This window comes from Eulemur rufifrons, chromosome 17 (genome assembly GCF_041146395.1).
Source record: "Eulemur rufifrons isolate Redbay chromosome 17, OSU_ERuf_1, whole genome shotgun sequence".
NCBI classification, from domain to species: Eukaryota; Metazoa; Chordata; class Mammalia; order Primates; family Lemuridae; genus Eulemur; species Eulemur rufifrons.
In genome coordinates this window covers 16,081,400-16,153,488 of record NC_090999.1, presented here as the reverse complement: position 1 = coordinate 16,153,488, position 72,089 = coordinate 16,081,400, and positions in this window count along the sequence as shown.

Genomic DNA, 72,089 nt, shown 5'->3' with positions numbered 1-72,089 from the left:
CCTTAGAAAGAATACACATCATTTAACATTTATTCTATGGCTTGAATGGATGATTTGAAATTGCCCCTTAGATGACATTCATACTTACAAAAAGCTTTTGTGATTGCTTGTGAGATTTGCAGAAATCTTCCATAGGAAAGATATTTATTCTATTTGTCCAGAAATGCAGATCTCATACTTAGATAAGCCTCTCCAATTAAATATATATATATATAATTATTTGCTAAAAATGCTCATCTTTCTACCTTCAAGTGAAATAATCAAATAGTACACTTATAAATAATAAAAGACTATTTGATGGTTAAAATACACAAATGAACCCGTAGGAAAACTAATTTTCTTTAGTATCCACCTGTCTCTTCTTACATATCTAGTTCAAGGGATGCCATTATGAAAGTAGCCTTTTCCCTCAAGATAATTCAAAACCAGGACTTGACCTTTCCAGCTTATATTTTCAATTGTGTGGTTTACATGACAAGTGATAGGAACAGAAATCAAATTGCTAAGTATCCACTGTAAATCTAAAATCCAGCTGCCCACTGCAACGCTGCCCACCTTACCTTCCTACTGTCCCTGACCTTACACCTAGGCCTCCTTTTTTTTGTTGTAGTTTTTTATTTCTGCATATAATGGGGGTAAAAATGTTTACGTTACATATATTGCCTTTGTCTTACCGGAGTCAGAGCTTCAAGCACATCCATCCCCCAGACAGTGAGCAGCGCACCCATTAGGTATATATATATATACCCATCTTTTCCTCCCCCCTCCCACCTGCCTGACACCTGATGCATGTTTCTACTATATGTGCACATAAGTGTTGATCAGTTAATACCATTTGATGGTGAGTACATGTGGTGCTTGTTTCTCCATTCTTGTGATACTTCACTTAGTAGAATGGGCTCCAGCTCTATCCAGGATAATACAAGAGATGCTAGATCACCATTGTTTTTTGTGGCTGAGTAGTACTCCATGGTATACATATGCCACATTTTATTAATCCACTCATGTATTGACGGGCACTTGAGTTGTTTCCACATCCTTGCAATTGTGAATGGTGCTGCTATAAACATTTGAGTGCAGATATATTTTTTTACAGAATGTCTTTTTTTGCTTTGGGTAGATACCCAGCAATGGGATTGCTGGATCAAATAGTAGTTCTACTTGTAGCTCTTTGAGGTATCTCCATTTTGCTTTCCATAGAGTTTGTATTAGTTTACAGTCTCACCAGCATTCTATGAGTGTTCCTATCTCTCTGTATCCATACCAACATTTATTGTTTTGAGACTTTTTTTATTTCAGGACATTATGGGGGTATTATTTCTTTCATTTACTTATTTTATTTTTAATTCGGTCTTATTTTCATAGATTTTTGAGGTCAAAGATGAAGTCATTGATTTGCGACTTTTCTTTATCTGATAGTTCTATAAACTTCCCCATCAACATTGTTTTATTTGGGTCCTACAAATTCTAATATGTATGTTTTCACTTTCATTCAGTTCAAAATATATTCTCAAACTCTATCTGCATTTGACTGCTGGAAGTTTTTCCAGAGTCCACTAGCTCTATGCTCTCCTTTTTAATTTTATCTTCTTTATTTATATTGCTATTTATTTAAAGTCACTAGTCTCTTATTCTGCAATGTCTATTCTACCATTAATCCTATCCAGTGTATTTTTCATCTCACACACTGGAGTCTTCAACTCTGAAATTTTGATTTGGGTCTTATTTCTAATTAACTTGTTTAACTTATGGAATGTAGTTATAATAACTGTTTAAATGCCATTTTATGCTCATTCTAACATCTTTGTCAGTTCTGTTAGTTTTAAGTGATTTTTCTCCTAATAATGAGTTGCATTTTCCATGGTTTTTTAAATTATGGTAATTTTTTAGTGACGTGATTTTACTTTATTTTGCAAATACACGTGTGTGTGTGTGTGTGTGTGTGTGTGTGTTTATTCTAAATATTCTCAAATTTATTCTGAAACAGATGGCAACTTGGAAACAGATTTATTTATCCCTCAAGGTTTTGTTTATAAGATTGGTTTAGTGGGATCAAAATCGTGCTCAATCTAAGGGTAATTATTCCCTACTACTTAGGCAAGAAAGAACTTTAGTGAATTATATCCAATGACTGCTATATTAGGGGGTTCTTCAATGGAAATGGTAGCAGCAGTCACCATTTGTGGCACTATATGATCTCAAGGCAGTTAGTTCCCCTAGTCCTTGTGTGTGTTTTATTCTTTGGCTTCTAGTTTTTAATCTCACACTTACAGTATTCTTATCGATAGCATAATACAAGACTGAAACCTTCTGCCGATCACCATAGTTCTCTTTCTATGCAGGTTTTTTCTCTCAGTTCCTTGCCCTACAAAATGTAGCTTCCTTGGTCTCCCTAAACTCTGAGCTTTGTTTTGAGTCAGAGAGTCCAGTAGGCTATGCCTAGTTTCACCTGCCCTGAGTTGTGAACTGGTGATTCTGTGAAGACAGTAAGCTGGGGCAATTCTAGGGCTCACTTTGTTGGTTTCCAGTTTCTCAGAATGTCCATCATAAAGTTTCTTTTTTCATTTATTTTTCTTTGCTTTGTGAGTTGCTTCAGGAGCAAGAGTAAATCTGGTCATGGTTACATCATCTTGGGCAAGAATGAAGGCGTCTGAATTTTAATTTTATTTAATTTATATTTTAATTCATATTTACTTCTCTTGGAATATGTATGTAGGAGTGAGATTACTGAGTCATATGGTAACCTATATTTAACATTTTGAGGAACTGCCAAACTGTTTTCCACAGTGGCTGCACCATTTTACATGCAGCTCTTTCCTTCAGGGAAATAAAGGATTTTCACCAACCCCCACATCTCTTATGTTGTTTTATAATCAATTTCATACCACATTCTTTCTACAGTAATAGAGAAAATTCTTAAAATATTTCTTTCATTTTTGGATACTTTTCTGGTTTTAATGACTCTTAAAAAAGAATTTGTTTTAAATAACCCAATATACATATGTGTATATTTCCTTATGTAATCTGTCATTTTTAAAAGGTTTATGTCAAGAGGCAAGTTGGATATCCATGCTTATTCTTCTATGATAAAAAATCTGCAACATTTCAAATACACTTAAAGTTTCTCTATAACTAATAAAAATATATTCAGAAAGCAATTTGGAGTTAAATAATACAGCACTATGGTATTTTAATCTGAAAAAGATAAAAAAGAAGGAAAAGGAAGCCAAAAAGCTATAATTCAACTCAATTACTAATGTCCTGTTGCTAATGATGATACACTGCCATTAAGATATAGGAGGAATGTTTGGTTTTTGTTTTATTATTTCAAACATTTGACTAGAGACATTGGTCACTAGAACTCCTCAGGGCGAAGAAACAAAGTTACAGGTAAATACTCATAGCCCAAGTTGAATACTGACGTAAAAGTGCAAGAACCTACCAGAGAATCCAAAGGAAGAAGCTAGGCACACAATAAGAAAAACAGTTTGGCATAAATTGATGCCCGAGGAACATACAGTTCTATGGAAAGGATAGGTGGGTTTTTTTTCTTTTCCCTTTTTTTTTTTTTCTTTTTCTTTCTTTTCTCATCCTCTCATCCCTTCAACAGACCGCAAAATCTGCTGTGGCAGACTTCTGGTTTCCAAACTGTGGGAGAGCCCCTTTACCCTCAGAAGCCCAAGTATTATTGTGGACTCTGATTTAGGAACTTCTTAAAGGTAGAGCACTGGAGTTGCCAGCTCATGCAGGGTCACCCACCCTCCCCCCAGACCCAGTTGTGCACCACTGTGAGCCTCTGTCCTGCTAAAGATATCTCAGCCCTTCTGTCTCTGCATCACTGGATCCTTCATGAACATTCCCTAGCACCCACTGAGATTTTGTGAACCACAAAGGGCCAATAGAACGCAGGGACTTGTGGGATTCCCAGAGTTCTAATCCTAAGGGTGGGCTTCTCCTAGGGGAGGGGAGATTGTAGGGTACTAAGGTGCCCCTGGAAACAGGAGACACAGCAGCACATGCCCTCTATCACCTGAGAGCTTCCTACTAGTGTGAGCTGAAGGTACCAGTGCCTCCTCAGGGAAGACATAGTGTGGAGCTGGGGCCTATATGAGGGAAGAGTAGTTCAGCCCCAGTGACTGGGCAACACTGGTGCTGAGGAACAGATTTGGCAATGAAGTCTTCTCCTCCCCCATCCTCTTCTGTGAATGTAGCCGTAACTGTTCCCCCAGGGAGATTGGCATGGGTGTGCCTGGGGACAGCCATTTTAGAGCTTTTAGAAGTAGCTGCATCTCCACTTTCTGTATATGCCCTATACCCGAGTTTGCACAGAAGGCAACGTCTTATCTCCATTACTAAACACAGTGGCTGCATTCCTGCAGCTGCCTTGCCCAGGGAATCTCAGCCCTTGCATCACTACATCACTGGATCTCCTGCAAACATTCCCCAGCACATACTTGAACTGCAGCAGCCACAAAGGGCCAGTGGAAACCACGGGAATTGTGAGATTCCTAAAGTTCTAATCCTCAGATCATACTGCCCCTAGGGGAAGGGAAAGTGCTGCACACCAAAGTTCTCCTAAGTCAAAAGAAATCAGATTATGCACTCTCCTCCATTCAAGAGTTCTCTGCTGGTGAGCTGAAGGCACCTGTGCCCCTCCCAGTGAACACAGGCTCAGAATTTGAGAAAGACACCATACAGGTCTATCTATAACCAAGGAACTCGTACAGAGGCTTGGCCCCCTTAAAGCACCCAAAATAGAAGCCAAATAACCAAACACAGAATATGTTTTAGTCATATGCTCAAGGGAGAAAAAATAATAAAAATATTAAAAATTAAAATGTTCCATATGAATAACAGTAAATTCAAAAATAAGAAATGACAGCTGCTCTAGATGAGAAGAAACCCATGTAAGAACTCTGGCAGTATGAAAAAACAAAATGCTTTGACACCTCTAAGGAACATGCTAGCTTTCCAGCAGTGGATCCCAACTAAAATGGAAATTGTGAAATGACAGATATAGAATTCAAAATATGGATTGTAAGGAAGACCAATGAAACCCAATAAAAAGCTGAAAGTTAACATAAAATAACCAGAAAAACAATACAGGACATATATAAAATATTTACTAAAGAGATATTTAAAAAAAAAAAACAACACAAACAGAATATCTGGAAATGAAAGACTCATTGAATGAATTACAAAATTCAGTTGAAAGCCCAAACAAAAGAACAGACTAAATAGAAGACCAAATTTCAGAGTTTGAAGGCAGGTCTTTTGAATTAACCCACTTGACAAAAATAAGGAAAAATGAATTTTAAAAATCAACAAAATCTTCAAGAGATATGGGATTATGTAAAGCTTTCAAATCTATGAGTCATAGGTATTCCTGAAGGAGAAGAATAATAAGAACATAGTGTGGAAAGTCTATTTAAAGGAATAGCTGAAGAAAACTTCATGGCCTTGCAATAGATTTAGACATTCAGAAATAAGAGGTTCGATGAACTCCAGGGCGATACATTGCAAGGACATCTTCATCAAAGCATGCAGTCATAAGATTGCCTGTAGTCAAGGTGAAGGAAAGAAATTTAAAATAAGCGAGGCATAAAATGTCTAATTAAAAGAAAAGCCCATCAGGTTAACAGCAGACTTCTCAGCAGAAACCTTAAAAGCCAGAAGAAATTGGGATCCTATTTTCAATATTCTCAAAGGGAAGAACTGCCAGCCACAAATTTTGTATGCTGATAAAATAAGCTTCATAAATGAAGGAGAAGAAAAGCCTTTCCTGGACAAGCAAATGCTAAGGGAATTTGTAACCAGTAGACCAGCCCTACAAGAAAGTCTCAAGAAAGTTCTAAACATGGAACAAAAAGTCAATATTCACCATCATAACAACACATGAAACCATATAACTCACCAATCTTATGAAACAATTACACAATTGATAATAAAAGTAATTAGGTAACAAAATTATGACAGGAACAGAACCTCACATTATCAATATTAACTTTGAATGTAAATCCATTACTTTTCTCACATAAAAGATGATATAGATTGTCTGAATGGATAAAAAACAGGACCCAAACCTATGCTGCCTAAAAGAGACTCACTGAACTGATATAGGCTTTCATAGACTAGAAGTAAAGAATTGGAAAACAATATTCCATGTGAATAGAAACCAAAAGTAAATAGAAGGTAGCTATATTTATATCAGATAAAACAGACTTTAAATCAAAAACAGTAAAGCAAGACAAAGAAGGTCAGTATAGAAGGGATGAATTCAATAAGCAGATATAACAACCTTAAGTATATAGTCACCCAAGACTGAAGCACCAAGATTCATAAAATAAATGCTACTAGAACAGGTGTGGTGGCTCATGCCTGTAATCTTAGCACTCTGGAAGGCTGAGGCAGGCAGATCATTTGAGCTCAGGAGTTCGAGACCAGCCTGAGCAAGAGTGAGACCCCCATATCTATTAAAAAAATAGAAAGAAATTATTTGGACAACTAAAAATATATAGAAAAAATTAGCCGGGCATGGTGGCATATTCCCATAGTCCCAGCTACTCAGTAAGCTGAGGCAGGAGGATGGCTTGAGCCCAGGAGTTTGAGGTTGCTATGAGCTAGGCTGACACCACCGCACTCTAGCTTGGGCAATAGAGTGAGACTCTGTCTCAAGAAAAAGGAAAAAAAAAAAAAAAAAAGAACAAATGCTACTAGACCTACAAAAAGAGATATATAACAATACAATAATAGTCGGGGACTTAAATGCTCAATGATGCACTAGACAGGTAAAAAAATACAATGGATCAATGAAAAGTTGGTTCTTTAAAAAGATAAAGAAAATTGATAGACTGCTAGCTACATTAACCAAGAAAAGAATAGAGAAGATTCAAATAAGCTCAATCAGAAATGAAAAAGGAGACCACAATACAACTGATACCACAGAAATACAAAAGATTACCCAAGATTACTATGAACATCACTCTGCTCATAAACTATTAATAGAAAATCCACAGGAAAAGGATAAATGACTGGAAATGTACAATGTCTCAAGCTTGAATCAGAAAAGAATTTAACTTCTGAACAAACCTATAACTAGCAGAGAGATTGAATAAGTAATGAAAAATATCTCAACCAAAAAAAAGCCCAGGACCAGAAAAATTCACAGATGAATTCTATCAAATGTACAAAGAACTGCTACAAATCCTACTGAAACATTTCCAAAAGTCAGGAAATAGAGATCCTCCATAATTCATTCTATAAAGCCAGTATACAAAACAAGGAAAGGATGCAACAAAAAAAGAAAGAAAGAAAACTACAGCCCAATATCCTTGAGGAATATAGATTCAAAAATCCTTAACAAAATACTAACAAACCAAATCCAACAGCATATCTAATAATAATGATAATACACCATTATCAAGCGGGATTTATAGCAGGGGTGCTAAATGGTTGAACACATGCAAGTCAATAAATGTGATTCACTATATAAACAAAATTAGAAAAACAACATAATTATTTCAATGTAGATGCAGGAATATAGGAAAAGCACTCGATAAAATCCAGCATCCTTTCATGGTAAAAACTGTCAAAAAACTAGGCGTAGAATGAACATACCTTAAGATAATAAAATCCATGTATTACAAACCCACAACCAGCATCATATCAAACAGGAAAATATTGGAAGCATGCCCTCTAAGACCTGGAATAACACAAAGATGCCCACTTTCACCATTTTTATTAAACATAGTACTGAAAGTTCTACCCAGAGCTAGGAAAGTCCTAGTGGAAATCCTAGCCAGACAAGAGAAAGAAAGAAAGAAAGAAAGAAAGGCAGGAAATCAGACTAGAGGAAGTCACACTATCTTTATTGGCTAATGATATGATCTTTTACTTAGAAAATCCTAAAGACTCCTCCAAAAGACTCAATTTGAGAAATTAATTCAGTAAAGTCTCAGTTCATAAAAGTCAACATATGCAAATCTGTAGCATTTCTATACACCAATAATGGCCAAGCTGAGAATCAAACTGAGAACTCAATCACATTTCCATAGCTGCAAAAATAAATGAATGAATGAATAAATAAATAAATAAATAACCTAGAGATATTAATACTTAACCAAGAAAGTGAAATATCTCTACAAGTAGAACTACAAAATGCTGATGAAAGAAACTATAGATTACACAAAGAAATGAAAAAACATACCATGCTCACTAATTGGAAGAATCAACATTACTAAAATTACCATACCACCTGAAGAAATTCACAAATTTAATGCAATTCTTATCGAAATGCCAACATATTTTACAGAATTAGAAAAAATAATCCTAAAAATTCATGTGGAATAAAAAAGAGAGCCTGAATAGCCAAAGAAATCCTAAGCAGTAAAACAAAACTGGAATTATTCAAATCTAATGGTGCGGTAGGCACTGTCTGGGGGATGGGTACGCTTGCAGCTCTGACTCTGGCAGTGCAAAGGCAATATATGTAATCCAAACTTTTGTACCCCCATAATATTCTGAAATTAAAAATAAATAAATGAATAAAAATAATAGATGTTGGTGCAGATGCTGTAAAAAGGGAATGTTCATATACTTTTGGTGGGAATGTAAATTAGTAAAACATCTATGGAAAACACTACGAAGATTTCTCCAAGAACTAAAAGTAGAGCTGTCATTCTGTACAAAATTCCCACTACTGTGTATCTACCCAAGAAGTTGTTATATCAAAAAGATACCTGCACTCATATGTTTATTGCAGCACAATTCACACTAGCAAATTTATGGAATCAACCTACGTGTCCATCAACCGATGAGTAAAGACAATATATATATATATAGAGAGAGAGAGAGAGCAGATATGGTGTATATGTGTATATATTGTGTATATTCATACACTTGTGTATGTGTGTGTATATGTGTATATATATAGACACCATTCTTCTGTAAGAAAGAATGAAATTATGTTTTTTGCAGCAACTTGGAACTGGGGGCCATTATACCTAAGTGAACTCAGGAACAGAAAATCCAGCACTGCATGTTCTCACTTCTAAGTGAAAGCTAAGCTTTGTGTATGCATAGTTGTACAAATTGAAATAACAGAAATTGGATACTTTAATGTTGGGAAGCTAGGAGTGTGCATGACAGGTGAAAAATTACCCTTCGGATACAATGTACACTTTTTAGGTGTTGAGTACACTAAAATTCTGACTTCACCACTATATAGTATATCCACGTAACAAAACAGCATTTGTACCCTCTAATCATTGAAAATAAATAAATAAATGTGCAAAAAGATATCGGAGGGCAAAAGAAACAAAAAAGTAAAATAATAACTGATTAAAGATGCATGGAAGAGGACAGGAACTGAGGAGAGATGAGATGAATTCAAAAAATAAATTTTTTAGAACTGTAACATTATGAAAGGTATGAAAGGACCAAATAATAAAATATTGGTTCTAAGATTATTGGAAGGCAGTGTTCAATTAGTCGTTCATACATTTATTTATACTTTCATAAATAGTGGCCAAAAGAATACTAAAGACCTAATTTAAAAGGTACTTGGAGAAGAAAGAGAGTTTCAGATAAAGTAGCAGATGCAAATCCCTGAGAAGAACCATGTTGGTGTATGCCAGAAAAACCAGGGTTTGGAGTAGCAGGGAAGGACATGTGTGTATGTGGGGAAGGTTGGTCTGGCAGTGGTCCCCAACCTTTTTGGCACCAGGGACTGGTTTCATGGAAGACCATTTTTCCACAGATGGGGGCAGGGGTAGTTTAGGGGATGATTCAAGTGCATTACATTTATTGTGCAGTGAAACCTCGCTGCTAATGATAATCTGTATTTGCAGTCGCTCCCCAGTGCTAGCATTACCGTTTAAGGTCCACCTCAGATCACAAGGCATTAGATTCTCATAAGGTGCGAGCAGCCTGGATAACCTCCTGTGGACAGTTGACAGTAGGGTTTGTCTCCTATGAGAATCTAATACCGCTGCTGATCTGACAGGAGGCAGAGTTTATGCAGAGATGTGATTGATGGGAAGTTGCTGTAAATACAGATGAAGCTGTGCCCGCTGGCCAGCTGTTCACCTCCTGCTGTGCGGCCTCATTCCTAATGGGCCACAGAATAGTGTTGTTCCATCACCCAGCAGTTGGGGACTACAGGGTCTGATGAAGAAAGTAAGGGATGAGATGGGTTTATAGAAATAGTTGGTACCAGAACTGTAAAGCTCCGAAACTAGCATAAGAGCTTTGGTTTTTACTCTTGGTGAGATGGGAAGCTTTCAGAAAACTTTGAACAGAAAAATAATGTGTGTTTGTCATTTCAAAGTGCAGGGATCGTGAGCCTTGAGTCAAATATATGGAAACTTTAAACCCTTTGTCTACTGATGTCTTGGTGTATACTATTGTTTTATATCATTTTGAACGCTTTTTTTCTTTCAAATCTCTATATTAGAAGGGGTTTTTATTTTTATATTGGGTACATTATATGAAGAAATTATAAGTGCTCACACAATTAACGGCAATAGTTACACAAATCAGGTGAAACTGCTACCAAAGAATGCTTCTGAGGCATGTGGACCTTGCATAAGTGTTTTGTGGAGAACCTGATAATTTGCCCTTCTATTATTCTGTGATTATCTAATAAATTTAAAATACCTTCATTATTAAGTGAATTTTTTTCCTCAAAAGTAGAAAATCTATGTAAGGTTTCTTTTCATTTTAGGACCCCAAAAAATATCTATGTATAAGACGTCTGTAATAGTGTAAGTTATGCTCATTTCTTTTTGTTCTGGCACAAGATTTCTATTTTGTTTCTGTCTAATGATCTCACTGAGACTACTTTCCAGCTCCTCTTAAATAACATCTTTTTGTTGCTTTGTATCATTCCCCATTTTATGGACACATTTATTTTTCTGTCCTTAATGATGTGCTATTAATTTTAGCTGGAACAATCTGTGATTCTCTTACATTACTCATCTATGAATCCTATTTTCATCTATGTACAGCTTCAGATTTCTTTGTAAATAATGATTTCAAAAGTAGAATTGTGAAATCATAATTAAAGAAAAATGACTCATTGTCTATCTTATCAGCAGGATGAGTTGTGATAGCCTTCAAACATATATCTGGTTGTATTTCGTGGTAGTAATTACAACATTGATATGATGGCCTTTGGTCCTTTATTATTTACTTTTATTGTGACGATAGCACCATACTTCTCAAAACCTTAGATTTCTAACCAGATGCCAGTTTGAAAAACAAAGAAAAACATATGGAGGCAGATTTATAGAAATTGAACATTTTACACTAACATACTATGAAAGTAGAAGAATATGCCATAATACAGGAAAGTTAAAATAAATAAATAAGTTTTCTTAATAGCAAAGTTTATAGAAACAGAAACAAAGAAAGGAATATGCAAGGCCATTTATATTTCTGATCATTATTACTAAATTTTTCCAAGTAGCATGGAAATCAGACTAAGGATTAAAAAAAAAATCAAAAAATACTGCCCTACCGAGACTATTAAGTAAACGTTAAAATAATTTAGAAAGACTAATGTTTTTAACATTTATTAATAAAATATTTAGTCTTAGATTTAGGTCAGACAAGACCCAAAGAACCACCAGTTGAGGCCCAGCCTGAATCACTTAGCCTCAGACCCATGGGATAAAAAAATTGTGTGTGTGTGTGTGTGTGTATGTGTGTATCTAAATTTCTGTAGTAAGAGATCACTGAAAAAAGGCATACCAAAAAAGAGAGGTATTAGTAAACATATGAGGTGTTGAGTTAGGACTCAGAAAGCCTACAAATCAAGTGTAAGTTGGGACACCACCATTGGCAATTATATTTCTCCCATCACCAACAGTTATTTGGATCTTTTTCCACATAAATGAAGGCATTGGATTTTTATAAAGCCAACTGCTCTGCTCTTTCAGCCAATTAAGTTTATTGGTTATCACATGAAATGAATGCTTCAAATTAGACCCCCCCAAATAATTTCTTATCCTAGTGACCATCATGCAAAGAAATTTGATTTCCATTTAATTTTTTCAATGGGCCTACAAATACTTTTTCCCTATATATAGTCATAGCATAGTGATTAAAACAATGTTTGACACATTATGCATCATTTAAAATTAGAGTATCATCTTTATGCTTCTTTCAAAAAAAAAAAATTCTCATGGGACATACAGTTTCAGTGGATAGGTTTGTAACTAGAAACCACTGTTCAATCAATTTCAGATTCCACTTAGTTTGTGAACATACTCCTATCACATGTTTATATGAAAACAGATATTCAGGTATCATTACAGACCATTCATCTGAACCCTTTCTTTGGGAGAATTTTTATCTATGGGACATTTTTATCCATAGTACACATGCTCTGAGATATTTCAATAAAGTCACACTCTCCAACAAGTTTCCCCTCCCCCACCCCCACAGCATAGGTCTAGGCTAAGCATAGGGGACTTATAAATGAACTCCCTCCCCTTCCCAAACTAGGCCCATAGAACTCCAGACCACTTTCTCAGATTCCACAGTGATGGAAATCTTTGCTACTCCCTCCTGAGCAAGAGTATAGGCCTCCATCAATGTCAGTGACGGACGGGATGACCCTGTCAACTTGGAAACAAGTGCTGTCCACCCACGAATCACTTTGTAACCTTGACAAATTTCCAGCTCCTTGAAGTCTCTTGGAAGTGGGTTCCCTCTGATTCCCCTATTGGGTTAGCTAATCTTTTTCATCCTGGAACCACACTTTGAGATGACTCAGTAATCCAAATGTAGTTCTCCAATTTTCCAAGACTCATCTAGTTTGATTGGGGCCAGTGCTGATTTAACCCAGTGTTCCTCCCATCATAATGAGTACAGTTCAGTTTTTGTACTCAGTAAGAACATCAAAATATTGGGTTTTCCATAAAAATTCTAATAGGTCTTATTATTTTATAAAGTCGGTTCTATCTGGTTTTTCCATAGGACTCCCAGAGTATTATTACCAGTGATTTGGGCCACTCTATAGGCCATCCCTGTGCCCACTTTCTTCAAGCCTATGCAGATACCATCATCTTTTCTTAAAGGCATTTCATTCACATTCAGGTTTGGTAGAGTTGAAAGATTGAAGCTGTGATAAACTAGACAGGTGGCAAAAATCTGCTTCTCATCATATCTAGACATTTGTCTTAGCAATGTGTCACTTAATTCATAGTGACATAGTGTGCATACACTCAGGTCTTCAGCAGCCTTTGCCATATGTGATTCAAAGGTAATATTTCTGTTCAGGCAAACTAAAAAAAAACAACAAGAAAAATAAATATAATCCTGATATCATAAGCCAAATGGTAACTCCAAGCAGTCAATGATCAGTTAGAAAGTGCTCCATTACATCTTAAATTCAGATTATTTAGGTGAAATCTTTAGATAGAAAAGGGGACCAATTTTCCTTTTCTGGAAGAAGGGAATAGTTTAAGCAGCTTCTTTCAGCATCAGCCATTGTCAACACCAAACAGAGAAAAGTCGTTTAGAGTATTGCTACAGATTGAATGTTTGTGGTTCACCAAGATTCATATGTGGAAATCTGATTACCAATGTGATGATTTAAGAGTTGAGGCCTTTGGGGGGTTGTTAGATCATGAATATGGAGCTCTTATGAATGAGATTAGTGCTATCATAACAGAGTCCCCAGAGACCAGTCTTGCCAATCCTGTGGGGACACAGTGAGAAGGTGCCATTTATGAACCAGAAAGTGGGCCCTCACCACCACTGAATCTGCCAGGGCCTTGATCATTGACTTCCCAGCCTCCGTGACTGTGAGAAATAAATTTCTATTGTTTATAAGCTACCCAGTTTATGTTAGTTATATTTTGTTATAGCAGCGTAAATGGGATAAGACAAATACTACTCTGTTTCTCTAAGACAGTCTTATGCGTCTTCTTCCCATTTGCCACAAGCTCCATCAGTTTCCATTTTTTACCTCATTTAACTTAGTCTGGCAGAATAGTCTGCTTTGGGAGTATTACTTACTTAGCAAATGGTAACAACATTGGTGTGGTTTCTCTTTTGCTTCCTCCCCTGGAAGAAGTCATAGGATTTGACAGGTAAAGAATTGCACAACTGTCCTTCCACTTACTAATGTAGCCACAACTAACCCTAAAAACGTGGGAAGATGTTATAATTGACCCCAATGTTCCTTTAGCACAGCTGCAATCCTAAAACATCAAGTCAGTCAAAACTAAATAAAAATTTTTAAGAAGAATAGAAGATAATAAAGCCATGTCATTATAGTACTGGCATCGCATATTCCTACAATTGAATCCTGGAAAATTTTCCAAAAGTATTCTCTCTTTTCTTCCTTTATATACAAGTGAAGACTGCATTCACACTACCATTTTCAAAATTTTCTCCCCTCCTGAATTAAATAACACGCTTTAATTGCTTATTCAAACTTTCCATAAGACCATTGCATTGAAGGTGCTGAGAATGTACTATGTTCACGTAATATTATGTTTTCTTACCCATTTCTTCAGTAGTAGTAATGTTTGTAGCTTCATAAGAAAAAAAAACGTATCTGGGTAAACAACACTAGAATAGTTGTTATTTCCAATCGTGTTCATGTATAACTCCCCTAAAACTCTTGGTATGAGTTTAATATATTCCACTTGCCAGCTACTCTCAGATTCACAGTATTAACAAAATCTTTTAAGTTTAACAAAAAAACTAAAGATATTGGTTATACTCTATTTATTCTTAAACATCCTTCAATGCAATAATTTTTTCTGGAACAATAGATGGACTACTATTCTACTACCCCCAATTGGCAAAATAACAATGTGACCAATTATTATTCCATGAGGTTAATCATCCACATATACTATGTGATACAGAATAGTATTTTATATCAAACTTTAAAATAAAAATTCTTCTTCTTCTTTTTTTTAACAAAACAAACAGTGGCATAACTCTGCATAAAATGTTATACATATTAATTGGTCTTCCTAACCAGCTTCTGAGGTGGTTTATATTATACTACCCATTTTGCAAATGAGAAAACTAAAGCACAGAGGAGTATCTTATTCATGGTCACTAAATTGGAAATTTGTGGAATCAACATCTAAATCTAAGTAGTCTGGCTCATTTACTCACCAAAATTGTGCAGCATATCTGTCTACTTTTAATTATGAAGGACAAATAACATCCAACCATATGCGGGATAATTTTCCCAAAATTTTCTTTCAACTTTGTCACTTTTACCTGTCTTCAATACAAATATTTTGATTAATATTATTCAGATATTTATTTATAATTCATAACAATCCTATAGACAAAGAAAATAATTGCAGTATAACATACGATTTAATCACATAGAAATTTGATGCTATCTATCATTTTAAGAAAAATAATGTAAGAAAGGAACAATCCAACTCACTTCAAACCTGATATTGGCAATATATAAATATGAAGTTTTTCTGATGACTATTTAAGATTCCTGATTAGAGTCATAGTAATAAACACATTGACCTTCTCATATTTTGATTGAATTATATTTTCCATTCTGAAATGTTTGAGATTTGTAGAGAAAAGAAAAAGGAAGATAAGCAAACTGCTAGCCTTGGAATTTTCTATGCTTATTTATTTGTTTCACTTTTAAAATGATTTAGAAACAACTGTGCAAGGATATGTGCTCCATAGATATGCTTCATGACAGATAAATGAGCATAGATTTTGTAGTTGTCATGATGGCTACTTTAATAAGCTTTCTCAGCGACAGGATTTTATAACCTCGGAAGAAGTAAAACATCGCGAGGTACTAGCTTACGCAGCACACTGAAACCTATAATAAGGCTGTATCATTAGAGAAGGTGATACTGACTGAGGAAATACAGACCAATTTGTGGTGGCCATGAAAATCTGCCACTTATGTCTTTGCATATTGATTGATAGCCCTCAGTGTTGGCTCTGTGTACCTGCCACATTCTGCACGTTGCCCCTGGAGATGCTCCCTAGGGGAAAACATATATTCTTATTGGGGCTTTTGAGATCAAGAGATACAAATTATAGGAAAGATATATATGACAGCAGTAAAATTAGAAAACTAAGACGAGGAAGAGACAAATTCACCACAAAGTGAATTTATTCTCTGTTAGTATATACCTTTCTTAAGTTCAAAAATTAAAAAAAAAAAAGCCATGGGAAGGTAAGCATATGTTTTTATAAAATTTAGTGATTTCTTCATTGAGAGTGAAAGAGTAAAGCATCCTTATTTGCACTGTTAAAAGTTCTAAATAAAACAAAAGCAAATTTTCCTCCTTACAAAAAAGTTTTTAACGATTACTAATCAGTAGCGGTAAACAGATTTGTCACAAATTGACACCTTTGTCTACTTGATAGAAAAGAAACTATAGAATACTCAGAAACTTGCTTCCTAAATTAAATATTTAGCACATGATGTTACGGTATGTAAAATTGGATATTTCCTAGATTAGTCAAATACATAGTAGTTATGTTTCATAAGCATAGGCATCTGGATCATTTCATCTCAGAATCCTTGCAGATGATTATCACCTGCCTGGTTTCTTGTACTTATAAGCAGCCTCGCAGGATTCAGTTTCCTCCTAGCGCTCTTATCCTGAGCAGGAAAATACATTATATTTAGATAAAATTTCATCCAACTCCCATAAAGCTTAAAGAATCAGCTTAGTGTTCTATGTTTGTTTTTATCCCCCAAGAAGTTTCTCCTAACCCTGGGAAAGTGTACAGCCATTCTGAAATGAAAATAGAGTTGAAATTAAGTCAAAATAGGAAAACATCAGCCATTTTCTCTTTTCATATGTTGTTGCACTGAAATTCTGCTTATCCTTGGTCTTCATTTTATCCTGAAATCGTATTAAAATCTCTGCCTGGTGACAAAGTGAGGAAGAGAAAGGACTTGATCTCCCAAAATATCAGAAAGTGAAAAATAGGAAACATGATCTACAAAAACTACAGATTAATTTAGTAAACTAATATTAATAATTTCATTCTTTGGGACAGGAAAAGAGTTTAATATTTATAATTAAAACATCCTAATGCCATAATAATTGTGCTAATTTTATTTGCTTTGTTTTAAACAGATAATTGTTTTACTTATTTTAAGCATCAAGTCACAATGTATACATTGGAAATTGTCTCTCTACTTCTGTTCATGCACACTCCATTGTCCATTTACTCTCTATAGATAACCATCACCTTTGTGTATTCTTATTTTTTTGAAATGTAGATATATCTCAATTAAAAATCAAACATATGTAAGTAATATTGTATATGTATAATTTTTATGTTTTGATTTTGAAAGGTAATAATAATATAACAGAGTATATGGTATCTTAGCTGGTTTTATCATTTAGAGGGCTGTCAGAGAACAGAGAGCATGCTGCCACAGGTTTAATGGGATGGAGGAAGTGTTTTAAAGGTATTAGCATAGCTAAGAGGAATCACCAGGGATGGAAAAGTACCTAAAACTAGGATCATTAGGAAACTGCGAACATTGCTAAGTCTGGACAGCCAAGAGGAAGAGCAATTTCTAGAACCCAGAAAGAGCTGTAGATATAGGAGCTGTAGTCTTTGGGAGGAACTCAGACAGTGTAGAATGAGGGCCCAGAAGGAAAGGAAGCATGATAATAAATACTCTCACTTTTCTCTCCCCTCCCACAGTCCAATATTCTGCCTGGACTTCCAAGTAGACAAATATGGAGAGAAGACACAGAAGAAGGGAGCAGTATGGACAGTTCTATTATTTAGGGGAAATTGAATAAAGTAGTATTTCAGCAGTTTCAGGGTTTAGAATAGTGGCAGAGAAGGTAGTAGAAGTTTGGAAATGCATGTCAGGTAAGTCAAATTGGTGTGTGTATTTAAACATAAAATCCATTATTTTGATATGCAATACCCAACTGGGCATTGATATTAGCTGGGATACCTAATATTAGTATCATTATTAGCTTGCATGAATATTCCATAATTAGTTAATTGACACACTATTTTTAACATTTAGGATTTTTTAACTGTAAAAATACCACATGGATAAATATTTTTAGCTTGTACGTGCTTATATTTAATTCAGTAAGACAAATTTCTACAAGTAAAATGTGAAGTCATTTAAACTTTATACAAATTTATATCCAGAAATATTTACCTCTAGAAATATTATCAATAAATATATTATTTTCTCTCATTAAGAAATGCCTATTTCTTTAATCTGCTTTTTATTCCTCATTATTTCAACTTCTCATATTTTAATTCGATTCAAGTCTGCTTACTCCAACCCAATTGCCCCGAACAAGGGCATGTATTTGATGTAAGATTAAAACATTCAAACAGAGGCTTATAGTAATCTAAATGTATGTAATAACTCTTCACCTCCTCCTACTTTTATTCCAAGGTCAAGGAAAACCAACAAGTTTTATCTGGTGACACAAAAATATTCAAAGACATCACGTTTATTGTACTAGTGTTTAACAGCTAATGTTTGTATCACCCTGAATGAAGGCTAGGGAAATTCAAGTTTTAATTATTAATACAATTGGAGAAGTTCCAGTTTAAAACAAAATTCTCTATTGTAGAACTTAATTTGCTCATGATAATGACTCATCATTTGATAACAGGAAGTTCAAGTTGATGCTCAGTATCTCAGCATTAGCTAATGAAACTTTTATAGGGTTCTTTTTGTTTTGTTTTTTATCACAAATCCAAATTTTTGGTTAGAAATTGGTGTCTGAGTTCTGGGAGACTACATCTTTATGATTTTTAACTCTGGAAAGTATAGAAAATTATAATACATTAGAGTAGGGAATATTGGAAAGAATTGGGAGACTTGGGAGCATCCTTACAAGGTTTCATAAAATTTACTTTTTTTCATTGTATATTACAGCAACAAAAATAAAATACACAATATTGGGTAATATGCTAAATATTGAATGTAACTGTGAATTAAATGAGTTATTAGAAGTTTTAAAACAGCTGGCTTCCCTTAACGCACATTTTTCATAGCAGCTTTTATGTTAGAAATGGCCACATGTAGTTTTTGAATGTGAATTTTAATAATCTCTTTGAATTTTGAATAGAAACAAAACTATGTCATTTTCTGCAAGCAAATATTTTTACATAAGCAAGTAAACATTGTCTATTTCTTACCATCTTTTAAAATGTACAATATTTAACTTAAAGGATTTAGTTTCTTCTTTTTATTTCTTTTTTACATTTTTAAAATTTTTAATTATTATGGCTACATAATAATTATATAGATTTGTAGGGTGGATGTGATGCTTTGATGCAGGCATACAACGTATAATGATCAAATCAGGGTAATTGGGGTATCATAACCTTTTGCATTTGTCATATTTTGTATTATTCTTTTAGTTATTTTTAAATATACAACAAATTATCATTAATTATAGTCCCTCTATTGTGCTACTGAACACTAGATCTTATTTATTCCTTCCAACTGTATTTTTGCACCCATTATCGAACCCCATTTTATTCCCCACTCCTTGCTACCCCTCCTAGCCTCTGGTAACCATTATTCTACTCTCTCCATGAGTTCAATTTTATTTTTTTGGTCCCCACAAATGTGTAAAAACATGTGATATTAATATTTGTCTTTCTGTGCCTGGCTTATTTCACTTAACCTATTGTCCTCTAGTTCTATCCATGTTGTTGCACCTGACAGGATTTCATTCTTTCTATGACTTAATAATATTCCATTGTGTGTATGTAACACATTTTCTTTATCCATTAATCCTTTGATAGACACTTACATTGATTCCATATCTGGACTATTATGAATAATGCTGCAATAAACATGGGAGAACAGATATTTTTTTCAATATACTGATTTCCCCTCCCTTGGATATATGCCCGGCAGTGGGATTGCTGGATCATGTGCTAGTTTTATTTTTAGTTTTTTGAGGAGCCTCCTTACTATTTATTTCCATAGTGGTTGTACTAATTTACATTCCTACCAACAGTGTACAAGGGCTCTCCTTTTCCTGCATTCTGTCCAGAACTCATTATTGCCTATCTTTTGGATAAAAGCCATTTTAACCGCAGTGAGATGATATCTTATTGTAATTCTGGTTTACATTTCTCTGATAATTAGTGATGTTGAGCATTTTTTTCAAATATCTGTTAGCCATTTGTATGTCTTCTTTTGAAAAATATCTATTCAAATATTTTCCCTTTTTTAAAATCAGGCTATTTGTGTTTTTTTCCCTATTGAGTTATTTGAGCTTCTTGTCTATTCTGGTTATTAATCCCTTGTTAGATGGGTAGCTTGCAAATATTTTCTCCCATTCTGTGAGTTGTCTCTTCACCTTGTTGATTGCTTCTTTTGCTGTGAGAAAGCTTTTTATCTTGATACGATCTCATTTGTTTATTTTTGCTTTGGTTGCCTGTGCTTTTGAGGTTCTACTCAAAAAATCTTTGCCCAGACCAATGTCTTACAGTGTTTCTTTAATGTTTTCTTCCAGTAGTTTCAAAATTTCTGGTCTTAAATTTAAGTCTGTAATCCATTTTGAATTGACTTTTTATATGGCAAGAGAGGGGGTCTAGTTTCATTCTTCTGCATGTGGACATACAGTTTTCCCAGTACCATTTATTGAGGAGACGGTCTTTTCCCCAATGTATGTTCTTGACACACTTGTCAAAAATGGGTTCACTGTAACTACTTGGATTTCATTTTGGGTACTCTATTCTGTTCCATTCTTGTTAATTTTTTCCTCTGCTTGATCAATTCTGCTGTTGAAAGATTGTGATTTTTCAGTTTGTCATTTGAATTTTTCAGCTCCAGGATTTCTGCTTGATTTTTTTATTATATCAATTTCTCTGTTAAATTTATCTGATAGAATTATGTATTCCTTCCTTTTGTTATCTTAAAGTTTGTTGAGCTTCTTCAACACAGTTATTTTGCGTTCTCTCTCTGAAAGTCCCCATATCTTTGTCACCCTGGGATTGGTCACTTGTGCCTTATTTATTTCATTTGGTGAGGTCATGTTTTCCTGGATATTCTTGATGCTGTGGTTGTTCATCAATGTCTGGGCATTAAAGAAATGGGTATCAATTCAGTCTCTGCAGTCTGGGCTTGTTTGTACCTGTTCTTCTTAGAAGGCTTTCTATGTATTCAAAGGGGACTGAGTGTTGTGATCTAAGCCCATGGTTACTGCAGCTGTGTGAGCACTAGGTAGTGCCGTAAGCCCAGTAATGCTACAAGTGTTGCCTATTCCTAGAAGCACTGCCTTGGTGGGTCTGGGAGAGACAAGGGAGAATTCCCTGGGTTACCAGGCAAAGTCTCACACTCTCTTCCCTTTCTTTCTCCGGATCAGAAGGAATCTTTTTCCAAGCTGTGGTGCCTGATATTGGGGGAGGAGTGATGTGAACACTCCCACAGCCCCCACAGCTGGTGCCGTGCTGGGACACACCTGAAGCCAGCGTAGTACTGGGCTTCACCCAAACCCTGTGGTGACTGCTGGCTGGCTACGGTTTATGTTTACTCGAGGCCCAGAGGCTCCTCAATCAGCAGATGGTGAATCCTGCAGGGACTGCATTTTTCCCACCAGGGCAGTAGATTCCCTTCTGGCCCAAGGTGAGTCTAGAAACACTGTCAAGGAGCTAAGGCTTGGAATCAGGGGCTTCGGGAATCTGGTGCTTTATTTTACTATGGCTGAGCTGGTACCCAAGTTGCAAGACAAATTCCTTTGTACTCTTCCCTCTCCTTTCTCCAAGCAGAATGAGCCCTCCTGGAACTACATAACCTGTAGTTGGGGCAGGGATAACATCTGGTACCACATGCCAAGTCCACTGCCTCTGAGGTCAGCACAGTTCCAGGGTTTGTTGAGAGGGTCCACAGATTGAGGACTCCCTACCAAGTTGCATGTGCTGGGAAAAGACAGACCTAATGGGTACTTCCCCCAAAACCTGCTCAGCTCTCTTGAGATATCTCAGATTTGTACTCTTTGTAATAGGCTATCATGTAAGTAAAAATAAAGGATGATTTCTTATTGAATATTTTTTTGAAGGGGAGACAGCAGATTTAAAAATTTTTTTTCTTGCTTAAAATGACTTGTGTTCAAGTACAAGCTTATTTAATATTAATGTAAAATTCTACAAATTAGGTATAATTAGCTCCATTTTACAAAGGGGAAGCTGAGGCATGGAGAACTTAAGGTACTTGCTCAAAACAATAGAGCTAGAAAAGTACTTCAGGTACGCTGATATCAAGATCTAAACTCTACTGCCTCTTTCTTTTAACTGAAATGCAAAGAGCAGGAATTGGGTTAAGAAGAGCTGAAGAGATCTGGATGCTTCCTAAAGAAAGATAGAGGAGGAACATACACAATCATTTTTGGCTGATATCACAGACCAATATCACTCCAAGGTTTATAAGCAGTGTACATAGCAGAAACCTTATGATTTGCCTCATTTTTCTTGAAATATTTATTATCATTCTCCCATTTTGCTTTGCCATTAATCTGTCTTTCTCGAATCTGTCATCCTAGTATCTGACTAGGTTTCTCCTTTTGCAACTCCAACTGATAGCCTAATCAGGACACTTTTTCCCTACTTATGTGCATAAGCCTTGACCATTTGGGGTGGTACTTAAACTGTGTATCATCCTAAAAGAACTGTACAGAACATGGAATTTATTACCTGTCATGCACCTCATAACAAAGATGTGTAGCCCTAGAACTGACTACACATAGACATATGCTAATAATTTACTGTATGATCCATTAATACTTGCTTCTTCATTCTTCATTATTACTGGGAGTTTAATGATTTAGCTCAAAAAGTTTTAGAGTCAAAAAATTAAGTAAATGATATATTAAATGAAACTTTCTTATAGCTCAAATGATCTTCCAAATGTGCAAACACAGTGTTTCTTTGACTGGGTATTAATCCTACTTAAGCTATCAAAATTACATATTTAGCATTCTGTTCTGATGTGCTGTCTCTTCCCTAATAAGGCGATTAAAGATTAGCCTTATGCTTTCCATTGAACAATGTCATAGTTATAAATGAGAGGGATATTAGTGCCTTCTGGATTCTTACTTCCATTACAAGTTAACTTCAGAAAGATAAAAATATAAAAATTATATTTAAAACTTTCCTAAAAAATGTAAATAAATTTCATCAATGGATATAATGTAATCATTCCTTAGTTTTTAATTTCAAGTTTTAAATAAAGACTTCTCACTAACAAAATGTTTAAATGAAAGTAAGGATTTTTTTAAATTTGAATTTCAGAGATACAGTGAAAAGGTATTATAATTATAAAGTATTATGATAAATCTCATCCCATCATTTAATATTTATTAATTGAATATTAGTTTCCAGATACACTATAGAAAATAGCATTGAACAAATGGATATTTTTCACCTTCATTAATTAACATCAACAGTCCAGAAATTACACAGTGAACAGACACATTATAGAAGAATGAAGTGAGTTTCAAAGAGAGCTTACAAAATTGAGATATTAATGGAATGTACAGTAGTCATTTAAACATATTTTCTATGTTTTATCATTAATATTTAGCTATTGTATACAGGTAAATACATGTGACATGTCTTCAAATACGTAAATTAGAAATTTAGTGTACAAGCGAAACAGAATGAAGAGCCCTCTTGTGGCCGTGATCATAAATTGAATGTGAGACTAGTTAGTTACTGGGTTGTGTGTGTGTGTGTGTGTGTGTGTTTGTGTGTTTTCTCCAGCCACTTTCCAGCTGAATGGGAGCTAACAAAGAGTAACAAGTGAGTTGAATTTAATTAATCAGGGCTAAAATTTTCAAAGTAAGAGAAAAAAAGCAAGTAAGCAGCACGAGAGTTGATAGACTATTAAAGGGAATTTTATGGAATAAATTCATTTCATGATCCTATGGTATCCATGAAATTTGAACTTTGAAAAAATAGAAGTCAGTACATAAAGGAGGGTAGGAAAATGGAAGAAATGTTGTAGAATCAATGCATTGCCACTCCTTTTAGTAGCAAATAATTGCTGGAGTTTGGGAATTATATGGACAGATTATGTAAAAGGGAGTTGAAAGCCAGAGAGGGGAAAGATTGAAAAGATTGAACCTGCTCACATATAAGATGTAATAAAGTCATTGCTGGACAACAACCATGAAGTTGAAATTTATTTTGAAAAATATTTATTCTTCCCCCTGCTTTATTTTTATCTACAGCATTTATTATCATTTTAATATAAAAACAATACTTATTTTTATGAACTCTATCTCCATCCCTCCACCTCCTAGAAATAAAAGAATTTTTTTGCTCTACCTTTAATGTTTTATCTCATTTCTAGAACATTTCTGAGACTGTAATACTGTGCTATGATCACTATATCTGCCATAAGTACTATCTAATAGAAGCATTGGTTACATTGAGTTTTAAAAGGTAAGGATAAGCAATAAGCAGAGAAACTGTGATTCAACTTGTTTTTATTAAATTGAGAAGATAATGTAAATCGATTCTCCTCTCTAACCCCTGCTAGTCAGGTACTCTTCTTTAGAATTATGGAAAGGGTTGAGGCAAAAAGAACTAAAGGCACAATTGGGATTGGCCTTAGAGACCTTGGAAATAGTGAAATTCCTTTGAAGGCTAACAATGACCATTTTTTCACTGGAAATGTTTTCTAATTATATTTACAAATTGTGCATGTGTTCCTCTTTGTTCTCATCATATTTTGTTTCTTAAGAAGAATTTCCTTCCAGAAGAGAAATTCCCTGAATTAGTACAGCAAAATAATAAATATAATCATTTTCCTGAGCATTTATTCTTATTATCTTGTTTTTATTTTCATTTAGTAGGAATCAAATTATTACCTCATAAAACAGGACAAAGAGATTATCACAGCTCTAATTTTACAATGTTTGCAGAGGGATATTCTATGTTATCAGACCTGGAATTTCAGTATTTACAAAGTCAGGAATAAACATTTTTAAACTGAGGGGTAAGGAGGGGGACAATACTAAGCAACACAGACAACTCTGCTCATATCCCCTTGTCTTCATTATATTCTAAAGGAAAAATAAACAGCACAAACTTGGATTACTGTGATTAATTCTGGATGTTCAAGAAGTGCAAATAAAATTCATTAATCAGATTTTCACTATATTATCAAAATAGGGGGATCTCTTGATATTCAGAGTTCTATCATCTTAAAGCTGTACTAATGAATATCATTAATCATAAAATTTTTGCATTCATATATGTAGACATTTAAAGCTAAATCACAGACTTCTGAATATTATGTGTTTCCAAGCAAATTTGAATTAAAATTTATCAAATTCATGACATACATGAAGTTCCCTGAAGCATTATTTTATAGTTCTGGATTTTCAAAATGACTATACATTCAAGAATTTAGAAAAATGAAATTTAAGTTACCTAGAGCTTTTGCATCATACTGTAGATGCATTGGCAGAGGAATTTAATGAAATATGCATAGCAATGCTCAAATTATCTTAAGCACAAGCAAATGTTATCTTCAAATCTTTCTCAGAAGTGTTTTATATACATAGGCAAATAGTGTAGAAAACTATTTTAATATGTGAATTATTTACTAGAATAGTTATCATTTGTATATTTAGAGTATATATTAGCAGCTCCTATGGATTTATTGTGATTTACAGTGGGATTCTGCAGAAAGCATATAAAAGATGTTTGTATGTGTTTTTTCCCCTACACATTCAGATTTTAGAACTTCAATAATGTTTGCATAATTTTGTTCTGTTCCTGCATGTATTTGATTGTTAAAAAAAAAAAAAACACACACACACTGTTATCAACAGCTAGCTTAGATGATATACTTAAGAGAGAGAATAACATAAATTCACTCAGTTTGCCACAACAACGTACCCCAGACTGGGTGAGTTAAACAATGAAAATTTATTTTCTCTTAGTCCTGGAGGCTGGAAGTCCAGTCTCACAGTGCCATTTATGGTGAGGACTCTCTTTCCATCTTGCAGATGTCTACCATCTTGTTATGTCCTCACATGGCCTTTTAATCAATGTCTTCGCATGGAGAAACAGAGCCAGCTGTCTAGTGTTTCTTTTCATAAGGGCACTAATCCCAATGGATCAGGATTCCTGTTCCCCCCTACAACTATCACCCTGGCTTATGACCTCATTTAACCTTAATTACTTCCCTAGTGGGCCTATTTCCAAATACAAGCACACTGGAAGCCAAGGCTTCAACATATGGGGTTGAGGGGGACACAAACATTCAGTCTACATCAATGCCAGAGCATTTTGATTATGATTTTTAGTTACACAGCAGTCATGTTGGAAAAGCTCAGGTCATCTGTGGAACACACTCAGAGTGGGTATTATATGGAAAGTTTCCCTGTCAATTTCAGGAAAATTTTAGTTGTGATGATGAACTGCCATTTAAATGCTCCTGTGGCCATAGAAAATATATATAGTATGATTGAGTCCATTTTCTATTAGGATAATTATCACTGCCACCTAAATGTCTATTTACTATGTTTCAATAGTGTGGGTATATAATCATCTCCCAGCATTAAAAAGAAGCAAAATCATATTTATCTTTCCTACAATTGCAATTAATTCAAAAATTCAAATTTTTTCTGTTTATGTACAAATTTAAAATGATATAAAATTATTTAAAATTTAAATAATTAAATATTAAATGTTAAATAATTTAAATAAATATTTAAATACTTTAAAATTATTAAACATATAATATAGAATAAATTTATATGTCCTTGTCATTAGACATGCCCTTATTTTATTATTGGACAGTGCTAGGACAGTCAATATCAATCTTTTAGATTTAGGCCCAGTTACCTTCATGTTCACCATGGTTTCCAAGCCACTAGCTCTCTCTATCACTGTTCATGACATATCTGAAGGAAGTTCATGTCTTTCCTTTGTCTTCTTTTTCTTTACCTCTGAGTCCCAATACTGTTCTCTAGGTATTTGGAGAGAACTTTCTAAGAGATATTTTCAGTAATACTGTTTGCTAAAAATGTGCGTACTAAACATGTTAGATAGTTAAGATATAGAGGCTCTGCAGGCATGATGGAGAAGTTATTTTAAAAGAAATCACTGTTAGGGAAGACTGACTGTCCTTTTGAATGCTAATGGATAGCTTAAACTGTAGGTGAGGTTGATCACCTGAGTCAGTAAGAAAGAGTTCATTCATTCATTTTTTAAATAACCACTGTATTTTCAATGGACTGTTGGGGAAAACTGAGAAGAAAGAAGAAAAAATAGAAAGAAAGACAGGCAGAAAGAGAAAGAGAGGGAGGGAGGGAGGAATAGAGGAAGAGAAGAAGAGAAGAAAGAAGGGAGGGAGGGAGAGAGGAAAGGAAGAGAGGGAGGAAGGGAGGGAGGGAGAGACGAAGGAAGGAGAAAGAGAAAGACAACAAGAAAGAAGGAAGAAAGACATTAGGAGAGACAGCAAGAAAGAAAGAAAAAAAGTAAGAGGAGTTTGTGGATTTAAGCAGAACAAAAAAAGTCATTTATGTTTTTCGGGGGAGTTTGGATAGATGGATCAGTAGCACTGTTCAAAGGAGGCAAAGAAGTAAGACAGTTTTTGTCATCCAAAATAAGACAAATCAACTAAAGAAGTTATTCTGTTTGTCTGGTAAAAAACATTAGAGGGATTACTTTAGTAAAAGGTTATTTTATTTACTTTTTTAGCAAGATAAAGCTATATTTTGTCTTATCATTTTGGCTAAAAATTTTACTGTGAAAACTGATGGATTTAAAAAATTTAGTATTCTCTTTCTTGATAAGTTTTCTATTCTAACAGTTTTCTCTTGAGTACTTCTTTCACTAGTGAAGATATTTTCTGATCATACAGTATATGCCAGAGTTGACAAATACATAAAAAATAGAAATGAAATCTACTGATCCATTCAGGAATATACAAGTTCTATGTCTTCATGTATGAAACAGTAAACTGGAGAAAATGGAAAGATTTGAATACAGAGATGCAAATGAAAAAGTTTTAAATAAACAAACAAAAAATAATGCCAGATAGTACTTAACATACAACAATCAGTAACTTTGTTGTAAACAGCAGAATCAGCTGGCTAATTTCTCAGGACAACAATTGGAAGAATACATTTTTAAAAATCCATAGTCTCTAAGAAAATGAGAGAAAATAGGATCAATAATGGCAGCAAGCAAGGGAACCTAAAACAGGCAACAAAATGATGCTAGCAAATAGTATGACCATCGCCCCAGCTCATGCATCACTACAGGTATCACACACCTTCTAGTCTCTCAGTCTCACCTCTGCTCTTCGTGCATCCTTGCTTCATTCCCACTGAGTAGAAAATAATTGCCAATCTTAGGTTTCCCCTCTTCTAGCTTCAGGGGTGGAGAAGAGGGTTTTTCCAATATAACATAGCAAATATATATATTTGCTGAAACTAGTATATATAAAATAAACAAAATTTCTCTTCAGTGTGAAAAAATATAATTATAACTAATATCGCAAAAGTCAGTTATTATGTGGAACTCATCTTGAGTAATTTTTAAGAAAGCAGAAGAAAAAGAAGGGGATATTGAAAATGATTTGCAAAGATAGATTCAGAGGATTAATTGCAACTCAGATTGTAAAAGTTTTCTGAAGTTCAAATTGAAAAGAGTAAAAGAAGCAATAATCAATGCAACAGTGGAATAAATCCATTTCTCAGGTGGACAAAGACATGACTCAGTGACATTAAAATATGATTTTTTTATTCTAAATAAATATCAAATCTAAAATAAGAAAGAAAATGGTTTATCTCAAAGAAAAAAAAATTAGATCTTATTCTTTTCTGCAAATCTCAAGGCACCCCCCCAAAAATGAATAGAACATAGTTTCATACGAACCACAAATTTAAATGATTGCATAATACCAGTCAAATTGCTAACTATTTGTAAGACAAAAGAAAACCTTTTCAGATATAATAAGATAAAGAGTAAAATTGTCCTTTCTCTCAAAATTATGTTAAAAATGAATTACAATAGTAATTAATGAATGTCTTTTAAAAAGGAAGGAGAGAAATGAATCTTTAAAAATAAAGTAAAATGTTAATTGTACATTATTTCTATAAATGCAGTCAAAACACTAAATAAAAACAAAAAATATATATAATCATTATATTTCAAAGTAATCTAATCTGGCATTATAAATTCAGTTATCATAAAATGCATCTGATTTAGAGTAATTAAATTCAAGGTATATTTCTTTTTTTATCAAAGCTTTGGAACAGGAGTTTATCTTGAGCTCTCAACTTAATTATAATATATATGCCCCAATTATGTTCTTAAAGACAAAAACTAGTACTACCAACATGAATAGCATGCTTTTTCTCCGACAAATTAGTCTAGAAGCTTGAGGTAAATAAAATATATACAATGCATATAATAAAATTACATATAATGAAAAGTAATTAAAGTTATATTGAAAATAAAAATTTAGAGTAAAATATAAGGTCTAGTTCTTTGTGTAAATGTAGTAAAGACACACAGAAATATTATAATTTATTATTTATGAATGGTAGAATTATGCTTTTATTACATTTATATGTCCTGAATCTTTACATTTTCTACTGTGATCTTGCATTTATTTTTTAATCAGAAAAGGAATAACTGGTATTAAACAATAAGGTTAATTTCTTTATTTCATGTATTTCAGTCATTATTTCATATATTTTTACTTAGAGATGACTATCTTAAAGTTTTAAAAAAGTAAAATGCCTACATTAGAGACCAATCATTTTGAAAGTGAATTGATATTTTGGAAACAAGTAATTTATATACATAATCCAAGATTTGTGTTCTTTCTCTGACAAGGTCAATGATTTCATGAAATTTTAATTTGAATTATTTACATGTGCTAGTTTAGAGAGATATTTTTCATTTGAACATTTTGTGTTTATTATTCAGTTTTTATTAAATCAAGTTCTTATAAGTCCTATTTATATTTGCATTCACCAAAGTCTATTGAATCTCTAGATTATTACTAGACACTCTAACTTTCTAGAATGAGGGAAATGTTCTATATATGTGCAGTGCAATACAGGGGCCACCTGTCACATGCAGCTTCTGAACCTTTGAAAGTGGAGAATATGACGGAGGAACTGTATTGCTAATTTATTTTAATTGTAATTTATTTAAATTTATGTGGTCACATATGGGTAATGGCTACTGTTTTGTGCAGTACACGTCCACATAATAGTCTTCATGCAAATCATGTGTTAATGCTCTTTTGGTCTTTATATATATCTAACATAAGAGCCAGTAATGTTGTCTTTTGAATAACAAGTTAGATTCTTAATGTCCTATTCCTTGATCGTAGTTCTTGAATTTATTCAGATATGTGCTACTTTTCAAAATCACAGTTTTTTATCTATAATATGATCAGTTAAAAGTAACTATTCATTACTTTATTATTTATATCTAAAAATCTACATGTATGTGATATATTAGTGAATATTTGTATAATAATGTACATATAACATTCTACATATAAGTGTAAGTAGCTAGACATTGTGCTCATGACATTGGACTAAGATGGCTCAATTTATAAGTGGAAAAAATAATGAGCAACTCCTAGATTGTAGATGTTAATCTAACACAGTTTCTGGAGCAAAAAGTCAGTAATTTGTTGTTCCTTGATATATGATAAAGACTGCTTTATTTTTTGACAAAATTCTTTTCTTTATTGTAATAGAACTACAGAATTCTTACAAGCATATTCTCAGCTTTGCAAAGTGAGACTATGCTTTATGACTAATTATGGCCACACTAATTATGCATGGAAATGATATGCACAAATTATAGGCCACTTCCTTATAAAGAACATTGCCTTTTGCGTCCTCTGTTCTGCAAGCTAAAAGGCAGAGATAATGAACCATTTGGCAATACAGACTAGGGTAAATCCCTAGAGAGTGTTTTACAAGATAGAAATATCCCAAGAACTTTGATGTTCTTGTGGAGCGGTACTTTCTACACAAGCTAGACCACAAAATATTTTCTGCTCTGTAACATAAGAAAAAAGCAATGTCTGTCTTGTGTTGGAACTCTTTGTTATAGAGGCTTAACTTTATACTCCATGAATGTATGCATGGATATATGAAGTTGATGCTTGAAATTGTGTGTTCTCATAACAAAATAGTCTGAAATATGCATTGTTGGTTTGGAGCAGTTGGCATACAGGCAGCTTATCTAATGCAGGATAGAAAATTGGTTATCTTTATCTTGGTAATGTGGGTGCTAAAACTGTTACCTATGATAACTTAGAAGACAGAAACTATGCTTATTGAACTTGCACTTCTATAAAAATGATTAGAAAAACTAAAATTATTAGTGCTCCTTGGTGTTTCTAGCAAAGTGACAAAATGGAGTGATTGATTCAAGCAAAAATCAGTTAATTTGCAAATAGAGATGAAAGGGAGTTCAGCTCTGCTCTAGGAAAATTTCTGTGCATATGGCCTACAATTTAAATTGATTGAACTTTTGGTACTGTTGGTTCTCAAAGTTGGAAAAGCCAAGGGCTTCAGAAGCCCAAGCAGCAGGAGATAGAATTGTCATTCAGTGTCTTTTTCAAGAGCCTCCAGTAAAGTGCCAGACATTGGGAGCCAGCTCAGCTGCAAGAAAGAGATGAATGGTGCAGCACTCCTGAACTCACTCCAAGCCTGCTGGTTCAGCTGGCCTCTCTTAAGCAGATGTGATCGGCTACTGTCAAAATCACAGGAAGCAAATAGAGTAAAATCCTCCGAGGGGAATCTATATTCTCAAAGACACATAAGCCATTAGTGTATGGACTTCAATGCCCACTTCAGATGGGGCCAAAGAAGATAATGGACTAGAAAGATCCTTCTACAGCTGAAAGCCAGGGTACATGGAGGATAATGAACAAGAGGTTTCCAAAATGGTAGAATTAAAGAATGCCAAATGGGCTAATCATGGTATTTCTCCATGCAGGGCAGGGAGTTTTCAAAATTTCTGCCAAGAGAGGTTAACTGCTAACTGCTAGTGACTGCAGTATGGTTTCTACTGTTCTTTTTACATTTTGTGTTTTTTTTTTTATTTTTTCTTTTCTTTCTTTCTTTCTTTTTTTTTGCAGTTATCTTTCCTAATACACCAATTTATATTGGGTAGAACAAATAATTTGTCTTTTAGTTTATCAACCATGAGGAAATGAAAAGCCATATCATCTTGACTGGCCGCAAAATACAGTGACTCCCCCAAATACATGGATAAATGAGATGGATTCAGTAACTAGTAAGTTATTTAGAAACTTACCGAGAATGACACATAGAAAATTGAGCATACTAAGGCAGACACTTTTAATTGGTTCCTATTTTTTTTTTTTTTTGCCTATTATGTCTTTTGTTTTGTTTTTTTAATAATAAAATCCCAAGTTTCAAAAGGTCATATGGTGACACAGTACCAATTCCTTCCCATTCTCCCTTGGATATAACGACAGTGGCTACAGAACTTTATTTGGTCACTGGGATGCAGAAAGGAGATATGCGATCTCTGTGGATCAGATCCATAAGAGAAAGTTGTTTGCCTTCTATTTCTTCTTTCCGTCCTAGCATTATTGCAACTAGCAATAATGACAGATTATAAATGACTACATTTTGGCCATGTGAATGAGTAAAATACCCTAACAAAGAGTAGAATTACAAGTTCAAAGAAACTTAAATTTTTGCATAACCTCTTAGAATAAAGGCAGCTATTCACTCTGGTCTGCTCATTTATCTACCAGTTTCCTTCCTTGAGAATTTTGTAAAATTATTCCTCTCTCTTCTACCAATAACATTACTTTGGAAAATTCTGGGCATAACCTAATTTTCTAATCTTAATCATGGCAAACCATTTTAAGTACTGTGGGGGCCAAGGTTCTTGGAGCCTTGAGATTCACAGAAAATTGCTGACATAAGCAGATTGATTAACAGGAGAAGAGGCATGCAAATTTATTTAACATGTATACACGGGAGCTTTCAGAGTTAAAACTCAACCCCCCACACCAGTGAGGTACAGAAATTTATATACCATCTGAGGTTACAGAAAGAATGTAGGCTCAGAGGATGGCAAAAAACAGGTTTTAGGGGCAAGACAGGTTATGGGAGAAAGAAAAGAAGAGGCTTAGCTTGGAAAGGTGGCTTTGGTATGAAGATGAAAATTCATAAGTAACACTCCTTAGAAAGAATAGATGGTAAATATTTCTTTTCAGATCTTTAAAGGTGCCAGACTCTCAATCTCTCCTGGATCAGAACAAGGGTATGGCTAGCTGCAGTAATGCAGATTCTCAACAAATATCCAGATGCAACCCTCCACCACAAACGACAATCTTGCACAGCCACTTGAAATTATGTCAAAAAAAATATTTTGGGGTAAAATATTTTGATTTCCTTCACTACACCCAGGCTGATTCTCTCCTTATCTTTTAAATGCAAGAAATTTATGAAGATGTGACCATGTTTGATTATTCTGTATCAAATTTTCCTGAGATGCAATATAGCATTCCAGTACACAAATTCACGGTTATTTTTCTTGAATTTCTAAATGACTCACCGCTCAAATATGTATGTGCTTACTAGTCAATATCCAAAATACTGGAAATTTGTTGTTTTCTTCATGGTGTATTGGTTTTCTGTCACTGCCATACAAATTATCATGAATTTAGTAGGTTAAAACAACACAGAAACACATATAATAAATTAGGTTAGATTAGATGTCTGATAGGGTTGATACTGGGCTGAAACCAAGGTGTCAGCAAGGCTGCACTGCTTTCTGGAGGCTCTAGAGGACCCTCTGTTTCCTGGCCTTTTACAACTTCTAGAAAATCCCTGAATTACTTAGCTCATGACTCCTTCCTCAGCCTTCACATCCAGCAACTCACATATCTCTGACCCTTCCTCTGTCTTTATATTTCTCTCTCTAGCCAAAGCCCAGAATGGTGATCTATAGTTAAGGATTCACATAAAAAGAAAAAGGTATTCAAGTGATTAGATTGGGCACAAGTGGATAATTGATGAAATCTCTGTATCTCTCCATCTTAACGTTCATAAACTTAATCACACCTGCAAAGTCCTTTTTGCCACGTAACATAAATGTAGTCACAGGTTCTGGGGATGAGGACATGGGCAACTCATTTTTGCTCTGAATACAGTGTATGTGGTCACTTGACAATAACAAACTTGATTTCACATTTTTTTGCTTTGCTTTTTTCCCCATCACTTTTATTTGTCAGCACCTGCCCATGAGCCTCAAATGGAGCAGCATGCAATACGCTTGGGATCTGAGCCCTGCATACCTTATCCGGGATTGTTACTAATGATGAAAAATAAAGAAGCTTCCTGAAATAAATGCATGCAAAAAAGTGCTTTTTAATACCTGAGAACAAACTTTATAATCTCTAAAGTTCAATATAATTGAACAAGAGTTTTTCATAGTGTGGTTAGAAAGTTTAACAACATTTTTCTAAATAACCATGAATTGAGTAAAGAAACATGAAATTTCATAAATAATTGAAACAGAATGAAAATGAAAACATAGAATATGAAAGCCAATGTGTAAGATGAAGCTAAAGCAGTGCTTAGAAAATGTATCAGTCAATAAATGATTTATATATTAGAAAATACATTTTCTTCTTGAAAACAGAAATGATATTGATAAACTCTTAGCTAAATATTTAGGAAAAAAGAGAAAGAGAGATAAACAGAGAGAAAGAGAGAGAGCATGCATGTACAATTTACTTACCAATATCAGATATATACCACTATACCAATAATCATTGTACATCCTTTAGAAATTAAAATTAAAATGGTAATAGAAAAATATAATCAAACTTATGCCAAAATATTTGAAAAATGAACAAATTCCTTGAAACATACAAATTGTATGCACAAGAAGAAATAAATAATCTGAATGGGTTTGTATCTATTAAATAATTAAATACATACTTAAAAAACCCTGACTTCCCTGGTCAAATAAAGAAAATATTTTGGAAGGAAATAAAAATGATTCTACTCAAACTCATTCTGACAGTAGTACAGAAGTAAGCACATTCTCATTTTATTGTGCCAGAATTCCAGATTTACCTTGATACCAAAACCATTCAAAAATGTTGCAGCAGATTATGACAATGCAGTATCTCTTGCACACATAGGTGGTGCAAAAATCCATGGAATGATATTTACATTCCTCTAAATTGTCCAAGAGTATCTGTGTTAGTTCATTTTGCATTGCTATAAAGGAATATCTGAGAGTGGGTAATTTATAAAGAGGTTTATTTGGCTCGTGTTTCTGCAGACTGTACAAGAAGCATTGCACCAGCATCTGCTTCTGCTGAGGGCTCCAGGGGCTTCCAACCAAGGCAGAAGAGGAAGGGAGAGCAGAGATTTGGAGTGGCCAAATATCCAAACCATATCAGTGTCCCCTAAATAAAGGCCTGAATCAAGTTTGGGTATTTTTGTCTTTATATTAGCATCTAAAAACACTATATGGAACATTATTTAAGTAGCCTGCACAGAATCGTTTGTGCATATAGAGTCTTCATTATTTATTTATTTATTTATTTTTGGCAATTATTTCTTTTCTCTGCTGAGTACAAAAATATTTTATCCCTTTGATTAAAAAAACATGCAAAAAAATCTTTACTTTCTGTCATATTTTATAAAAAATTAATGTTTGTTTATTTATTCATTTATTTATTTATTGCCTCTTATAATTTATTTACATTTTATTCAATAGGAGAAGGTAGTTTTTGTTGGCCCTTGGGTGTGAACTCCATAAGTCCCATGGCTTTTCTCATTTATGACAGAAGTAAATCACTGCAGTCATACCCAGTCTTAATTCAAACATTGAATTGTCCAGGTGTATGTCATCATGAAAATTTAACATGACTTACTGTTAACTCTTCTCCCTTCTCCTATCTAGGACTTGATTCAAGTCTACAACCTGCATCAGGGAAGTGGCACTTGGTTCTCAATTTCTTTTTTTTTTTTTTTTTAGGTTTAAAAATAATGAGTGTTTAAAATTATGTTTTTGAATTTCTTTGTAATAGTTTTATAAAAATATTTTTATAATTTTTCAAAGTATCATTAGACCTACTTTCATAATATATGTGTTCCTGTTAAACCCAAAATGATCTGAAAATACCCCAAAATTAAACCTTAAAAATTACCTTTACTCCTTAGCTAGAAGAAAATATTGTATTATCTTTTAAATCTCTTTATTTTACATATAATACATATATTTGACCCTTCTTGTTAAGTTTGCTCACTCCCTTTATCTTGTCATATCCATTTTTTTTCTCTGCCTATAATCAGATTTTGCATTATTCAAGAAATTTGTCTGACTGAGATAAATTCTCTTTGGAGAGCGGATAAGAGGGGAGAAAAAAACATAGCATTTTTTTTAACTTTCAAGTTTTTTTTATTCTATAATATATGTTCAAATAAAATGTAATTTAAATTTAAGTCACAAATGCTAGATTTTCCTACGTACTAGCTAGATAAAAATGTTTAAACAGCTTTAATAGGTCTTGCAATGATTGTATGCACATACTTCAAAAAAAAGAGCTATTACGCAAAGATGGTAGGGATTATGGTTGTGTGTTATTGCTGCTGGGGGTACTGGCAACTGTTAGTAAAACCTCGGGCATACTGATCAAGAAATTAAAAAAATCTCAGGCGACAGCTTTAGTTTTCTAATATATATTCTTCTCTTCAAAGGAAATTGCACACTTTCCTGAGAAAGGCCATAAGACAAACATTCCAACTATATTGAAAATTATAAAGAGGAATAGAGAGTTTTAAACATCTGGGTGATAATCAATTGCTGAGCTATAAACAGCAAGAGCAAATCATAAATCATAGTAGACCTATATAATTGTCTCTTTTATATAAAATTCTAAACTTAGATGTTGATTTCAGTACATTCATTAAATATACTGTCATATTTTTGCTTGTATGCTTTACTTCATTTGGTTTGAATATGCATGATCACCTCCATATGGAATAAACACTAGTGTGGCTTTTAAAAATAACTACTATCAATGAACTATAGTTATTTACACTAGGTTACAGCTAAATTAATAATGGAGCACATTAATGAATGTTATGTAATAAGAGTTAAGACTTTTTCATGAGTACTAAAAATCAATTCTGACCGATAGAGTTTAATGGGATTTAGGGAAAAAAAGTAATAATTTACTGATAGGTGCCTCTGTTTAACTAAAAAATTCTGATGAAAATTACAGTCCTTAGACCATATGGCTATTTATATTATTTGGAGTGTGGAATCAATTGGCAGAAAAAATGATGGGGGAAACATAATTGTTAGACAAAAGTTATAATCACTGAATTTTATAAAATATAAGAATGTTAAAACCCAGAAATTTAAAAAAAAAGGAATCATAGAAGAAAACAGAAATATACACAAACCTTAATAAAAAAAATTTACTGCATCTCTAAAAATGAAAACTAATGAGAAGAGGGAAGCCCTGATCTGATAGAATTGGTGGATTTCTGAGAGGGGAAGGAGGACGGGTAGGAAGAGGAAGAGGAGAAAGATCTACCACATAAGAACACAGTGAGAATGTAGCTTTCTGGAAGCTAGGAAGAGGGCTCTCACTAGAACCTGACCATGGTGGTACCTTAATCTCAGAATTTTAGCCTGCAGAACTGTGAGAAAATAAATTTCTATAGTTTAAGCCACCCAGTCTGTAGTATTCTGTTATGGCAGCCTAAGAAAACTAAGATATGGATATGTCAAAAGAACACTAGACCCAGTATAAAGAGGTACTGACTAGCCAAATATGGGACAACTTCAGAATAAAAAAATTAAAAATATATATATATAGTAGTAGATTATAACCTATTGAGAAACTTAAGAATCATGTGTTCCCATGGTTCAAATACATAAAAGAGAAAAAATATTCTTCCTTGCAGTAGACCACCAACTAATAAAGAGAAAGAATAAAGGAGTTAGAAAACATCAATGAATAGTAAAACTGTAAGCAAAAACATGATAAGGAACAGAACACTTACATAGTCTCAACATATCTTTCTATGTTATGTACTAAATGTTTGTGTCCCCCAAAACTCATATGTTGAAATCCTAACCCCCAAGGTGATGATTTTACATAGTGGGGCCTTTGGGAGGTGATTATATCATGGAGTTGGAGACTTCATTGAATGGGATTAATGCCCTTATAAGAAGAGGTATGAGAGATTTTGCTCCCTCCCTCTGCTCTCTGAGATGTGAAAAGAAATAATAAAACAAAAAAAAGGCCATCTCTAAACCAGAAATTGGGCCTTCACTAGAATTTGACTATGCTTGCACACTGATCTCAGACATCCAAAATCATGTCAGAATGTTGACCCTAACCTTATTGAATTACTTTTTCTTTGGCTCCCATGTCACTGTATTTACCTGGTTTTCCTCCTACCTCTTTGGAAAATACATCTGAGTAGTTTAATGGTTCATTTTTCTCTTCCTGAATTTAGAAAGGGGAGGTCTTTATACCTTAATTCCAAGGTCTTTTTCTCACTCTATAATGTCTAAAAATGGCTTTTAGTACTTACTTTGATGCTTCTAAGTTCATATAATAGATTTAGACTTTTCACAAGTACTTTATGTCCATATACCTGTCTAATAAAATACTTATTTGGATAGCTTAAAGACAATACAAGGGTGGTTCTAACACTTATTAAACTATTTTTCCCCAAGAATGGAATATTTCTATTGTTCAAGCTTGACTCAAAGTTTAAAAACTGATGAATTTCCTTTCTAGAAAAATACATGATAGGAAATTTCATTTTCATATGCATAAATACATACACACCATAACAATACCAAATATTGCCAGGAATGTCAAACAAGTAAAACTCACCCTCGGTGAAAATATATATTGGTACAATTATATTGGAAACATATAAAAATGAAAAGTTATATGAGTACATTTCCATTTGTCTCTTTTATGTGATTTCTATCTTTATGCTGAATTTTTCCAATTGTACAAACATGTCCACATTTTCATTAACATAGTTTCTTGACTTTTTATGTGTTATATGATTTAATGTCAGATATTGTAGATAACAGAATAGTAGAGGTTAAGGTAAATATTTACATGAAAAAGTAGATATTCCCCTTTTATTTTTGTCCTGCAAATGAAGGAATTGAGTCAATTTATCTTGTAGTTATTCTGGATTTGGGCTTTGTTTGTTCATTTACTACAGTGTATGGAAGGCTTCAAATTCCTCTGCTGATTGGCTCCACTGTCATTTGTTGAACGTAAGGTGTAGAGTGCTAGAAGAGTTCTCTTCATCTTCAGATATCAAACAAAAGGTCTTGCATACTTGTTCCAAAGAGGATGTCCCATTCCAAACTGCTCCTCCCATAAGAGTAGACTGGCCAGATCTCAGATTGGGATATTCTTAACATTCTTCTCATTCCCCAACAGCAAACACCTTCTTCCTTCACTCCTTGCAGTGTTTAGAGCACAGGCAGGCTTCCAGCCCTTCCCCCAGGGACTACAGGCCTCTAACTTGTATCAGAGAAGGTTTCTGGCACAGTGGCAGATGGTTTCCTCCTTCTCTTAGTGGAGGGCACAGGGTAGGTGGTTCTCCTGCCCCTCCTCAGTGACATCCAACCGTTGCCTATTATCAGTGCAGAGTCTATCCTCATATCTGCTTTTGCTTTAGTATAAATCTACATTACATTTATTCAATTCTCACAAACTGTCATTTTGCTGATATTTCTTTAGTCAACTCCCTTTTGAATGAAATTTATCTTCAAGATTAGTGGCTCTCAAAATTCTGAATGCACTAGAATCACCTGGAGGAATCTGTGATTGCTGAACACTTTCTTCAAAGTTTCTGATTCAGTAGGTCTGGGTAAAGTCATGAAAATCTGCACTTCTATGCAATTCCTATGTGTTACTTAGGTTGCTGATCTGGGGACAACATGTAAGAATAGATGGTCTAGATTAGAGTGAGCAAACTGTATACTGAAATACTGTAAGCTTCCTGTTTTAGTAAGTAAAGTTTTATTAGAACACAGTCATGAGAATTCATTGACCAATCTTCTATGGCTGAGTTTACATTTTAACAGCAGAATTCAATAGTTGTGACAGAGGCCATATGATCTGTATTCCCTAAAATACGTACTATCTACCCTTTTCAAAACAGAAAAAATTTGGTCTAATTGATATCACAGAACCTCTGAAAGAAATTTCTACAAATTTTAAAATGTTTAAAATTGTTTTTCCTGGAGATTTGAATAACAAATTTTCAGATATAAAATTTTTGGATTTTACTGCCTTTTCTTGGGAACTTTGCTCCACTGTTGCCTTATATTATTTTGTTGAGAAGTGCAATACCACTCTGATTTTCTCTCCTTAATAAATAACTTGATAATTTTGCATCAAAGCCTAGAGTATTTCTTTTTTATCTTAAAATCTAATACATTTCCTAGAATATACTTCAGAGTTAAATATTTAGGATAAGCATTTCCTCAAATATATCTCTATATATATCTACATTAATTCAAAGAAAATCCAATTAAAATTCCACAAGATAATTTGTGAAAACTAACAGATTGATTCTAATAGTTATATAGATATTGAAGTGACTTAGAATAGCAAAAAATATTAAAGATGAAAAAGTTGTAATACTTATAATCCATTTTAAGAATCACTCTAAAGTTATAGTAAACAAGAGAGTGTGGTATTGCCAAATGGTTTCCCTTAAAGATTAACAATACAAAGGAGAATCCAGGAATAGATTGTCACTTACATGGTCAATTGCTTTTCTACAATGATGACAAAAACAAGTTTATCAAAGAAGAATATTCTTTTTATTAAATGATAGAATAACCAAATGTACATTTAAAAAATTATGAAAAGAACATCAAAAAACTTCACCATTTTTCACACCATATGCTAAAATGTATTTGAATTGGAAAACAGATTTAAAGATGCAAACTAAAACTGTAAAACTCCTAAAAGATTATTTAGAAGAAAATCTTTGTGGCCTTAGGCTTGGCAAAGATTTCATAGATGGGGGAAAGGCATACATTTTAGAAAAGCAGAAGTAAAACTGCATTTATTAGTAGATGATCTGGTCATATACATATAAAATTAACCATGCATATTTCTGTAATATAGAAATGTCACTCCTAGACATATATCAATTTTAAATTAAAATATATGTCTAAAAATAGACTTGTATACCATGGTTGCAAAATTTTAGACATAAAAGACAAAAATTATAAACAAAAAGAATATCCAACCCAAGATGAATGGGTAGAAAGATTGTGATATATTTATATAATGGAATCCCATTCAGCAATATAAAAGACACAGAATAATCATGTATGCAATATCAGACAATTCTCAAAAATGCGTTTCTCTGTAAAAGTATTGAAGTACTAAATAATTCACAGTATTTTCTGCTTTCTTGGATTTATAAATTTCTAAAATTGAATAAACTAATCTATGTAAATGAAAATCAGAATAGTAATTTCCCTTGGGGAGATTAACTGGGAAGGTGCAATTCACATTTCTGGAGTGGTGAGTGTTCTACAAGTTGATAGTATAGTGCAATACATACTTATTGCCAAAACTCATTGTATTGTACAATTAAGATTTGTGGCTTTTACTATATGTAAATTATATTTTAATAAAACATTTACATGTCATCTATAATAAAATATAAATTATATCTGGTATTATGTATTTTATTAATTTCTTTCAAATAGTTTTATTAGAATTTTTGTTTGTTTTTTAAGCCTTATCTTTGAAAAAATTCATCATTATGGAAAGTTCATAATTCACATAGTATACAAACTGGAACACAGCAGGCAATATTTCTAGAAGTCTATGTAGAATATCCTTTTAAATTATTATAAATCAAATGTATAAAGTGCTTTCTAAGTATTTCATTCAAGATATGTTACTAAAAATAATATATCTGTTTTCAGGACAATCATATTCAAATTTTCTATCTTTTTTTCTTCCTGTGGGGTATCATTTTGTAATCTTATTTCTCACTTTTGTTGTTTAAGCTGGTCACTTTAAGTGAATTTTAATATCTTAATATAGGTGTTCATGACAGTTTTTTTTTAATATTCAGTAACCAATTCTCACAATTCTAAAGCTTTTTTATGACAAGGCATAATACATTATTTATTGAATACTCAAATTATTAAAAAATAGATACATTAGGCTTTCTTTCTGACTGCACATTTTTGTATAAACCAAATATGTCTGTCTCTGCGTGTGTATAAATAATTTACTTCATTGATTGTTCACATTCAATAATCAGTGTATCCCCGTAATTGTTAGTATAACTTTAAGGAAGATATACACAAAATTAAAGCAGATACCTATATCTCAAGACCGCCGACAATTCAACAACTCATACATAAGAATTTTCTAAAGGATGAAAAGCCGGAAAAAATTCCTGCCTGGATGGCAGGCTGGCTCCAGTAAGCTGGCATGGAAGGTTAAAAATCTACAAGGACTTTTGCTCCGTCTTTCTTAAGGATAGACTGTGGCCATATTTCTATGGACACTTTCCTCTAAACTCACACTGAAGATTAGATTATTGAGGGTAAAGAGTAGAAGAAACTACAGAGAAAGTAAAACCATTTATCCCATGAATTTTTTATTTGATTAATTCAAAGATACTTTGCTCAAAAGAAACTGCATTACTGAAACTTTGTATCAAAATATTTTTCTTAAAATATTTTACAATGATTTTTTGAAATGGCCAAATCAAATTTATATTGTTTCAGAATGAAGTGTTATGTTGCCTTGCCAGTGGGGGATTAATGGAAAGTCTCAGGCAAAGTTTTCATCTTTCAACACCACTCTATGCAATAACAAAAATTGAATGTCAAATAGTATACAATTTGCTGTCTAATTTATAGTAAATCAATAAATAAAACCATTCTCTGGCTGAAAGGCATAACTATTTATAAATACTATTTCTCACGTGTATTTGCTATAGCATCTTCAAATCTGTGTTTGCCATAAAAACCTCAGAACCATTTAAGTTCCATAAAAGCAAATAGAATTATCTTCTAAAAATGAAAACCATGCTCATGCTTGCTTTGAAAAAAATCCAACTGTGAAAATAAAATTGAATCACTGAGCTCACTGAAACTCTATTACTGGCCATGTGATGTCTCTTCTGGCATGATTTCTACAGAAACATGGAATAATTCAATTATCATTTTAAAGTACTGAGTATACATTTTATATCTGTTTGAAAATCTTATAATATCAAGTAAAGTATAAAGTATATTTTCATTAGAAAGACTACATTTTAAAATCTCAGAGAACAAGCAATTGCCAGAGTATTTTTTAATGAACAACAGTAGATCATCTATTATTTTAATATTTAAGAACTTTTAAATGTTATGCAAGATAATTAATTGGATGATTGAATATAAGAGTACAGTACATTAATGAAATAAAGCAAATTTAATAGCATTTTTGTCTGCCTTCAGAGTAGCATATCTCTATTCCCTAGAATCAGGAAATGATGTTCACCCTTATTGCACCATTGGTGCATTTGTATCAGGAATTTTCCACTGTGACACTTTCCTGTATTGGATTCAGATACATCAATGAAAGTGTTGAGTAACCAGATGGTGGTTGCTTTTCCCTAGAATAATTAAACGTGATCAATGTGTATACAGATGCATGCCCATGTACACACACACATGCACACACAAAGGGAAGAAATGTGATTTATATAGCCTAAACTTAAATTTAAAATATATGTAAAAAATAACGTACTAATTGATCACTTTCAATACTTGAGACACACACACATACACACACTGTGACATGGTATTATCATCTCTCATTTTCTAGAAACTAGTTCCTGAGTTAAAAAGATAATTGCATTTGGTTTTCACTCCTGCTATAACAAGTAGCCACAGATTTAGTGGCTTAAAACCACACAAATTTAGTATCTTACAATTTTATGTATCAGAAGTTCTAGCTGTATTTACTGATTTCTTTGGTCTGGATTTCACAAAGCCAAAATCAAGGTGTCAGCCAAATAGACTTTTCTCAGAAGGCTCTAAGAAGAATTTGCTTTCAACTCATTCAGGTTGTTGGCAGAATCCAGGTTCTTACAGTTATAGGACATTCCATTTCCTATTGGCTATCAGCAGGCAGACGGCTTTAGCTCTGGTCCTTGAACATGAGATCAATAACCCAGAGTCAGCAATGGTGCTTTGACTCCTTCTCACACTTAGAATCTCTGACTGTCCTTTTGCCACATCTCTCTTGCTAGAAGTAGTTCTCTGCTTCTGAGGGCTCATGTGCATTGATAAGCCCACCCAAGTAAACGAAGATAATCTCCCTATTTAAAGGTCTTTGACTTTAATTACACTACTAATTCATTTGTGCATAATATAATATGACATACTCACAATTTCTGGGGATTAAAGATATGTTTAGGGGGCCATCATTGTGCCTATCAGAACAATAACACATGCCAATGTCACAAAAGTAAGGAGTACTAGAATCAAGATTTAAGTTTAGAGCTCTTTACGCTAATGTTGAATGCCTATTTTTCCTCAGCCCTCATTTAGTAACACAAAGCTTGTATAATGTAAATAGACACAGACATTCAATTACGCAATCAAATGAGATTGGTAAACTACAATTCTAATTTACATTTGAAGACAGATTTACAAAACAGTCATTTTCAAGAAATAAGTATCAATATATATATGAACGTCTCTATGTGTGTATGTATATATGTTTGTGTACATAAGCATAAAATCAGCATATTTTGGAGAGAAGTGGATAGTGATATGAAGCCTTGTATCATATGAAGTATTTGTGCATGTGTGTGTATGCGCATGTCTAAATTAAATTACATCTGAGAAAAGAGCAGATGTTTGAGGAGATCAATCTTATATAGATTCTGTGAGAAATAAAAGATGGTCAACGATCTAATTAGCATGGATTTAAAATATTTCACAATCCTCTAAGGATTCCAATCATGTTTCTGAAAAGTTTGGTGCTGTATCAGCCTTCTCTTCTTGTTCTTTTTGACAAGTCATGAAGTGGTTGCATTTAATCGTTATAGCTTTGCCACTGTGCACATGCTATATTTATTTTCCTCAAGGCCAAAATATAGTAAGGATATGGAATATTTGAAAAACACAATTACAGTTTGATCTATCCCCACTATTAGGGAAAACACATTTGTCATAAGTGCATAGAGATTACACAGACACACAGACACACACACACACACACACACACACAAAAGACTAAATGCTAGACAAAGCCACATCTCAACATATTTCATTAATAGTACCATAACAGATCAAGGTTATTCTTAACAAAGTCCAGTCAAGTTTTTTATTTTAAATTTAACCTTGAAAATATTATGCTAAGTGAATTGAGTTAGACACAAAATGAAGAACATTGTGTGATTCCACTTTATGAGGTCCTAGAATAGGCAAATTCTTACAGACAAAAACCAGAACAGAGGTTGCTGGGGGAAGGGGAAAGGGAAGCTGGGGATGATAAAAACATTCCAGAAATGGATAGTGATGATAGTTAGATGACATTGTGAATGTACTTAATGTAACTGAATTCTACACTTTGAAACAGTTAAAATGGTAAATTTCATGTTACAAATATTTTGCTACAATAAAAAATGCTAAAAAAATTATAGCCATACTTGGAAATCACAGACACACAGGCACTCACACAAACCTTCACTATTTTATGGTCCAAGGAAAAATTTAAAAAGTGTTTTATCCTACTTACTATAAAAAGACTATATTTAAAATGATAGTATGCAGCCAACTCTGTACTGATGGGGTAAATTTTAACAGTGTTTATATAAATAAAGAAGACTAATAAATGTAGAGCTAAATATACATATGATTAAGTTTGGACAAGAATAACAGAATTAAACCAAATAAAGTGGAAGAAAAGAGAAATATACATGAACATAAATGCATGACATAGATTGTGTTGACAAATAAAAACTGACTATTTGAGAAGAGTAATAACAGATAATTCCTAAGAAAACTATAAAGAAAAAGGTAGACCGTAAATAGGAAGTAGGAATAAAAAAGAGGACAGGTTAGGTGTTTGCTTTTTAACTGCCTTTATCACTAAACCATATGATTTTTGGAAGTAAATGTTTTAGTCTGTCTTATTTACTGCTTGTAGTAGGCAGAATAACAGTCCCCAAAGAATGTCCACATCCTTATCCAAGGAATCTGGACTACATTGCAAGGCCAAAGAGACTTTGCAGATGTGATTAAGGATCTTGTGGTTTGGAGATTATCCAGGAGGGTCCAATGAAATCACACCTGTTTTTATAAGTGAAAGAAAGAGGTAAGAGGGTCAGCATCAGAGAGAGATTTGAAGATGCTATATTGCTGGCTTTGAAAATGGAGAAAGGGGCAATGAGCCAATGTATGGGCCTGGCCTCTAGAAATTCAAAGTCTAGATTTTAGACCATTAAAACCCATTTTTGAACTTTTGACCTCCAGCACCGTAGGATAATAAATTCATCCTGTTTTAAACCATTAAGTTTTAGGTAATTTGGAATAGCAGCAATGGACCACTAATATGCTGCTGTACTCTCCGTGCCTACAATAGTCTCTGGCATAAATTAGTCAACTAACAAGCATGTGTTGTTACCAAAGAAATTCATAGGATCAGAAAATACTATACTTGGATACACACGTACACACACACACATACACACATATTCTTCATAAGCTGTATCATGCTTACATGGGTGGTGGCATTAAATTTTCTATATTTTTGTTCACAAATGTTTTTTATTTACAAAATATAGAGATACCACTTGCTTAAATGTTTATTTTTCCCATGTGAATTTTATTCTTGAGTTACTTAATGTAGGAGTTGCAGAATTGTCCTCATTAGTACAGAATAAAAATTTGGCTTCAAGTCTTAAAACTCTAAATAAATGGCAGTATTCAATCTCATTAGTTTCCTTTCAGCATCAGCAACATCCATCTATCTACACCATATAGGGTATATGAGGATTTACTTAGTTTATAGCACTTAGAAGAGTGTCCATCCCTCATACAGTGCACACTGCACCCATTAGGTGTGAATATACCCATCCCCTCCTCCACCCTTCCACCTGCCTGACACCTGATGAATGTTACTTCCATATGTGCACGTAAGTGTTGATCAATTAGTACCAATCTGACGGTGAGTACGTACATGTGGTGTTTGTTTTTCCATTCTTGTGATACTTCACTTAGAAGAATAGGCTCTTAGCTCTATCCAGGATAATACAAGAGGAGCTAGTTCACCGAATATTTAAAAATTATGAACCAGTTTCAACGTTTTAACAAACCTGAATCAAAATTGATTTTACATATTCTTATCCAGAAGATGACATCGTTCTAACTGCAGGAACAGTAGAAAATAAAATAAAGTAAAATAATCTTATTATAAAATGGTATGATGAAAAATTTGGTGAACCAGTGGTAGCAGTAAGAATGCTGCTGTTTTTCAAATCCCCTTTAACTGATAAACTGAATTAATAATTGGTAAGGGCTTAAACCATGGTGATGCACATAGGAATCTCAACTATTTTTTATAAAGAAGAGTGATTTTATATCACAGAAGTGCAAGTTGTTGTTTAGTATGTAAGTAACTGATCATTTCCCATTTTGAAACCAGGAATTGCACAGATACCCCCAATCTAAGCTTATGGACCATATTTTAGTAATAGAAAGGTAAGTCAAAGATGATTTCAGAAAATAACTGAAAACTGAAACTTTGAAATAAAGTACTTCTTTTCTTTTGATATAGGGGAGAATGCTTCCTTATTACTTTACTTATTAAAATGAAAAAAATCGTCACTGTACTGTGTGCTCACCCCCATGTGTGAAAACCGTAAGTTTGCCATAGAGTTATTTGCACAGTGGCCTCAAATATTTTTATTGAATGGTAAAATAAATAGTCCACATATCACTCCAGATTAATTGACACTGTATAAATGTGGCTATACTCCAAAGTATTAAAGCTGCTATATTAACGTTAGTATATTAACCAACAGCTTTTTCTCAGCTGAGCTTTGGATACTGGAATACATATCTAAATAGATGAAAACAACTCAAAATTGGAAATTTTAAATGTCTGGGTTGAAAAATTTCACATGAATATAATAGGATTGGGTTGAGTGATTTCTATGTTCCTTTTCCAGTGTGACATTACTATAACAAAAGGTAGAGAAAAATAAATTTGTCATAGGTGGCATTTTCAGCATTCTTACCTGTTTCACAGAAAAGTTGCCTAAACTTACAAGTGCATGCAAGAAATAATTCCCAGACTAAAAGACAATTGGGGATAAGAAATTTGCAGGAATAAAACAAAAATAACACAAGTCCATTGGCTTTAATTTTAAGACTAAATATTTTACAAAGCTCTTTTTGGTCGGCAATAGTTATGTAGGTTTCAGCATTTAAAATTTTCATGGATGCTATAGACTACGTCATTCATTCACTCATTTATTAATTCATTCATCAAGTACTAATTGAATACCTAAAATGGACTAACCTGAAAATTAAAAGCCAATTCTTGAAAGGCATACCGGGTTGGTAAATTCAGCATATTATAATGGACCTCACCTGAGAAAATACAAGCAAATTTTAACCTCATTTGACTGAATAGGTACCGAGAATTTGACTGACTAGGTACAAAGATTGATGTTTGTGCAATTTTAATTAGTCACAAAAATGTTTTAACTATCAAAATGGACACCAAATCTTTTGAAAATTCCAAAGCTTTTTAAAAAACAAGTAATGTGAAGTAAAAATACTGGATAAAAGATACTTTTTTCCTAGTATACGGTAAATGTATAAGTTTTAAAATTAGGAGGCACTTAACTTATTGAAAATTTGATTTACTTCTTATAGGCCGTAATGTTTTTTAACAGTTATTTGAAAGACAAAGCAAATTCTTACTCACTCGGCAAATAGGCAATTAATTTTATATTTTTTTCCTAATGTCAGATATATTCTTAAGAATTTAAAACCAGTTCCACTGCCATAATATGCACTGTCGAACAACTATCGAACAATAAAGATTAACTTAAAAATAAGAAGCTTGGTGTTCTGAGAAATAATTAAGTCCTTATATTTATTATTTAACCAATGTAAAATAAAAAGTGACTTTGATATAATTTCTTACTGTTAATATGAAAGTTATTTTATGATTCCATCAAAAGATTAACCATACAGACATAAAGACAGGTTTCATGAAACAATCTTACTTATAAAAAAAGAAGATTATATGTATGTAAGCATATTTTTGCTAAACTTAATAATCCTCAAAGATTCTGATTAGATGTCAGCATTCCTGGACAAAGTAAACAGATTAGAATTGCTTGGTGAAACCTTGATTCAGCTCTTTGCTTCCTTTTATTAGGTGATCATTCTAAACTACAATTTCTGCTTATGCCTGTAGTTGACCTCATTGTATTAAAAAGATGATTTTTTTTGTTCAAATATACTTTATTATTAGCTATCCTCATTAAATCTGATATCAAGTTTTAAGTCCTATTTTCCTTTGCATTAGCCCACCCCTAATGGGACAACTGCACATCTAATTGTATCAGAAATATAAATATGCAACCAACATAGAAACTAATGAAAGTAGCACTATACTTAAGCTAGTGGAAAGATTAATTTACTAATATATTGTGGATTTATTGAATATTTTAAAAATATACATTGTTGTTAATTTTCTGCTTAGCTGTCACATTTTTACACTATGTTAACTAAGATAATCTGGAAAAATTTGTTTTTCCATGAATGTCCTTCCCTGCCTATTTCTCACTTAGAGTGAAAGGGAGAGAGAATGGGAATTGCATGAAATTTGAAGGGCAGAAATAATGCAGGATTCATTAGTCTCTGAAGATCATTGTGGATAGATGAACCAAGAGAGAAATTCAGAGATGCTATCTGCTTTTAGGTTGTCTTTGTTCCTTGCCAGGGTGACAGCTAAAAAATAGATACTCTCAGGTTCCCATTGGTTGTTTTCACCCATTCTGCATCTGGCTCTTTCTCCCAACTACTGACCCAATGGACCATCACTTATCTCAGCCCCACCACCAGACACCAGCAAAATTTTTCTACTTCCTTGATCCAACCCTAAATGAAACAGATTTTTATGTGAGGAATAATACCAGAAGAACTAAGAATTAAGGATGAGAATCTTTACTTAGTACTCTTGTCTGATTAGATTTAAAGACCTTAATGTCCCTATTTCTGGTATTAAAAGGCACATTGGAGGTCCACGGCAACAAATAATTACTTATAGAAACCTAAAATCAAGTGCATACCAAAAGTAAAGTTTTAATTTATCAAGTAGCTTCAGACATAATAGAATACTTTTGTTACAGTAAGCAGTATAAAGGAATTGGGTGATAATTGCTTCCAAGTACACTTAGCAACTTTGAAAAAGAAAATTCTCAGGTCACAGAAACTCTTAGGTTAAGGTCCACATTGGAGACTAAACAGCTACTATGACTGCCTTGAAAGAAGTCCTTATCTCCTACAGCCACATGACTGATATTTCTAGAAATTCTTCCATATAGTTTTTTTGTCATCAATTTCATTTAGTTCTGCTCTGATATTTATTTATTTTCTTCTGTTAGATTTGGGGTTGATTTGCTCATCCTTTTCCAGTTCTTTGAGACAATTAATTAGATTGTTGAGTTGTGATCTTTTTGTTTAAAAAGTAAAAAACAATAAATGACCTGGATTGGTCAGGAGCTGTCACAAAGTTTTGAACAGGCAGAGCTGGTTCCTAGAGTGGCTGCCCAACGTCCCATGATGTTATTCTGTGGCCTGTAAAGGGTAAAGATTGGTTCTCCCAGTAAGTGACTATGGATAATATCATTAAAATAAGTATCAGTGGCAGGGATGAGTCATGGCTGCATCATCTGTGAACAGTACAGGTGGTGTATGTTGCACAGCAGTGCCACAGGACTGGCAAGAAGGGCAAGGAGAGATGGTCACTCAGAATTACAAACATAAATAGTCATTCCCATGCTCTTCATTCATCTTCATTCTGATCAACAACACAGAAATCACACATACACACACACACACACACACACACACACGTATAAAAGTATTCCTGTCCCTTCTCTATATTTGTTTCTACTTCCTGAGTGAAAACAGGAAGTTTTAATTTAAGAAAACACTTAAAAAAAAAGTCCTCACAGACTCTCAGTTGTAGGTAAATGCTAAAATAAAACAATTTAAAAAAACATGCACACATATGAATAAAACTCATGCAGAGTCTCATTAACAAACTATAGAAGAATCAAGGAGGACCAGAAAAACTGGATGGTCATCTTAAACACGAAAATATCACCACACGATACATCATGGCCAAAGATAAATATCAAAGGGTTGGGGAGACTAAAGGGATCAGATATCTAAATGTAAAAACATAAAACTCTAAAAGTATAGCTCATATATAAAAATAAAACTATAAAAGTCTGGACAAAAACACATATGGAGCACATTATAGCTGAGGAATGTAAGAATTTTTTTATAGCCATAATTCATATTAGGGAACAATAAATAAAAATAATTATAAATTAGACTACATGAAAATATATTTTTTTTACTGCCAAAACATACCATGACAACAAAATACAGCTTACATGCTGAGAAAATATTTGCAACTTGAAGAGACACAGTGACAGAGGGGCTAGCCAACTAACCAATATGTATCTAAAAGGGTTATCAACGTCATCACTCAAGAGGCAAATGCAAATAAAAACCACAATGTTATAGTATTATAGACCCACCATAGTATCTAAAATTAAAACAAACAAAACATTAGCTATATTAAGTTTTCATAAAGATGTGATGAAACTTACACTCTTATATGTTGCTAATGGTAGGGAAAATTTGTACACTTTGTTAAACCGTATAAAAGTACCAAGTAAAGCTAAACATTTATCTAAGTTTTTACTCTGTAATATAACTACTAAGTATATTCTCAAGAGACATATAAGAGTATGTTTCTAGAACTTTATTCTTAATAGCACCAAACTGGAAGCATTCCAAATTTCTATCAACAAAAGAATGGATTAATAATTTTTGATACGTTTCTACAAGGAACACAAAACATAAAATTTACACTCCAATAATATACAACAAAATGAATGGCATTTTATCTCCAAAATATATTTTTCAGTTGCTTAGACTACACTGATGTCAGGGTTTGTGATGAAGAGCAAAATCTTACAGTTTAGGTAGCAAAGCCTCAATGGAGAAATAAGTTTCCAAAACAAACACATGAAAAGTGTTTCTCAAGAAATTGACCAGATTGTGAATTTTTCTTTGGCAGAAGTCCAAAAAGCTAAGTTCAAAACCTTTAAAAATGTAGAATTTTCAGAAGTCTGAGAGGGCCTCACTCAGAGAAGACAGCTGTGCTGAGCCAGATATTCAGAGTGAAATCTCCAACAACCTTTGGTGTTGACATAAAGAAGCTTGTCAAAAAGCTAAATTCAAACCTCTGAAGCATTGAAGAAAACCTGTCAACTCTCTATCACAATTCCATGAAGACCCAGAATATATGGAAAATTCTTCAAAGTCAACAACATAAGAACAAATAACTAAAAAATGAGCAAATGACTTGAATGGACATTTCACTAAAAATTATATGAAAGGCAGTAAGCAAATGAAAAGATGCTCAACATCATTAGTCATTAGTGAGTTGCTAATCAAGCCCACAATGATGGATGAAACCTTTTCACCCACTGAGATGGATATAATAAAAAAGACAGATAACAAATATAATGATTTGGAGAAACAAGAACCTCATATATTATTGGTAGTAATATAATGTGATACAGCTGCTTTGGAAAGCATTCAGGCAGTTCCTCAAATGATTAAACACATGAGTCAGTGTTTCTATACCTAGATAAGTACCCAAGAGAAATGGAAACATATACACACAAAAACTTGTATATAGATATTCGTAGCAGCATTATTTCTAATAGCCAGTAAGTGGTAACAATGCAAATGTCCATTAACAGATGAATGAATAAAGAAAATATAGTATATTTATAAATGGAATATTATTCAATCACAAAAGGAATGAAGTACTGTTATATGCTATAATATGGATGAACTCTGAAAACATTATGCTAAGTGAAAGAAGCAAGTCACAGAGGATAACATATTATATGTCTTCATGTATGTAAAAATATCCATAGTAGGCAAATTCATAGAGTCAGAAATTTGTAAATTAGTGGCTGTCAGAGCTGGGTGTGGGATGAATTGGAGAATGAAAAGTTATTGTTATATTCTTTTTGTGGTGATGAAGGTGTTCTGGAATTAGACATTAGTGCTGGTTTTATAATTCTGTGCATATACTAAAATCTACTGAATTACACACTTAAGGGGTATTTGAATTATGGTATTAGAATTATATTTCCATAAAGCTATTATTTAATAATTAAAAAAGGGAATCACCTCAGGGGATCAGGGACATACTAGGAATTGACTGAGACCAAAAAACACATCCAGACTTGATCCAACTCACGAATGATTGGTTCAATGTTTTCAGACCTCTCATCCTATCCTTTAGACTTTGGTCTAAAAGACTTTTTTACATAGTATAATATATGAAAAGAGGCAAGAGATGTGACTTATAATCAATAGAAAAATGAAGAAAATAGAAACAAATAAAGAGATACTCTAGATTTCAGTTAGGTTGCAAATATTTTTAAATAACTACAAAAAATGTTTTAGAGACAAAAGAGAAAATCAGAGACAAAGTAGATAACCCATAAACTTAAATACATCCACATATTTTAATGAGTTATACTAACAAATTATAAAGCCAGTCTCAAAAAGTTTGAAAGATTATAAACCATATAGTGAATGTTAGTTCATAATAATAGAACTAATAATAGTCAGTAATATTAAAATTAAGTAAAAAAGTCACTTATTTTAAATTACTTTTCTAAAACTTCTGGGCAAATTTTTGGAATGCTTCTAAAAGAAAAAGAGATGTCTTTCCATGTCTACTCTATTCATAAGATGAGGAAGACACTTTTTTGAGCTTGAAATTTTTAATTTGAAAACAGACTTAAGGTACAAAAAAATTGGTATATATATAATATTATATAGTCAGTGAATTTATATTTTAAAGATCCTTTAAATAATTAGAAAAACATTCATAACATGATGTATGAAAAGCATTGAATATGAAACTATATATGGAATGATACCAATTTTTTAAAACGCCAAAATATTTTAGATATTTTTCTCTAGATGATGTGATATCATAATCATATCATCCAGAGGAAGACACTCTTAAATTTCATATAAAATCACATTTAAAGGCTAAATTAAATGGAAACAATAAGTCATTAGAAAATCATATATACAGGAGAGGATTATTTAGTTGATCTCTTTAGGAGATAATATTGATAAAAAATGAAAATCATCAATGGGGAAATTTTTAATTTTGTACTTACCATATAACTTTAGTTAACATAAGGGAGAGTTATTCATCTACTAGGGACAACATGAAAGAATAACACAGATTGGATTTCTGAAACAACAGAAATTTATTTTCTCGTGGTTCTTGAAATTGGAATCCCAACATCAGGTGTCAGAAGGGTCGGTTTCTCATGAGGTCCCTTCCCGTGTCTTGCAGATGGCCATCTCTGCTCTGTTTCCTCACACGGCCTTTCCTCTGGTGTCTCTCACTCTTATGAAGACACAAGTCCTATTGGATTAGGGACCACCCAAGGACCACATTTTACCTTAATTACTTCTGTATAGGCCCTATCTCCAACTATAGTCACATTGTGGGTTAACATAGGAATATAATTCAGTCCATAACATATAGTTAAGTATTAAAAATCATGTCTTGCCCTGGAAATTTATCAGCTAATTCAGTAGAGTCATATTTAAATTTATATAAAAGGGTACATTATTAGGAGTTAGCTTTATATATATAAAGTAGGAAGTTTTATTCTTTTGAGTAAGACTACCAATCCAATTTCTCTTATCACACAATGAAACAAATATTAAAAATACTTTATAAACTTTAACAGCTTTATTAGGTTATAGCAGATATACAAAAAACAAAGCCCTGCACATGTTTAATGTATACAGTTTGAATTTGGGCATATCTAAATACCTCTGATACCATCATCACAATCAAGATAATAAATATATTCATCATGTTCAAAAGTTTACTTCTATTTGCTTTGTGATTTTTACTTTATTTATTTATTTATGATAAGAACACTTAACATAGATTCTATATCTTTAACAAATTTTTAAGTGCACCATACGGTAGTGTTAACTATAGGCAGTATGTTGTATAGTAGATCTCTAGAACTTATTCATCCATTGACAGATGAATGGATAAAGAGAATGTAGTATATGTATACATGGAATATTATTTAAAAATATGGATATTATATCATTTGCAGCAACATGAATGAACCTGGATGACATTATGCAAGTAAAATAAGTCAGACAGAGAAAGTTAGTATTTGAAGAATCTTTGTGACAAGAGACAATGTCTAAGAATGATCCATAATCAGGTATCTTTAAAGAAAACATTTATAAATTTCACTTCTTAAAATTTTAAAGTCTTCTATGCAGGAACAAAAAAAATAATCACTTGTCATATACAAACAAACAAATTCAAAATGGAAACATGCAGAAAATAACCCCTTAAAGAATTAATATTATCAACATTGTATAGCTCTTAAAAATAAACACAACTGTAAAATTGTCATAATAAAAGTAGGTTAATGAGAATTCATATCCTAAGACTCTATGCACTGCTGGTCTAAATTTATAAAGAAAAAACAACTAATTAGTTTTACAGAAATTAGCTGCACAATGAAATCCAAATCAAACCTAAAATAATTTCATCTAACATATTGGCAAATATTGATTAACAATGCTTGCATTTATGACAGTTTGTGTAAATAACACTAGTGAGAGTGTAAATTGAAATAACCCTTCTGGATAAAATTTTGTGAGAATTTATTATAGTAAAAACCTTGCAATATGTATTCATTGATTCTGATAGATTCTGCTTTTGGGATTTACGCTGAATAATGTAAGGAGGCATGCAATAATGTATATATAAAATATACATTATATATTTTTATATAAAATAAATGACAACATGAGTGATATGTTTCAGTGGATTAAAGAAAAATATATACAAATATTAATGTTGAGGTTGATATCAGCTTGTTTTTTGGAAAGTGATTTTATAATACATTTTCAATAAAATATAAAATGTCATACTTTAATGCAGGCAGATACATAGCTGTTTCTGCCCAAGATGATGGGGTGATAGGAATAAAAGCATCTAGATAGTGGATACCACTGGTTGTCAGTCTTTTTCACATGAGCTTTGTTCTTCATCCTCTTGGTTATTTTCTTCCCTTACTGCTGGTTCAAAGTTTATATTGTTAGCAGTTATGCCTGTCCTTAACTCCCATGATATTCTCTTATCCTTGACAATCAGAAAACATGAGATCAAATTCTCCAGACATTAACAAAGTTTAGACATTCATACTGAAAATAAGAAGCTAGGACACTTGGTTACATAGACATACCCAAATAAATTATAAAATATATAAAACATGTATCAAACTTAAAAAAAATTAAAGTTTTTGCCTTTGTTGAATTTTCCAAGTTTATGATTATCAGAGACTTAAAATGCTAATGCAGAGCCATTTTTTACATCAATCGTAAAACAACAACAAAACCCGAGTGACCTATTTTTGTTCAACTGCAGATAAGATTCCCTGAACAACATTCTAATCAGTGGAATGTAGAGCTCCAGATTGTTCATAGCCACAACAGAAAATGGTATAATTCTTCACTTTAAGGTGAAAATTGACCAGAAGGCGAGAGGTGCTGATAAACTGGAAAATAGTCACACTGGGGTTTAGTGTGGAGGCAGTAATGAGATTTGAAACCAGACCTTTCCAAACATTGCTCAATTACACACACACACACACACAAAGGATCAGCTGTTCAGATCAAGTCATGATGTGCTTGAATTCTTTTAACACTCATTCCTTCAGATCCATATATTCCAAGACCAACTGTAACTCCACATGGACCTATGCATTTTAAAGAGAAGCCTACTAAATTTCCAGTGACTCCTCAATTTATAGATTCTGATGAATCCCTGCCAGGCTATGACTAATTCCACTTCCTGAACCCTTTACAAACTTTATCTAACTCTTACTTTCTGAGATAATCCATGATTGTTTTAGCGCTTACTCTATTGCTGAAGCAAGGCAAAAAACCTACATTTGTTTGTCACAATTTTCTTCTTGTGGTCTTTTGAAACTGGGATTTAAATTAACAAATGAAAAGAAAAAATGGTTTTGTTAAAGCAATGTCATTCAATTATTGGAAACAATTTCCAATTATATGCCAGAAATCAATAGCAAATCATCATCAAAATTATTTGTAATGTTCTGTTAACAGACAAAAAACCTAAAGACCTTGTACTTTTTTTTGACAGCAAAGAAGTAAAAACTAATAGGTATGAAAAAAAGTAGTTTTGCACAGCTATATTTACTTTTTCAATTCTGGTTCCAGAAGTTTTTACACCTAAGAATAGCAGTGGGATGAAGCATGACCACATTTGGGACAAATTGGAGAGTCTCCTTTCTTTGTGAAGGTAGGAAAAGGCCATCAGCATAAGGGTGGGAGAGGTAAAATCAGCCCTATTTTTGAGAGAGCAGTTATGTTCTCAGCGTGTGTAATACTGCAAGAGAAAATACAAGGAAGTTGTACACTGAAAAGAGATTTGCTTGAAAATATCTTTGTATATAAAACCATCTTTGTATATAAAACCTGAAGGAAGTCTTCTGATACTTAGAAAATAGTTTGAGAAAACACAGCTCTAGAGGATCGGCGTTGGTTAATAACGGTAATGCTAAAACTCCTGGACTGAATTAAGTAGTGACCCATGCTTGAAGGTTTTGGGAAATTTTAATAGAGTTAATGTTGTAACCATAGGTTCCACTTTGTCCTTTCCTTTATTTAATTTTTAGATAAAATATCTTTTAGTTTGTGTTAATATACCTATTAGAATTTTTAAACCCAGGATTCAAATATTCCTTGGATGCCTCCATAAATAGAGATCTTTTTAAAACAAATTATAGTCATAAAAATAATGAGAAGAAAGTTATTTGAAAAAATCAGGAAAAGGAATAAGAAATTCTATAAAAATATTCTAGAAAACAGATTTCCCATAAAATAACTAAGAGAGCAATGAATTAAGGTTATGGTTTAAGGATAAGTAACTAACACCTTATTTTATTTCTTCAGTGCCAAGGACAAAGAGAAAAGATTTTTGGTAGAAAATAAAACTACCAGTGGTAATGAGAACACAGTGACTAGAGATGGAAGGAACATAAGAGGAATGGAGCGATGATGGCATAATTAAGCCTCCTAGCTAAAGCTCAATGAAACATACACATGACAGGATCTGGGGCTAGCTGTGATAATTATTTTATATGTGTCTTACAAGCATATGGCACCCTGAAATGATGTGTCCACATATGTTGTTGTGTAATGAGTTTTCTTACTGTGCTTATGTAGATTAGTTATTCAAGTGCAGCACAGAGCAAGATACCACCTGTCATTTTTCTAACTGTGACACAGACTGTAAAATTAGTATGCTACACATTTATGCAGGAAAAGTAGTTATTACTAACAACAAACATTTGACATAGAGAATGGAATCCCATTAGTTTACTCACAATCAACCCTCACTTACTGGTAGTTCTAGAAGAGCATGAAAAATCCAAAGTTAGAAAATGAAGAAATGCGTATGTATGTGCATATATGTGTGTGAGACCTTAGATTTTGAATTGTAGAACATCGATGCAAAAGGATCAAGAAAAATGATTTTTTATTTCTATATTCATTTCATAATAACTTGATGCTATGATTCTTGTTTGAAAGTAACACTTTTCCATTGACTCATAACAATTCAAATTTTTCTCTATCACATTATTCTTGAGAAAGAAAATTGAAAATCTTGGTGTAGCTTATATGGTTATTATTTAAATCTAAAAGCTTATGTATAACAAATGATTTTATGATAATGCACTACTTTATTTAAATCACTACATTTACATTTGTATTTTTAAATGACATTCTAGAAAATATTTAATTGATTGTATTCTCTATGAGGAAAAGAATAATCTTCCTACTTTGTAGTCTCAGATCTTATTAAGGACAGTTATATATTTTACATGCAAATTAAGGCATAATGAAAGCATTTTATTGACTGAGGACAGATTACTTCTTCAAAAGGTATATACTTTTAGTTCTTTTTGCATTATTTTAAAAAATCAGAAACACTTGGTCATATTTTAAAAATCAAACAAATTTAAAAGTCTGAATACTTATAAAAAGTGAAATTTTTTTTATTTAAACAATTTCCTAGGCTCACTCTCTTTCTAGGTGGCTGATATATAATCTATCAAGAATTTATATCTACCCAAAGGAACAAAAGACATTCTATAAAAAAGACATCCACACTAGAATGTTTATAGCAGCACAATTCACAATTGCAAAGATGTGGAATCAACTCAAGTGCCCATCAACACATGAGTGGATTAATAAAATGTGGTATATGTATACCATGGAGTACTACTCAGCCACAAAAAACAATGGTGATCCAAAACCTCTTGTATTACCCTGAATAGAGCTGGAGCCCATTCTTCTAAGTGAAGTATCACAAGAATGGAAAAACAAGCACCATATGTACTCATCATTAAATTGGTATTAACTGACTTAACTGATCAACACTTAAGTGCACATACAGTAGTAACATTCATTGGATGTTGGGCAGGTGGGAGATGGGAGGTGGGAGGAGGGGATGAGTATATTCACACCTAATGGGTACAATGCGCACTATCTGGGGGATGAACATGCTTGAAGTTCTGACTCGAGTGGGGCAAAGGCAATATATGTAACCTAAACATTTGTAACTCCCGTGATATGTGGAAATAAAATAAAAAATATAAAAAGAAATTCTTTTAGATGAATACTCGCCCTAAACAAAGAATTTGATATATTTCCTGGTATAATTCTCCATAAGTTTACATACACCCCCACCCATACCCACATACACAATAAGATCCTTAATATTTTATTTTATTTTACTTTATTGGGATTATACTGTTTATAAATTTTTGAGAAAAGCTTTCTCTCCTAACCGTTATTGAATATTGTTAATGCTATTCTTATAGAACTCTCTTATTCAACTTTACCTAAAATCTTCTTATTTCTTAACACGATATTTAGATCAAAGTTAAGCTACCTTGGAAAATAGAGTACAAAGTTCACATGCAATAAATATGTTTCAGTGCTCTGTCAAATCTTGGAAGTATAGAATTTGGCCTGAGTGTAGAGAAAAAAATGAAGTAGTAATGCTATCACCATTCAAGAGATCTCAGCCTCTGTCTTTGTATTTTGATGTAAGGGGAAAGGGCTTTATGCCTCAAACATAATCCAGTCATTTCATCTGGACTGCCCATGGGGTTGAGCTGTGCTCTTGACTGAAGGGCTCTCTTCAGTTGAAAGCAATTACCAGAAATAGACTCAGCTTTATTCCTTATTCCTAGAAACTGGAGGAATGAGTGTTTCCACCTTGTAGGAGGTCTGAACAGAGCACTATGGACTCTATTACAATCTACTAAACTAGAACCACCTACTTCTACCATAGGAATAGCTAAGGTAGATGACTCCCTAAGATTCTCCTTTCTTTTCCAGAGAAGATTGATAAGAATAAAAAACTGAGACAAAAAATTTCAAGCCTGAAACAGATACTCATCATATCCCTTTTCAAACAGCAACCATTCTAGATTATCTTTATGCAGCACCTCTGCTGATCTGGCTTCTCTGACAGGGCTGAGTGCACCCTCCTCCACGAGGTCTCTAAGTCTCTGATCATATAAGTTCCCAGGCCTTGCTTCTGCATTTGTCTCTTTACTCTCAAGAATAGGTAGGGGATTCTGAAGCAAAACTTTAATGGATCACTTAGATACAAAAAGCATTCGCCTCTCCTTACACTGTGTAATAACTATTCCTGATGATTATTTTCAATTACATGTCACCAAACCCCAAGATAATATCAAAGTTTTTATTTTCAAAAATGGGTGCAAAAGTATGCTTAGATAGAATGAACAATATTTGATAGTACAACAAAGTGACTATAACCAACAATAAGTTAGGATACACTTTAAAATAACTAAAAGTATGGAACTGGAATGTTTCCAACACAAAGAAACAATAAATGCCTGAGGTGGTGGATACCCTAATGACACTGATTTGATTAATTCACATGGTATGCCTATATGAAAACATCTCATGTTTTCCTATAAACAATTATTATGTACCCATAATAATTTAAAATAAATAAAATGAAAACAATTCAAATTGATTTAATACCATAATATAAAACAAAACTAAAAAAGTAAATAGTTTTTCAAGTGCTTATTGCTTTCTGGGTCAAAAAAGCTAAATGCAAAATGGCTTTTTTGTCCTGCCATTCAGCAGTCTTCTTAAGGGAAGATATTTTGTCTCATATCCCCAGAACCAGAATAGTTAGTATCACATAATTTAGTATAAACAGATATCATGAACCAGCATATTCTTTCTACCTATATTAATTCAGGGAGTAGTTTTTATATACCAGTAAGTGAAGCATTTTCTTTATTAGTCTTTTCAGAGTAGCTCTATGATTCTAAATGCTGATGCATAGCAGAATATTAACAATGGTAAATTGAGGTATTTTGAGTAACTTTCTTATACTTTTCTATGATTTCTAACTTTTTTCTATGAGTAGGTATTATTTTAATATGATAGTATGAATGCATATATATTAACAAGAGGAAAATTTGATAAAATGGTTTCTATGTGTCAAAAACAAATGGCTACATCTATATATCTAGTCTCACCTGCTCTTCTGAAATTTGCCAATTTCCAATCAAGAGATGGAGTCTACTCCTCTTGAATCTGGTAGGCTTATGACAATTTCACCCAAGAAGATATGGTAAAAATGGTAATGTGTGACTTCCAATAGTCTATAATTCTTTTGGCAGAAACATAACCTTGTCCCAGAGCCCTCCTAAGCTTCATTTTTTTTTTTTCTTTTTATGGGGCTTAGCATATACTCTACTTGGATTCATGGAATTGTTTTCCATCAGAGATATTTTAAGAAATATACAGTTGGCTTACCTACATAATTCAAGGGATAGGACTGTTGACACCACAGGCTGTACTTGCTTCAGAACCTGTTCTTGCACTGTACCCTACTCAAACCTTGCAGCCTTACTTCTCACTTCATAAATGTGTTGAGGCAATATTTTAAAGTGCAGAATATGATACCTCCAAAATCCAAAAAGAGTTACCAGGTGATGTGTGTTCTCTTTAGCAGTAGTAGGTGCAGAATGCAATGATAATGTCCTTTTGTTTGAAAAGGCTATGATTTCACTGCCAGTTCTCCTAGATCGTTACAAATTGCAGTCATGTGTTGGGCCCTGAATCATCGCTGTGTTTATCTGCAACCATCTGTAGTGTATACTATTTAAAATAAGATCTCCAGCATACTATTCATCTCGGGTCCCCTTTTCAATCCTGCGAATAATGTTGTAGATGTTGGATGAAGAAAGGTCCACAAGCATACTCTTGGATTTTTGCATATTGGGCTGAAGAGGCATAATTTTTTCAGAAGAGAAATAAATTAAAAATTTTTAATAGAATTCATTATCAGGGGGTAAATTTATAAGTAAATGTTTGTATTATTTGTTCCTTTAGTTTCCTATGTTCTTTAAGTTACATCTTGTGACATATTATTTTGCAATCAGAAAATTAGTTAATGGCACAAAAAACAATAGAAGGATATGTGTAAAGTTAAATGCATCTTATGACTTCTAATTATACACAGAAATACTTTAGGGTTATTTTTCTTGGGGTTAACATAGAGGGAACATAATCATTGCCAGAATATTTTTAAAATGTGGTGCTTTACATTTATATCAGCCTAAAATCATATGCTTCATTGAGTATTACAAATATAGTGGCAGTAATATTTGCCTTACAATTAGTATAATGTTAATTTTCTCATTAAATAGGGTGAAATCACATGTCAGTGACATGTTATTCTCTTATAAAATCCTTTTTGTTGTTCTACTTGTTATAAAAAAAATATTGAAATGGAATTCACCCAACTTGAGCAAATAAAGCTCATAGAAAATCACTCGAGTGTTCTTCCAGATCTGTAATCAGAATATGGAATAGTATAGTAGGGGGTGCTGCCCATAAAATAAAGAATGAAGGGAACCATTATCAATTAAAAAACAGTTTTCAATTATTTTAAAACATTAATGAAATATTCCCAAAGAAACATGGTAATCAGAACATGCAAACTACTGATTACACTTCAGTTAGCAGTGAATTTGCAACATATGGAGCAATTAAATCTTTATGGATCAATGAAAACTTAGCGAAGGTGATCTCCAAAGTCAGTGTTGAGATCATTTGTGAAGTTAGTGAAAAATGAAGGTCTTTTAAGTTATATAAACATTATGCATCCATTGTAAAGTGATTCCTTTTTCTAAAAGAAAGCATAATTTCATTTTTCATTTTACAGATCAATTTTTTCTCATAAAATCAGAAGATTCTTAAAAAATAGAATATTGTTAAGTTTTTGAAAACATTTATAACTTGAATAAAAAAGTAACTTATTTGAAAACTTCCCAAATGACAAAATTTTTCTTTTATATGTCAATTCATTTGCTATTATATAATTTTCAAAAAATAGCATTATATACAAATCCAAATAAAATGAATCAGTTGGAAAAATGTGAACTACTATAATATTATTTAGCATTCAGCTGAAGCATTTGATAGTTTTCCAAGAATTGCCTGCCTTGAAAAAAATGCCTTTATTACATTTTATTTTATAGGTTTGTTTTTCAGTTTCCTAACAATTCAGACATAAGAAATATTTTAAAACTAAACAGTATACTAATGGTATTATAAATATAACTAATACTATTAAATGATTTCTTCAAATAAATGTTTGTGTTAACTGGATTTTAGACACATCATAAACTGGAAATATTACTTTGAATTTTTAATATCACTGTAATATGCAAGTGAAAAGAAAATGAATATTATTTCCTCTATAGAATTAATGTCATTGTAATAAAAGATATTTGATCAATAATTTTAATTAAAATAGAAAATTACTAACATCATTTTAATACTAAGTAATACAGAGATGATCTTTTAAAGAAAGAAATACATTTCTAATGTTAAGAAACTTCATTAAGTTTTTAGACAAGTAGGTAAAATTAGATAATTTATTAATTCCCTTTAGAGTCTCATACATAAAGTTTCAATTATGAAGTTATTCATGAATTCCAAATTTATAACACACAGACCTACACACACACGCACACACACACACACAAAATATCCACTTGCGTTTTTATACATCCTTTAATTTGGAATGTTACTGTTTAAAAAGACACAAAAATATTTGAATGAAACAGAACAATGTAAATATGCTCGAACCAATACCTTAAAGAGGAAATTAAATCATAAAATTATGTCTAAGTAATTTTACATTTGACTCGGGTTTTTATAGTAAATGAATGACATTTATAGATATTTCCTTAAAATTACATTTGAGTAAATAGAAAAAGTATAAAATAAATTAAAAATACTATACAATATTAATATTGAAAGATAACATATTTGCAAACTTGTGTTAGATTTGACAAAGCTAAGGTGCAACTCTGATGGTGTGTTAGATACCTGCCTAGATATGAGCCTTTCATTGTATATCATGTCCTTTACTGATTGATGCTTTATGAATTTTCAATGATTTAGAGATTTTATTGCTTTAATAACAAAATTAGCAAGCTCCTTCAAAATCCTATGAAAAATAATCAAATATATCAACGAAAATATTGCATAATAGACAGAATTTTCTAATATGTCAATAAAGACAAACACATGATTCATACCTCAGAAAAAAACTTTGCCACACTTCTTATAGAATAAAATAATTCAGTAAGGTTACTTTTCTTTAACTGTTGGACCAAGACCAAATGACGACAGCTGATATTTCTTAAAGCCAGCATTCACTTAACTCTTGGGTATTCTGTGCCTGTGTTTTAAGGATGTATGGCAAAATTGGTCCTTAACAATGGATATCTTGGCCGGGCGCGGTGGCTCACGCCTGTAATCCTAGCACTCTGGGAGGCCGAGGTGGGCGGATCGTTTGAGCTCAGGAGTTCGAGACCAGCCTGAGCAAGAGCGAGACCCCACCTCTACTAAAAATAGAAAGAAATTATATGGACAGCTAAAAATATATATAGAAAAAATTAGCCGGGCATGGTGGCGCATGCCTGTAGTCCCAGCTACTCGGGAGGCTGAGACAGGAGGATCGCTTGAGCTCAGGAGTTTGAGGTTGCTGTGAGCTAGGCTGACGCCACGGCACTCACTCTAGCCTGAGCAACAGAGTGAGACTCTGTCTCAAAAAAAAAAAAAAAAAAAAAAAAAAAAAAAAAAAACAATGGATATCTTCATAACCATCTATATATATCTAGAAAATTGAGGATCATTGCTCAGGTAATTTCACTCTTCTACAAAAAATATGTTTAAATGAATATATTCTAGATTAGTCTAATTCTATCTCTAATTACATTTTGTATTTTCTTCTGAAATTTGGAAAATGATTCTGAAACATCTTGAAAAATATTTTTAATTCAAATTGATAGAACCCAAACAGACATGGACAGAAGCATTATTTTAATCAGCTAATGGAATTTGATATTAGCCATTTCTCAAGTCTAACACTAAACGCCACAGGATCTACACCCAAATTTCAAGTCATATTGCTCTCACTGTGTAAGTACTATTTTATATCAGTGCTGTATTTCAGAACATGATAAATAAATACACACTCATATTTTTATGAGATTTCTTACTCAAAGTAATACTTGGAATAGAAACTTGCTATGGGGTTTTAAGATTGTATCATGTTTAAAAGCTTTGTTACCCCAGGTTCATCTTCCTAAAACAGATCTCAAAAAATGCTCTGTCATTTTATTCTCTTATTTCTATTCCAATCTAGTGTAATTCTATTCTACTCTATTCTCTATGACTCAATCTGCACAGTGACCATATTTAATTTATATTTATAAATGATAAAATTTTAGGCCTCACTTAGATACCCTTTGACTTTTTGTTTCTTAATTATTTAAATTACCACAAAATCAAATCTCTTTGATTTAAGTCTTCAGAATCACGTAGGTTACATCAATGGGGGAAAATAGCAGCAGAAATTTTAAATATTCTTCTCCATAAATATTCTTCTCTATCCTTCTGTTGAAATTATTTAGCTGCTTCAATAGACTCACATCTACTAGAAGTTGTACTATCACTATCTGGACCCCTTTCAGTATATACTTCTTTAATTCTCTTCTTTGCTCCAGTGAATCTGGGGATGTTCTTTTCCCTTTTTCTCAATTAATTTTAATTTCATGAAGATATGTAATGTGAGCATACTGTTAGAGAGATAGAATAAAGGTTTTTGTAGTAGTAACCCTAGTCTATCTCTGATTCAAGTTGAAATCAACCTTTCAAAGTAAAAATTGTGCTGGACAAAGTTAGACAAGGAAGATGTTATTAAAGACCATTATGATATGGAACTAAACTCAATTCCAGCAACACAAGAGACATACGGATTTTCAAGTGCTGAATGAACTAGTGAAAAAGTATTGGAGAGCATTAAGGGGAAGGTTGGTTAATGGCATATATCAGACACATGGAGTTATTCTTGAGTGTAATGTAGGGATAAGGCAGAAAAGGAAGGTCAAGAGAGCCTGAATGCAGCCGTTTCGGCTGATACCAGTCCCTAACCACCCTGAACAAGGAAGTCGCCAGCAAGTCTCTGGCTTGGGACCACCCAAATATGGATAAATTAATAAGCCGATGTCTTAGAGTTTGTGTAATTTCTCTGGCAGCAGTTTATAATTAACTTTTATGGCCTGATGTCAAGGCAATGCTGGTCACATATTGCTGTTTCCCAACGGGGGTTTTGAACATTTAAAAATGTTACCATAGCCCCACAGGGGGTCCCACTCCTGCTCAGCAAAGGACTCCTCCTATGCTGTCTGTGGAGTAGGATCTGTCTCTATTTCAATAAATCTTCTGTTACTAGTTGGCTTACGCTTGAATTCTTTCCTACATGAAGCCAAGAACCCACTTGGTGAGTTCTGGTGGATTTCCTCCCTTCACTGGGACATCCCCTGCATCAAGTGTGCAAATGTTTTTCTCTGTTATTATGGGTCTGCTCAAGCTTTCTATTTCATCTTGATTCAGTATTGGTAGGTTGTATATTTCCAGGAATTCATTACTGAGCATGTGAATGTAAATTGGTATAGCTACTATGGAAAACACTATGGAGTTTCTTCAAAAAATTCAAAGTAGAACCACCATGTAACCCAGCAATCTCTATGCTGGATATATATCCAAAAGAAAGGAAACCTGCACTCCTAGAGAAAGCTGCACTCTCATGTTCATTGAAGCATTATTTACAAAATATGGAAACCACCTAAGAAACGTACAAGTTAATTTATTTAACGATAGTAATCACTTTACTATGTGTATATATATATATATATATGAATATATCATGTTTTACACCTTATGTCTATACAATAAAAATAAACACACAAATAGTAAGTTTATAAGTCAGATATGGATCCTCAGTATTTTAATAGTCAAATTTCTCTGATCAAAGTGAGGGTGTGGGTACCGAAACCCAGGTACTCAGCTTCTTCCTTGTCCTCTGTGAACCTTGAGTTACTTCTATGATATGCAGTTTATAACAAGGAGAAATTGCCTTCTAAATTTCTAATTAAATTACAAAGAAATTTAACTTAGCCCGCAGTGAACAATGCATATGTTATTAAGGTAAAAAAAATTACCAATCCTAAGATTAACTAATTATCTAGTAATTCACCAGAATTATAATGATAAAGAAAAAAAACCCTTCATTTGACCTTCCTTCCCTTCTGGAGGAAGATGTGATTATCACTGGTGTCCAATTATTTCCACAATTTTTCATATGCAAATCCTATACATAAGCAAACATACCTAGGCGCAGGTTGAAAAAATATTTCATGATGAAAAATCTCCTCTTAATGTGGTGAATTTTATTTATATAATTTCATAAGATTTGCTATTTTTTGTTCTTGATATATATCTATTTTGTGATGATTATTTTATAATAACAGAGGAATTCATACTTCTAGTCATCTGTCACATTTTTTGCAAATACATTTATAAGTGAGATATTGCACTTTCTTTATTTTAAATTAGATGTTAACACTTTCTTTTTATAGCCTTTAGAACTTTCTGAGAATGAAATCACATAGTTTGAATCCAGTTGCTTTAGAGTCAATATAAGTAACATACTATTTCTATAACAATTTACTAGTAATTTATAGAGTACAATTTCCTATGAGAGTGTATGTTCCTTCTGGTGTTTATCCTCTCAATCACATATTGGCTATGATTAATTCATTTCTACTCTCTCATTTCCATGTCCTTTTTCTTTAACTGTATTGGAATTTCACATCCTTTTAATTTTGTATCTTAAATACTTACTTGTTTTCTTATTTCTTGTGTCTTAGTTTTACATTTAAGGCTGTACATTTTTGATTAACCCTTATATACTTAAACTATTAAATTTAATTTTAGTTTTTATATTCATTATAAAAATAATTTGCAAATTTCTACAATATTGTGGTGTTTTCTGTTTTACATTCTTTAGTTTCCCCATTCATATTTCTTTTGGATTGATAAAGTTTACAATATTTCCATTTCTCTTATGCATAATATTTTAAAAATGTTGTATTTAACCTATAATGGTTATGCAAAATTTTAATGTATACCGTCACATTATTTAAATGCATTCCATATTTCCTATGTTTTCTTGAACAATATAAGGATTTTGGCATTATTTAACATTATGCAGAAAATGCCACATTTTTATTATTGTTTAGAAAAGTAGTGAGTGTGGTCTGAATGTTGGTGTCCCTTCAAAATTCGTATGCTAAAATTCTAACCCCCAAGCTAATGACTTTAAGAAGTGGAGCCTTTGGGAGTTGATTAAGTCATTATGGGAGAACCCTCATAAAATATAATCCCAAGAGACACCACTTGCTCTTCTGACCATATGAGGACACAGTGAGAAAATACTGTTTATCAGTCAGGAAACTGGCCCTCACCAGACAATGAATATGGTGGTGCCTTGATCTTGGATTTCCCAGCTTCCATAACTATGAGGAATACATTTCTATTGTTCATAAGCTTAAGTTTATGATATTTTGTTATAGCATCTGAACAAAATAATAAAGAAAATTGGTACCAGGAGTGTGGTTGCTGCTTTAACAAATACCTAAAATGTAGAAGACTGAAACCGTATCTCTACCTTTCACCTCTCACAAAAGTCAACTCATGGTGGATAACAGACTTAAACCTAAGGCATGAAACTATAAGAATTCTATAAGAAAATGTTGGAAAAACTCTTATAGACATTGGCCTAGACAAAGAATTTATGAGGAAGACCCCAAAAGCAATCAGAGCAACAACAAAAATAAATAAATGGCACCCTATCAAATTAAAAAGCTTCTGCACAGCCAAAGAAACTATCATGAGAGCAAACAGACAACCTACAGAATGGGAGAAAATATTTGCATGTTACACATCGGATAAAGGGCTGATAACTAGAATCTATATAGACTCAGGAAAATCAAGAAGAAAAAATCAAACAACCCTATGAAAAAGTGGGCAAAGCACATGAACAGAAACTTTTCAAAAGAAGATAGACTAATGGCCAACAAACATGAAAAAATTCTCAACATCTCTACTCATCAGGGAAATGCAAATCAAAACCACAATGAGATATCACTTACCCCCAGTGAGAATGGCCTTTATCAAAAAGTCTCAAAACAATAAATGTTGGCATGGTTGCGGAGAGATAGGAACACTCATACACTTCTGGTGGGACTGAAAAGTAGTACAACCTCTGTGGAATGCAATATGCAGATACCTCCAAGATATACAAGTAGATCTACCATTTGATCCAGCAATCCCATTACTAGGCATCTACCCAAAAGAACAAAAGACATTCTATAAAAAAGACATCTGAACTCGAATGTTTCTAGCAGCACGATTCACAGTTGCAAAGATGTGGAAACAACCCAAGTGCCCATCAATACATGAATGGATTAATAAAATGTGGTATATGTATACCATGGAGTTCTACTTAGCCACAAAAAACAGTGGTGACCTAGCAGCTCTTGTATTATCCTGGATAGAGCTGAAACCCATTCTACTAAGTGAAATATCCCAAGAATGGAAAAACAAGCACCACATGTACTCACCAACAAATTGTTTTTAACTGATCAACACTTAAGTGCACATATAGTATTAACATTCATTGGGTGTCAGGCAGATGGAAGATGGGAGGAGGGGATGGGTATATACAAACTAATGGGTGTGGTGTGCACCGTCTGGGGCATGGACACATTTGAAGCTCTGCCTCGGGTGGGGCAAGGGCAATATATGTAACCGAAGCATTTGTACCCCCATACTATGCTGAAATAAAAAAGAAAAGAAAAACCTAAAATGTGAAAGCAGCTTTGGAACTGGGTAATAGGTAGAGGCTAAAAAATTTTCGAGGTGCAGTCTATGGAAAGTGAACATTGGTGTCAACGAACTATTAAAGGTAATTCTAGAGAGAAGCCAAAAAGAAATAAAGAGAGCTAAATAGAAAGTCTCAGTCTTCTTAGGGAACATCCAAGTAATTATGAACAGAAAACTGGTAGAAATATGGGTAATAAAAACAATTATGATGAAGTCTCAGAAAGAAATGTGGAACATGTCATTGGAAACTGCAGTAAAATCCATGCTTGTTAGTAAGGGGCAAAAAACTTGGCTGTGTGTGTTCATTTCCTAGTATTTTGTGAATGGTAGGATTTATGAACAATAAAATTGGATATTTGGCTGAGGAAATTTCTAAGCAAAGTGTTGAAAGTGTGGGTTGGCTTCTCTTGAGTGCTTATAGTAAAATACAATAAGAGAGAAATCACATAAAGATGGAATTGTTAGTCAAAAGTAAAGCAAAACTTTAAAATTTGGAAAATTCTAGCTTATTCTTATTGAAAAATGAACAAGATAACTTGTTCAGGAAAGACTATGAAGGGTGTGGCTAAATTGGTTAAGGAGAGTGGCTGGGATCAGTCATCTCAACAAAAGATGGGAAGTGTTCCTTAAGACAATGAGGATATTAGGCATTCATCTAAACAGAAGTCAAGACAAGACAATGGAAGAATGGCTCTGAGGGCATTTTGGATATCACTGGGGCTACTCCTGTCATTATAGGCCCAGAGTATAAGGGACTGGAAGGCAGAGACATTTGCTTTTATGTTTTCAGCTCTTTGAATGATCGCACTTTAAGAAGATTTAGTCATATATATAATCTTTTTACTTTTCTTGGAGGTTTTTTTTCAAAATAATTTCCAAAAATTACTTGTTGAATACACTTGCATAACCAGGTATGTAATACCTGTATTAAACAAATATCATAACAAGCACACATTCATACACTTACACATACACACACAGAGAGAGAAAGAGAGAATAGCAGCAAACAGGAAACTTCATTTGTCTGCCTAAAAATCCAAAATAATATATAAACAATTTATATAGATTGATAGGCAAATATACCAAGGTTTCAGGATCTAGCTCAATATATGAAAGTCAATTTGGCTGGGTGCAGTGCCTCATGCCTGTACCCTAGCACTTTGGGAGGCCAAGGCAGGAAGAATGTTTGAGGCCAGTAGTTGGAGGCCAGCCTGAGCAATCAAGTTAGACCCTATCTCTCCAATAAAATAAAAAAA